This window comes from Nelumbo nucifera, chromosome 4 (genome assembly GCF_055504915.1).
Source record: "Nelumbo nucifera cultivar China Antique chromosome 4, China Antique-T2T, whole genome shotgun sequence".
NCBI lineage: Eukaryota > Viridiplantae > Streptophyta > Magnoliopsida > Proteales > Nelumbonaceae > Nelumbo > Nelumbo nucifera.
The window spans coordinates 25,782,926-25,853,594 of record NC_142652.1 but is presented as its reverse complement, the minus strand read 5'-3'; the positions used below and the strand labels follow the sequence as shown (position 1 = coordinate 25,853,594).

At 39.9% G+C, this 70,669-nt stretch overlaps 5 protein-coding genes and 1 non-coding gene across 6 annotated transcripts; 1 reads left to right on the top strand and 5 right to left on the bottom strand.

The window, feature by feature from the left end:
- Positions 1–17,783: 17,783 nt before the first annotated feature.
- LOC104603115 (cell number regulator 2-like) lies at positions 17,784–18,912 on the bottom strand. Its single transcript, XM_010267058.2, has 4 exons — positions 18,691–18,912; positions 18,452–18,523; positions 18,116–18,328; positions 17,784–18,028 (listed from the first exon to the last, which is right to left on the bottom strand). Exons 1-4 carry the CDS (start codon positions 18,824–18,826, stop codon positions 17,952–17,954), a joined length of 498 nt encoding a protein of 165 aa, XP_010265360.1. The 5' UTR covers positions 18,827–18,912; the 3' UTR covers positions 17,784–17,951.
- Positions 18,913–33,277: 14,365 nt separating this feature from the next.
- On the bottom strand, positions 33,278–36,085 carry LOC104603001 (protein PLANT CADMIUM RESISTANCE 4-like). The gene is made up of 4 exons (XM_010266893.3): positions 34,670–36,085; positions 34,275–34,346; positions 33,973–34,167; positions 33,278–33,815 (listed from the first exon to the last, which is right to left on the bottom strand). The coding sequence occupies exons 1-4, from the start codon at positions 35,181–35,183 to the stop codon at positions 33,730–33,732; spliced, it is 867 nt and encodes a 288-aa protein (XP_010265195.1). The 5' UTR covers positions 35,184–36,085; the 3' UTR covers positions 33,278–33,729.
- On the bottom strand, positions 33,495–33,567 carry TRNAF-GAA (transfer RNA phenylalanine (anticodon GAA)). The gene has a single exon. It is a non-coding gene; the product is annotated as a tRNA-Phe (tRNA).
- Positions 36,086–44,968: 8,883 nt separating the features above from the next.
- On the bottom strand, positions 44,969–46,773 carry LOC104603002 (protein PLANT CADMIUM RESISTANCE 6-like). The gene is made up of 4 exons (XM_010266894.3): positions 46,085–46,773; positions 45,916–45,987; positions 45,536–45,748; positions 44,969–45,299 (listed from the first exon to the last, which is right to left on the bottom strand). Exons 1-4 carry the CDS (start codon positions 46,656–46,658, stop codon positions 45,214–45,216), a joined length of 945 nt encoding a protein of 314 aa, XP_010265196.1. The 5' UTR covers positions 46,659–46,773; the 3' UTR covers positions 44,969–45,213.
- A 2,444-nt stretch (positions 46,774–49,217) lies between these two features.
- On the bottom strand, positions 49,218–51,056 carry LOC104603003 (uncharacterized). Its single transcript, XM_010266895.3, has 4 exons — positions 50,375–51,056; positions 50,211–50,282; positions 49,834–50,046; positions 49,218–49,525 (listed from the first exon to the last, which is right to left on the bottom strand). Exons 1-4 carry the CDS (start codon positions 50,976–50,978, stop codon positions 49,443–49,445), a joined length of 972 nt encoding a protein of 323 aa, XP_010265197.1. The 5' UTR covers positions 50,979–51,056; the 3' UTR covers positions 49,218–49,442.
- Positions 51,057–56,734: 5,678 nt separating this feature from the next.
- Positions 56,735–58,619, top strand: LOC104603004 (cell number regulator 2-like). The gene is made up of 4 exons (XM_010266896.3): positions 56,735–56,921; positions 57,057–57,128; positions 57,888–58,097; positions 58,229–58,619. Exons 1-4 carry the CDS (start codon positions 56,816–56,818, stop codon positions 58,315–58,317), a joined length of 477 nt encoding a protein of 158 aa, XP_010265198.1. The 5' UTR covers positions 56,735–56,815; the 3' UTR covers positions 58,318–58,619.
- The last annotated feature ends 12,050 nt before the right edge of the window (positions 58,620–70,669 follow it).

The window sequence follows — 70,669 nt, the reverse complement described above, 5'->3', positions numbered from 1 at the left end:
TCCATTTGTGCAACGAATCTGTTTTTCGACATCCATTTGTGCTTCCAGATATTAACAAATAATTGAATAAAATGATTCTATTTCTCAGCCTCCTTTAACTTATCCAGCCACTAAACATGACACAACTCTCTGTCTTTTGCTCATCTAAAGAGGTACCAATCATTCAGGCTTCATTTCATCAGAAATTGCAAACATTAATGTGCGGTTTAAATTAGATGTATTTTAAGTGGAAAAACTTTTGCATACTAATAATTTAATTTCAGTTCTGGATGAATTAGAGTCAACATAATCCAGCTCAACTTTAGTCTTTAGGTAGGCACCCAATTACATCGGAATTCAAGGAAAAGAAAAGGAAAATTATGATTAAAATCTACCCAGATCTGTCCCATGTCTTCAAGGCTCTAACCACAGCATAGAACTCCTTGTCATAAGTAGACCACTTTCTCCTGGTTTCACATAGTTTTTCACTGAAGAAAGCAATGGGTCTTTTTTCTTGGGACAATACAGCCCCTATGCCAACTCCACTGGCATCACATTCAACTTCAAATAATTTATTAAAGTCTGGCAAGGCAAGAACAGGAGCAATACATAATTTTTCTTTTATGAGAGCAAAACTTTGCTCTTGTTCTTCTCCCCATTGAAATTTACCATTTTTCAAGCATTCAGTAATGGGAGCCATGATACTACTAAAATTCTTAATAAAGCGCCTATAGAAGGTTGCCAACCCATGAAATCGCCTGACATCTATGACAGTAGATGGGGTCGGCCACTCCCTAATGGATTTCACTTTTTCCTCATCTACTTCTACACCATCCTTGCTTATAATAAATCCCAGGAATAATAAATTATCATTTATAAAGATGCATTTCTTCAAATTAGCATATAATTTATTTTCCCTCAATGTTTTCAGGACCTCCCTAATATGCCCCACATGCTCAGTGATAGATTTGCTGTATATCAAAATATCATCAAAATAGACTACCACAAATTTACCAATGAAGGGGCGCAATACCTGGTTCATCAGCCTCATGAAAGTGCTGGGTGCGTTGGTTAGTCCAAAGGGCATGACTAACCACTCGAACAAGCCATCTCTAGTCTTGAAGGCTGTCTTCCATTCATCTCCGGGGCAGATCCTGATTTGATGATATCCACTCCTGAGATCTATTTTTGAGAAGACTACAGCTCCGCTCAGTTGGTCTAGCATGTCGTCCAGCCTAGGAATGGGAAATTTGTACCTAATAGTAATCTTGTTAATGGCCCTGTTGTCGACACACATTCTCCAACTGCCATCCTTCTTAGGTGTAAGTAAGGCAGGTACTGCACAAGGACTCATGCTGATTTGAATGTATCCCTTTTTCAATAATTCTTCTACCTTTTCCCGTAAGATTTCATTCTATTTTGGACTCATCCTGTAATGTGGGAGGTTATGTAGACTAGCACCTGGAACAAAATCAATATGGTGCTGTATATCTCTCATGGGAGGGAGTTCATTTGATAACTCCTCTGGAACTACATCATTAAATTCATCCAGTAGTCCCTGTATTTCAGCTGGAATTGCATTTTCATCATTAACATCTTCTCCTTTTATTACTAACAAATGTATTTCATGAGTATCCTTACATTCTTTAACAAATTCAGCATGATGATGGGTGATGGTAAGGAAATTCTTCTCATGTGCCTTTGGAGTATTTGTAATACTTTTTTCTGCTATGGGTAACAAAGTATAACGTGTACCCTCTTTTTCAAGTTGGTAGGTATTCTTCCTACCCATGTGCCTTGCATCTGTATCAAACTGTCAAAGCCTCCCTAACAAAATATGGCAAGCATCCATATCTACAATATCACAATATACTTCATCATGGTACTTACCAATTGAAAAAGGTACCTTGCAGCGTTCTTCCACTCGTACGCCGCCTCCTTCCTTGATCCACCCAATTGTGTATGGGTTGGGATGTTTTTCAGGAATCAGCTGTAATTGTTGGATGACATCCCTGCAAATAATATTTTCCTGACTGCCACTATCAATAATTAAATTAAATAATTTTCCCTTGACAGTACATTTGGTACGAAATAATCTGTGCCTTTGAGAAGTATCCTTATTTTTCTAGGACAACATTAGTTTTCTTACCACACAAGTATACTCCTCATGTTCATATGGACCCTCTTCATCCTCCCCATCAGGTCCACAGTATACTTCATCCTCAATATCTTCTTCCTCATCCCTTTCTACCATATTAACTGCCTTTCTCCTGGGACAGTCACTGGATCTATGTTCCACCTCATTACATTTAAAACATTTAATAGGAGCAGGCCTTGCATAAGGGTTACTGGGTTTAGGAGGGTTGGAAGGATTACTTCGCGTATGTCCTCCTGTAGTAGCCTTACCGGCGTTACTTGTGCTTGCCGGGTGAGAAGGTTGTACTGCCGGGACTGATTTGTTTCTGTCAACAGTTTCCGGTCTGTTGTCGCTCCCGCTGTACCGGCGGTAATTATCACTGCGTGCCTTGTCTTGGAACATTAATTATGCTTTCAAGGCTAGGTTCTTTGCTTCCTGCACACTAAGAACCATTTGCACACCAATTTTGTCTCTGATGGATGGTCTCAAACCGCTTAGATAACGGGCTGCCTGCTGGTTATCACTTTCAGATAATTGGTTTCTTTCAGCTAATCTCAAAAATTCAGATGTATATTCGTTAACACTACGAGAACCCTGCGCACACCTCTGATAAGATTCAAACATATATTGTTCATAGTCAGGAGGTAAAAATCTACCTCTGATTAATTGTTTCATGCGCCTCCAGGTTCGAACAGGACCCCTTCCTTCTCTCATTCGGGTTTCTCTCATCCATTCCCACCAAACAGATGCGCATTCCTTTAATCGGAAAGCTACCAGTTTTACCCTTCGTTCCTCTGGTATATCCATGTAATCAAAGAACCTATCGACTTCTGTGATCAAATCCAGGAGTCCCTCTATACTAAGATCGCCACTAAAAGTAGGAATATCTACCTTGAGTTTAAATTCATCATTATTCCTACGGGGATTGAAATTACCTTGATTGTGCCAATTTCTACCGTTTCTGTCGTTGCCGGGAAGAACTGGAGCACCACCAAATTCTAGATCATCACCACTGTCGTTGTCCAGGACTGGTCGTCGTAGCGCAGTATGGACGGGTGGTCTGTCGTGGTCGTCTCCCTCGATTTGCTGTGGATGTTCCCGGTTCCGTGGAACAACCTCCCGTAACAAGGTTCGTAGTTGTTCAGCCATCTCAGCCAACTGCTGCTCGATGTTACGTGTGGCTGTACGTTGTTCTTCGATTGCTGTCCAAACAGCTGGAAACCCCTGATCTCCATCACGGGGTGGGTTGTGACTGCTACCGTCTGGGTTGGACATGACTGGGCGAATTCCCTGCTCTGATACCACCTGACGCAGCGTGGAAGCAATGGAAAACCGGAGCTGGCTATGCAAGCACCGACGATCACTAGCTTCTAGAGAAGAACACCGAATTCTCTAGGAGAGAGAAAAGGTGGTGAAAACTCAAAGAAGAGAACTTGAAGAAACTCTGAAAATCTAAAGTATGAATTGATGAATAATTCTGGGAAATAACAGTATTTATAATACATTTAGAAATTGTAAAAGAAACATGAATCTTGATATTGATCTCTTGGGCTGTCTTGATAAGGTCGAACCCTCTTGGAATTCTTGGGCTTGATCTTCCACCGTCTGATCTCCTTGGTAGTCCTCTATGCTTGAATCTAGGAAGTCTTTGGAAATCTTGATGATGCTTGGAGTCTTGCTAATCTTGATAGTCTTGGGAGTTTTGAGCTATTCTTGCTTATCTTTCTTGGACTAATCTTGATAATCTTGGGTTCTTGGCTCCTTCTCTATCTTGACTTCTTGCCTTATCCTTATCCTAGAGCTGCCGCCTGTAGGGGTGAGATGGGCTTTCTTGTGATGGGCCTCCATCAGAACATTTCTAACGAAAAAAATAATCCATTTTCCCTTATTTCATATCCAACTAAACACACCCCGAAACCAAAAATAAATTCATTAATAAAGATCTTGACATCCATTTATGCAACGAATCTGTTTTTGGACATCCATTTGTGCTTCTAGATATTAACAAATAATTGAATAAAATGATTCTATTTCTCAGCCTCCTTTAACTTATCCAACCACTAAACATGACACAACTCTGGGTCTTTTGCTCATCTAAAGAGGTACCAATCATTCAGGCCTCATTTCATCAGAAATTGCAAACATTAATGCGCGGTTTAAATTAGATGTATTTTAAGTGAAAAAACTTTTGCATACTAATAATTTAATTTCAGTTCTGGATGAATTAGAGTCAACATAATCCAGCTCAACTTTAGTCTTTAGGTAGGCACCCAATTACATCGGGATTCAAGGAAAAGAAAAAGAAAATTATGATTAAAATCTACCCAGATCTGTCCCATGTTCTACAAAACCAAAAGTGTGACCAATAAAACAATTTGGGTCAAATTAAAGTAGGTGGTGGGCAGGAAAAGAAACAAACTATAGGAAAGAAGGAAGCGCCATCCATCATCCATGGAGTGGTCTGAGACATGGACGGTTAGATTGTGAAAGCAAGAGCCTTTTGTGGGCATCACATTTTTCACGAGACACCAGACATGTGAACGGTCCTTTCCAGGAAGATGCATCCTGTACCTATTCAAACTATAAAAGAATATAGAATGAAAAGTCATTACCGAATGCACAGATCGATTAGTTTTCCATCTAATCCAAACCAAACCAAATCAGAAATCACACAGAAAAAGATGTCAGACCGGCCGGATTCTTTTGAGTATTGGCCAAGGCCCACAGATCAGATGACTCTTTTGCTTCGTAAAATGATATCAGAATTTCATCGGAAACCCTTTACCTGAAGACCGAAGTAGCCCATTTTAATTCAATGTTGCTTACAGTAGCCACGTAGTATGCACTTGAGAGATTAGCTACTTGATCCATTAATTGTATTCTTCCGTAAAGTAGAACTGTAGAAGAACCACATGTCAAAGAAAGCTACGAACCATGGAAGCTCACCACTGCTGTATCATGTCGACATCACACCTTCGCAACACTAGGGGCTGTCAATGAACCGTGTACGCATGGATGGACCACCTATTGACTAATTGATGATTCTAACCAAAGTCAAATAGATAGAGAGAAAAATTTGCTGATTTCACCCTGTTGGGCTCATTTGAGTTCATTGATTTGCCACTTCCCAAGTAGGCATCTCGCTAGGAATATGTCAATGATCCGAGCGGATTGCTGCAACTCAGCTCGAGCCTGAGGCGTGCTTTGGTGGGCTCGGCTTGCTTAAACTTTAAAGTTCAAACGTTACGATGTTATATGCGTTACAGAATTTATATGTTTGAAGCCCGACCAAGGAGCTCTTTGATAACGGCTGAAGTGGCCAAACTGAATGATTTATTTCTATCACAAAATTAATATTTGATTTTATTGTAATTAACCCGGAAAGAAAGCTTAAAAGCGTAAATATTAAAAAGGCAACCTTATTTACTGAAATACAAAGCAATAAGTCATTCAACTCAGTTGTTTTTACTGTGGTTTATTTTGAAGGTAGCTTGAATCATTTGGTTGGGATGCATGCTAGGGTATAAGTAGGGGTGTCAAATTTGATCGGATTTGGTCCAATATGATCCATTCCAATATGAATCCATTAAAAATGGACTTGGTCAAATCCAATATAATGAATATTTTAGATCATTTTGGACTAGTATAATTTAATGTCTGGACCAAGGTTTTTAAAACTGATCCGGAGAATGAATCGGTCAGGGGTTTGGTTCTTGGGTCGAATGGTCTGATCGTTTGAACCGAATGATCGGCCCGTTCTGACAAAAAAAATTAAAAATAGTCAAAACCGTTTGAACGGTTAATTTCCCAGGTCAGCGGTTTCTTGACCAAAATCAACGATTTTGGGAAAAATTTGGTTTTCTGGAAAAACGGAACCAGTCACCTAACCAATTCCCGGTTTTTCGGTCCGACCATCTGATCCGGTCTGGTAACCATAGTCTAAGCCACTCAATTTATTCAAATTTGTTTTACTTTAAATTGGTTCCAACCCAAATCTGATTCATTGACACCTACATTCTTATCTTATATCAATTGACTGGATATTGACTCAATCCGAATTCATTACAGATGGATAAGGTCCAATCCAATCCCTTTGGACTATTATGTCTGAATTGATTCAATTCAATATATCTTATTAGTCTATCCAATCTATTCAAGTTGATTTTGGTTTGGATAAGGTCCAACTCAAAATCGGTCCATTGACACCCCTAAATATAAGAAGCATTCATTTACACCATCGACACCATAGTGTAGAACTCCTTGATAAAGTGTGGTATGGTTTCAACAATCCACCACAATGGGGCTTAATCAGGGGCGGAGTTAGGATTGGCGGGGGATGGCCCCCGTCCACCACCCCTGGCTCTGCCCCTGGGCCTAATCCATTATTGAAACAACCACACTTTATTGAGCTATACTATCAAATAACTCCATCTATTATCAAATGTTCAAATGACCCCTATTAATATTTTATTAACAATAGGTAGACTACGAAAAATTGACCATTAATAATTCCGTCGCAACCTACTAATGGCTGCTTTAAGACTCCATCCAACATCTTGTGCTTGTCAGCTCTAGATTTTACAATGCACCAGGCAAAACATGAATAATGGAGAATACAACCTTTGATAATACAGTGGAATGCCGACATGTGACCAATCTATATGGTTATTGGGCGTCAAAAGAGATTACATGTCAATTATAGGGGTATGAAAATGGAGCATGGATATCTACTGCTGAAGCTTCATATCAGTAAAACGTGGTACTGAATTGAAACTCCATAATTGATTTGGGTAAAATAACATCTCTTGGGGCATGAATCAATGAACCTATATACATGATGATAATAAATACAAGGTTTTTAAAACTAGATCGGACAGGGAACTGTTCTGGTCCATTTCTTGAGTCAAACAGTTTGACTGTCCAGTCCAAATAAATGGCCCGTTCTAATAAAAAAAATTTAAAATTTTAAAAACCCTAAAAAACGGCCAAAAACTGTTTCTAGGTTGAACAATTTGAGGGTTCGACCACTCGGGTCAATGATTCATTGACCAAATCAACGGTTTTGGGATAAAATGAGACCAATCAAATGGCTGGTTCCTGGTTTTTCCGGTCCAAGTCCGAATTTAAAAGCATTGATAATTACAAAACACATGCCTTTTTGGTTAGCCAATTACACCGTTTTATGTGAATAGCAAATCTTTATTCATCAAAACGAGTATATTTGATTTTCAAAATAAGGTACAAACAAGTTTTGATTTTCTCCTCACATAGTGCACCTTACACCCCTATCCCATTGTGTATTGGAAACATCTCTTTATAAATAATAACGTTAAATACGGAAGTTATTCTCAATGTGTGGCTGGGAGGCATTGTAGAGTTGGTGCGAGGATCCCGAGCAAATCCAAACTCAGCACTTGTATGTTTTAAAGATATTTCCAATGCTTTATTGAGAGTGCTGTGAGGTCCAGGTATGGACCAATTTTCTGAGGAGCAAATCAGAATTCTGTACTAACACCCCTCGGCCCTCTGAGGACCCTTAGTTCAATTGTTGGTCAATTGGCAATTGACATCTCTCCTTCAAGGAAGCATGTGTTCAAATCTGCCAAAGGGCAGGTCCTCTGTGTAATGAATGCCGGTGGACCTGTACATTTACCCTGCCATCAATCCACCATTAACCCACTAATCCCTAACTGGGCCTTGTATATCACAGCCCGTCCTAGGGTCCTAGTAAGGGCCAAAACCGCATCACATGTACCAAATAAAAAAGTACCAACACCCCATGTGAGTTTAATTTCTCTCCTTTCATGAAGGATGCATCCTCTTTGGAAAACCTATTGGATGTTTGAGCTTCTCTTATGCATGGCACTTTGTCATGGCTGTGGGGTAAAAGAATATTTGCAACTAATATTCTTTTGACCAAAAAGATAAGGAACTAAGTGGAGTGATGTGTCATGCCGAGGAAGCCCCGAGACAACCTGAGCTGTTTTTCTCAAACATCTAATGCTTTATTGGCATTTCCGAGTAAGGTTCAAAGTATTATTACTCGTTATTACTATTATTATTCACTTTTTTTTTTTCCATTGTTTTAAGGAAAGGAGCTAGGTTTTATTAAAGATCACGGGGCATAAGGCCTGACCCTAAGAATTATACAAACCATAAGACCCTATAAACCAACGAGAGAAAAATCAAGAAACAAATCAAAATCCTGAATAACGAGAATGATAAGCTTTGTTTATTCTTGACGATTTTCGAACTTCTGATTGGGATGACTTGTGGACCTCTTTAGATTTAGTATTTTTTTTCTTCTTATTCTCCACCAGCACCCAACCTTGATTTGGGTCATTGTTTTCTTTTGATGTCAGCAGTTGTATGTATTACTTCAACTTCTCTTTATACTTTGAAATGATGAGAAAAATTAATTTTCTCTTGCACCTTTTTTCTAACTAACACCAATCATCAAATCATCCTAGTAAAAAATTGTCACAGTAGATTGTGAAACATTCGGATTTTGGCCGTTTTTCTGTTTTGAAACCCTTTGTATTTTTATTGCTTGGTTCTAAATAATAACATTTTAAAAAATGACCTGGAAATAGAATCTGATGTATCAATTTTTTGGTTAAGTATCTCGTCATTTGGTTTGTTTTCAAGTGGCCGATGACTCAGAGGTCAAAGTGGAGAACTTTTGCTGGATGAGGACTTAGATGCCGAGCTGATCAGGCCGAGCTGGGGGCAGATTAGGTGCCGAGTTGATTGAGCCGAACTGAGCAGGTTAGGTGCCGAACTGACTGGGCCGAGCTGGGCAGGTTAGGTGCCGAATTGACTGGGCCGAGCTGGGCAGGTTAAGTGCCGAACTTACCAGAGGGCCAAGCTGGATTGATTGTTGAGCTTCGTAGTTCTTTAGAGACCTGCAACGAATCAATGAGAGAGGACCCGGGGTAGCTAACCCGGCGAGGTCGCTCCGATGCTTAAGTCAGTACTCTCATAGTAGATTGTGAGCTAAAAATCATAAAGTATGAGAGATAGAATATGCTTACTTGCCCCCCTATGCCATAGGAGTTGGTGCCTTTATATAGGAATTGTTTGGCGTGGGTTTTACGCACCGCATCCGAGATTTCCGAGAGGTCGTCTAAGTGGTCCGAGATTCTCGGAGGCAATCGCCATGCATGTTGACCACCCTCCGGATCGTTCGGTACGTGGACCAACTTCCAAGGATCGTGGGAGTGTTGGGATATGCATGCCAAATTTGTCGGCGAGTACGTCTTGCAGGTCGCCAGGTCGGCGCCTGTGCTAGGCCGCCAGGTCGGCGCCTGTGCCAAGCTGCCAGTTTGGCGCCTGTGCCGGATCTTCAGCTGGGACACTATCATCTTGGCTAAGGCAAGTTGTTGCCTAAGTAGTTCCGGATGTCACCTAGTTGTTCCGAGATGTTAGGTGTCACAATGTCATTAGAGGGCCATATCCACCCTCATCAGAACCGTTATGGGCACCGGTTTCCGAGTCATTCATCCGACTGCCTGGTTTGAATGGATGGTCCATTTTGATAGCAAAATTAAACAAATTAAAAAATAAAAAAAAAATAAAAAACAGTCAAAAACTGTTGAACGGATCGGCGGGTTGATGGTTCGACTGCTCAGATCAACGATTTCTTGACTTTTTCAACAGTTTTTTACCAGATTCCAGGTTTGGGATAAAATGGAACCAGTTGCCTAGATGATTCCCGAGCCGAACGGTCCGACCGTCTGTATCAACAGTAGTTCGAAAACATTGCTAAATAAGATTATCTTCATTGAAAACAATTGGGACCTCAATCATTGCAATATTTCCTTCACTAGGAGCAACATTTTTTCCATGTTTTGATCTTCTTGCTTCTTTTCTGATTCTATGTTAGTATTTTATCGAACATTTTTTGGACTTTAACAATGAACCATATCGACAGTAATAGTTTCACCAACAAAGTATTAATACTCAAATACTCTCGATACCAAAAACTTTCATATTGAGAAATTTGATTAATCGAAACTATTATATTTTTATTGTTTTGAACTTTTGACTTGACAACCTAGAAAATCATCGATACATATTATATGATACACATCGATTTGTTCCCAAACACTCCATAAACAATATTTAATAGTTTAAGAGTAAATTTCTTAAACTACCCTTATGGTTTAGCTAATTGACTAAATGTACTCTTATTGTTTGAAAATTGATTGGCGCTACCCTACTGTTTTTGGCAATTGTCTAAACATTACCAGGGTCGTTAAATATGGACAAAAAAATGTAAAATGATCATTTTACCATTAAATTCAACCGGATGGAGCCATCAGAGAGATCGACAACAACAGAGATCTAAGAAAAAAATGATCTCTTGTATTGTTTCTGAGAGAAAAAGCTACTTGTTTTTTATCTGAAACCAAGATTAGAAATGATCGTCTTGTATTGTTTAGATTTCATATGCATGTTGTTCAATGAAGGAGGTTCGATCCAAATTGCCACTGCTAAGAGTTGCAGCAGTGATGGTAGGGGAGGAAAAACAAGGGAGGTGAGGTTGAAGAAGAAGGGGGGGGGGGGGGAGAGAGAGAGAGAGAGAGAGAGACGTGAGATCCCCACCCATCGATGAGAGATAGGTACTGTGCTTGACAATAGGAACTGCCTAGATAACGATTAGTGGAAGAGCTCGGGCTGAAGAACTCTAACATGAAAATCCCAGCTTCTCTCGCAAACCTTAACAGATTGCAAATACTAATGCTCCAATCAAACAAACTCATTGGAAGCATACTCAAGTCATTTGGGAGCCACCCAGAGGAGAGATATCTAGAATAGCCACTTGTCTTGAGGTCACCCCTGCACTGGTACAAACAATAAACTGCTGTGTCAGCCGGTTGGAGCTGTAGTTGCTAACGACAAGGCTGTTGTACTCAGACTGAGATGAGAAACTGGCAATGGAAGACAATAAGGAGTTGAGGTGGATTGGTATATGTCTGGAGAGCATCCTCCATAGATGAAAGGGTGAGCTTTGGCAAAGTGGCGATCATTTGGACTCGCGGATTTGTTTTTTCTTTTGCTTGTGTGATCTTTTAGATAGCTCGAAGGTCTAATCGAGCAAAAGAAAATAAGGGATCTTTTTTGGTGTTTTCCTTGTGCGGAGCCTTTTTAGTCAAGACCTTTTTGGTGTTTTCAAACTTCAATTAGAATCCCAACACTGATTTCAAGTCATTTGGGCAAACTCAGATTAGTTTCGATTGAAATCCTAGCACTAAATTAGTTTTCAAACTTTGATTAGTTTCGATTGAAATCCCAACACTAAAATTTTCAAACTTTGATTTGTTTCTAATCGAGACATTTTTGGTGTTTTCCCTTTGTGGAGCCTTCCCGCGGAAGAGTGAAGTAAGTGTATATATTCCAGCTTCAACAATCGGTGCTAGGATTTTTTGGTTTTCTAGAGGAAATCCAGATTTGCTCCTCTGACCCTAGGTAAGAGAGAAAAATAGAGAGAGGTAAGAGAGAAGAGACCGGAGGTATGAGGAGGAATGGGACAAGGGAGGGGGTAATATTGGGTTTTAAAAGAAGTTTAAACGTCACATGGTCTCACATGTGTGTGGGTTTTGATGGAATACTAATGGATGTTAATGACAAGGGTAGAATTAGTCAATTGTCAAAAACAATAGGGATAGTATCAGCCAATTTACAAATAATAAGAGCACACTTAGTCAATTAGCTAAACCATATGGGTTGTTTAAAAAATTTACCCATAATTTAAATATAAACCCCAAAAAGTAATAGGTTAAATATGCAAAACTTGATCTGGCCTAATTTTATAATTTGGCTTAACCGAACCAAACCAGGTCATCAATCTCAAGCGTGCCTCAATTCAGCTCCTAGATAAATTATGCTACAAGCCCAACTGCTCGAGCTTAATTTTGCCAAATTCGGCTAGGCTTGTACTTGAGCACATCCTTCACATCAAAGAAGATTTTCTGCACCAAACCAATAGCAATACATAACACCAAATTGTCCTTTTCAATTTGAAAATTAAAATTACTTTTCTTCGTAGTGTCAGATTGTTATTGGATGGAGCGGAAAGTTTTCTGCACCACTAGTACTAGTGCAGAGGATATGACCGACGAGCTAGCTGATTCAGATTTTGTCCTCTCAAAATTCATCCTTGCACTGTCCTCACACCTCTTCAGCCGTGCATTGAGAACGTCTCCTACATGATGTATATTTATGTTTGTCGGGAGATATTTTCAATGGATAGTTGACACTTGAAACTTGAAAGGGCTATGAGAAGGGATTTTGTGAGACTGAATTCTAGAATAGCTGAGTACCGTTAGTACGCACTTAGAAAGTAGTGATCCAACGAATGCACTCTCGTCGAGAAAAATAACAAGCACCATATCGTGTTAGTCATTGTTAGGCTTAAGAGTAAAAAGTCAAATAGCAACGGACACGATAGGGTGCTCACGGCTTTCCTGATGAGAGAGCGCTCGTCGAATCACCTCAATACAAGAAATCTCACACCAAAGAATCAAATCCCCACTATCTACATAAATATGGGGTTGGAACTTGAAAGGAAAGTGTGGTCCTTATCCTCCCATCCAAATTGAAACTGATGGTTGGAACAGTAAACAAAATCTAAGTGTGTATTCCAATTTCCAAACAACATGCAAGTAGCCATCTTTATTCTTCTCCAACATTCCACTCTTCTTCTTTTTGACTCTCTTCTGTAGTTTCGAAAGATGCACGAGAGGCAGAACAAGTAGGCACGTGGATACATCGATTTGAAAGTTCTACCTCTCTGTCCTTCCTCGCTTCTTCCCCGTTTGAAGTTTTTCTTGTATCATACAAAAAGAAGCTTTAATTTAATTCTCTTTTGGAGCATTTTCGAATCATACATACCTCAGACACCTTTTTTCGCGTTCCATTAACTTACCTTTCTACCAAAGCGCGTTTGGAATTATATGGGTGCACCCAGAAACTGGTTAGAGTTCTTCACCTTGTTTACATTAATTTTTGTCACCGTGTTGAAACCGTGGTGGCTTTGAGATATTGCATGGTATCCTCTGGGAATCCATAATTCGTCACAAGTTCCATTGGGTCGCATTCGAGAGATTGCCTCATCCAAAAATTAAGATCGCCGAGCTCTCTTTTCAGGGTACGCAATCTCTTACCAGGATCCATGAAAATAGTGGGTCGGATCATCTAAAGATGTTTCAAGTGGGTAGTCATTGGGGGCTTAGACCCATAAGAAAGATGCTGATATCCCACTGAAGCCAATATCCTTCAGGTCAACCAGAGCCTCTTTTCAGATCATATTCTTCCTTTTTCTTCTCAACCAGATACATTTTCAAACCATTCATTCCTTTTAATTCATTAAAAAAAGTTTGTTATTCAATCTAGGGTATAGGGTTTTCAGAGATATAAATTGGGTACGGTTTTAATCTTTGACAATTGTTTTTTAACAAAATAACCATCATTAGAGTCAAAATCCACGATCTCATACTTGCTGGTTCAAGATTTGCCATTACACCAAGCTAAATAAAATAATGGTCACCCCCGATTCCTTTTAATTCATTGTCAAGATGTGAAGAATGAAAACGTAACTATTTTGTTATCAGGTGAATCCAGTTCAACGGGAAATTGGAAATTAAGTTTTAGGTGGTGTTTGGGATTGATACGGATTCCTCAGAATTCAGTGCAGGCCGATTTTGAATTATTTTGGATGATATGGCATTTGATGTGGATAAGAGAGAATCACTGTTAATAATCACTATCAAACAAATTAAAAAATGAATATGGAAAAAAACGGAAGACATAGTAACAATGGTATTAAACAAACAATTTCTTTGATTTTTGAAAAAAACAATAATCTAAAAAATTAGTATAATTTATAAAAAATCTTATCATAAAATCATCATCAATCCCAAACACCTCCTTAGTCCTTTGAACATGCCAATTGTTGGACAATTATTGGGGTTCAGTAGCTACAACTACAAGTGAAGGGCTTCCTTTTCTTTAGAATCCAGGCCGGACTCGAATCTCGATGCACCGGCCGGTTCAAAACCTTACACTCAAGCGCCCATACGTGCATGCAAACCGTAGTATTATTCCCACAAAATAGGCCTATCGACATAGAAAAGTTAATCCCTGAAAAAGAAAGATTATTACGTGCATGCAATCTTCAATAGGTCCCACCTTAGAGATCTGATGCTAAGAATCAAGAATCCAATCTCGTGTCGTGATGGTCCAAACCAGAGATTACGATAATATCGGACCCACTACTCCACATTGGAGGATTATGGTCTAATCTCTCTTACGCATCATGTATGCCAATTGCCATGCTTTAAAAGGAATGACTTTCCTTCCAAATTTCAAGGGAAATTCGAGAAGTTCCACTGCTGTGTTAGGGTAGTTTAACCAATGGTGACGCCCCACGTCGGCCAATGCACGTGAAGCAAGCGATTTAAATAGTTGGGGGAATATCCTATTATTGCTCTGGATTGCTGATGCTAAGCATTAATCCGGGCTCAAATGAAATTCCCATCCTGGGAAGTTGACTGAATTGGGCACAAAGGACGACCTTGTATCGGTCAGTATCCCAGGGTCCACTTCATTCGATTATCTTGTTGATTGAAAAGTCGAATCAAGGGTTGACATCTTTACTATTCAAATATTCTTTCCTTTCCTCTCCTCTCTTGATTAGAGAAAAAGGATAAATGGATAATGAAACGAAAGAAATGCGGATGAAAGACGGAGACCGAGACTGATCCGAATAGCGAATCCTATACTCACTTCATTCTTGATTCTTCTAAGACATCTCAATATGTTCCTTGGGTTTATCAACAATGCCTTTCTTGTAGCATATATCCACCGTCTACAAATGTCAAGGGTCCCCAAAATTGACTGGTGGCAAAATTCAAGCACCTTAGATGCCTTAAACATTGATTCTACCATTCTAGCGTTCACGTCCCGCCTCTAATTAATTAATTGTGCATCAGGCTAGAATTCCGTAACTAGAATATAAAGGCATAGGCACTCACAATTCACAAAGGAATCTCACATGTCTATGTAATAAATTGAATCCGGGCTCAAAGAACAAGCACCATAATTTTGTCTGCACGTTCTAATACCCTTTGATACCTGTCAAAACAAACCCTATCTATTTTTTCTTTTTTTTTTTTTTTTTATCCATTGACTTGCAATAAAGTTGCGTAGCATTTTACTTGCCCATTAGTGAGCTTCCCAACTTTATTTCTTTAGCAAATTTAAAGGTCTACACTTCAGCTTATAGGTTGTCCAGAAATCACTGCACTTCATCTCGAGATGAGGGGACAACAGTTTGATCCGTTCAACACACCTGCAGTGTTAGTGGCCGTTTGAGCCAGTGTTTTCAAAAAATTTGATCGAATTGGACGGTTGGACCAGAAAATTGGGAACTGGTTCCGTTTTACCTAAAAATCGCTTTTTAGACAAAAATCATTGATTTGGTCAATGAATCATTTACTTAGGTGGTTGAATCATCGAACAGTTGACTTGAACAATCATTTTTGGCTGTTTTTTGTTTTTTAAAATTTATTTTATTTTTTGTCAGAACGAACTATCCATTCAGACCGAATGGTCACACCGTTCAACCCAAAAACCAAACCCAAAACAATTCACGGTTCAGTTTTAAAAACCTTGGTTTGAACCATACTCATGTTTGATATAGCTACTGCTGACAACCCAATTCATCAACACTACAGTTGAATCCTGTTTGGTTCCATGTGAAGTGATGCAATGAAACTATCGATCCAGTGTAACAATAGTAGATATAAATGGATGGTTTATTCCAAATTAATGTTTCAGATTAATTCCCAATGGCTGGTAAATTTCCTGTTGATATAACATCATTGACTTTATTGGCTTACCAGAAAATTTAAAAACCCATACCAGACCCCCCTTCCACCCAATGATCCCATCAAACAGAGCTGATGGATTGGCTTCAAAAGGATAAAGGCAGGGGCAAGGCGGTTGGGTGTCAACGAGGCGAGGCTGGGCTTAAAGTATAAATATAACTTTTTAATTTTTGTGTATATAAATATAATGTATGTACATATTTATATACACACAATTTATTACATTTTATAGCCAACTTGCATATTTTCTTTTTATTGCATATATATTCTTTTTAATATGAGCCTTATGCTTTTTAAAAATTTTATTCTATTATATTTTATTTTTATAACTCTCTTTTATCCAAACTAATTAATATATACATACATACTAAAATTATTTGCAATATTTTATGCATTTATATTCATATTTTTTTTATCTTAAAATTAATCATATGTTTTATGGTAATAATTTACCTAAATAAAATTATCCATTTAATTTGCATATTTTCATAGTTACAAAAAGCAAATTTATTTTTAATTTTCTTATATATTTTTCAAATACATTTTTTCTTTCATAGTTAATTTATATTTTATTTTTATTCAATTGTGTAGAAGGATGACAAATAATTTATAATATATTTTTTTAGTTTTAATGGTTTTTGTATGATGGTTACGCCTCACCAACTTGAGGCGCAAGGTGTGGGGTATACATCTCTAACAAATAGAAGCGGTAGCCTCTTAACAGAGGGGCTAGGCACTTTTTTGTAAAATAATAACAGAAATAAAGTGCAAATATAAATTTCTGCAAATAAATGAGAAACACACTTTTTTCAATGGATCCAACAACACTTCAGCACAGCCTTGGACTTCACAAAGTTGATGATACAATCCGAATTGGGCAGAACTCTTGGAGCCTCTAAAACTGGATTCCATCAAAACTCCAAAGTGTCTTTGGGCGAGAATAGTTACTATGATGAGTGATTTCCTGCAAAGTCCTCGTGTTGCACTCTCAAGTTAGATCTTTTATCAAAATAAATTCGATGAATATTCACCTAGCCAAAGAAGGGTTTGAATCTAAATTACATTCAACCAGGTTTTTATTTTTTCCCATCATGGAGCCAAATATCTTTTCCATTTTGCAAAGTGTCAACCAGTTGGTTAGTAAGATCTCCTGCTGATCATTGCAGAGACTTAGGATCGTATGATCGTATCCGACCTGCACCTGGGTTGGGGACTATCCCGATTGTGTAGTCGAAGACATAAAAGGAACATTTAAAACAAAGTTTTTTTTTTTAGAAATATCTTTTCCATTTTTATAAAATATATTGAATAAATTTCCCGCATGAGATAAATGTATCGTTGAATGGTGGATTCTGAGGATTATGCTTGTATTTAAAAATGGGCCTGATGGTGAGGTGATTATTCTTATCCCAGCCTGGACCTGAATCTGGCTTAAAAATTTCTGGGCCTGAAATAGTGCAAACAATATAACCCAGCCCAATCAACATTAAATGGCTTTGGGTAGGGCCTAGGCTGCTCCAAACTTATAAGTATGCACAGTATATGATATAGTTTATGTAGGATGGCAGTACAGATTTTAGATTCCTTGTATCAACTATGAATTGTATTAGAACTTACTGCACAGAGAATAATATCGATTCAGGCTGGGCAAGGGTTCCGCTGAATCCCAGCATGAATTGAACTCCGGTTTAGCCATGACCCGACTTTGGTTGCATGAACATTGCGATGTATAGGCCTATTACATACTCCTTTGCATGAATCATGGATTTGAGAAATTTCATTTGTACCAAACAAAGGGTTGAATTCTTGCAGTTATATTTGTGACTGGTACTCAACATAATGATGAGTTCTTTATACTTTCATAAATGAGCATGGAAGAACAAGACAAGAGCAGCACATCTACACAATGAAAAATGGGTATATATTTGGAGAGATCGTTCGCTTTAGCGGCTCATATCCCCCTGCACCGCTGGAGGTATTGCAACTCCTCTGTTCTGTCTCTCCATGTTCCCATGCCACCCTGCAGATTCAAATAAAATATATCACAACGAAAATTTGACACACAAACATTCAGCCCAAAGGGAGAGAGAGAGAGAGAGAGAGACACCAATAGACATGTCAAAACCACGGTTCTTGAGCTCTCTGTACTCTTGACACAAGGCACATTCCCCACAACAACAATGAACGCAGCAGTCTGTGCACGGACTTTCCTCCAAGAAAAATTGCCCTCTCAATTTGGACCGATAAAAACACGAGTACAAACATGAACAGCCCGTCATACACAGGATTAATGTGTACAGTGCTCCACTTACTCCACATGCTGCCCACATGCACCATAAGATAAATTTCACAATTATATTAGAACCAAAATAAAAGACGACCTCACACTAGGACAGAAAGAGTACTTAAACGCTATTCAACATTTGCTCTTCTCAACACTTACACGTCGATCCCCTATCAACAATTTCTGCAATTCGTCCAAATGTAACACATGGGCACCAGCACGTTAAGCAACCTGTACATATAGATTATCGCCCATCAATCAACAACATCAACAGGATTACCATACTAATTAAAAGCTAGAACATGACATTGTTATCAAACCAAGATTAGATTACTGTGAAGTGTAATTATATATAGCACGCTGTATCTATATTATCTGCAAGGAAATATTGCACTTACAGCTTGAGAAATCATCACAACAGTCACAGAGTCCGGTGGACCAAGGTGCTGGAGTTTGGGGTTGAATATGAAGAGTGGTTTTTGGACGGTTAACTTGGTTTGCAGTACTACTACTTCCTGCGACGCCGGTTGCCATTGGTGGTGGTCGACAATCGAAATGGGGTGGTGGGGGAGGTGCAGATGTTTCCTGAATGTCACCACCAGGAAACGTGGTTGCAGAGGGAGAGAGAGAGAGAGATTTCAGCGATTCGTATTAGAAAGAGAAGATCATATGAATGTGCTGGAGAGGCGCAACCGTTCGTATGTGTCTTCCAACTAGAAGTTCGGTTTGGCAACGGTTAACACTAGGTACGTGGCAGTTGATGATTAGTTGAGATCTGTTTGACCGTTATGATGGGAATTGAGAATGGTATACTTACAGCCTAGTCTGGACTAGAATTGAGAATGGTATACTTACAGCCTATAAAGAGGAATTATTACTTACCAACTGTCAATCATCCTCAGTCCATCCGACATTTAATTGGCAATATTACATATGGAAGGTATTTTGGAGAAATTGCAGCTGTTTGTCCACTTTGCAATTCTCACGACGAAACATTACAACATCTATTTATTGATTGTGATGTATCATGATGAGCTTTCTGGTTTGGTGCTCTAGATAGTGTTTGGGTGAATTTCTGGTGAAGCTATTTCATTGCTTGATAGGTTGGCTACACGAGCTCAGATAGATGATGTTACACAATCTTCTTGTCTCTCCTTCTTCTCCACAAGTATTTCCAATTTTGGTCTAGGGTTTCTTATTCGAGACTCCAATGGTCAGTTTATCTATGCTCGCGTTTTGCAAATACCTCCTTGTTTGGCTCTTGACTCTTGAGACTGAGGCTATGGCGCTCTTTGAAGCTTTTAAGTTTTTGTTGGAACTTCACATATTTTCTATAATTGTTGAGGGAGATGCTTTGATGGTGATAAAAGCTCTGGTGGAGACTACGTCTCCTCCTCGTTGATGTATAAGTACTGTTATAGCCGATTGCAGAACTCACATTCAGAGATTATTCCATTGCTCCGCACAATTTGTTCCATACTTTGGTTGATTTGCCCATCATAATGAATTTCCTTAGGCTTCGAAAAAAATTCAAGTAGTGGATTTCTATTGAAATCAAACGAGCTAACATATCGGTTTGAGTTCTCAAGTGCATCACACGGGGGCCCATTAATAATCATCTAATTAGAAAACTTACAGCCAATCATTTGATGAAACACAAGATGTGACCAATCAAATGGTATTCATTAAATATAATTCACGGAAATGCTTTGATTGGTCAAATGTCTTCTGCCTATATCATTGACTTTCCTAAAGCTCGGTTTAGAAAGATTACAAATATTTAATTTATAAATAGATAGAAAATAATACAAAATATAAGATTTGCATCATACATATTTGTATTTATACTCCATATATATGGTGAGATGGGGCTGTAACGTCGGTGCGAGCTGTGCTCTGTGAGGAGCAGACCAGGATTCAGCGGATGATGGTTATGTCTACGTGCAAATGCAAATTAAGAAGCACCCAATTGGTTGCCAGGGATTTGAGAAATATGGAATTGAGAACCTCCTCTTGCTGGTTCCTTTTGATCAGATTTCATTCATTAAGTTCTATTTGCCACTACCCATGAAAAAAATTTGCCAGTTCGGAATTGATGTTAATTCACCGGTCAGAATTATTGGTGTATAGAATGGGGTTTTTTGACATTTTGAATGTTTATAAGTCTAGAGGAATTCAGAAATGGGTCGGTCCGTATTTTTTTGAAAACATTTTGAATAAATTACAAAGACCAGAGTCAGTGACAAAGACTCCATGAACTTTTGCCGTTAGACAAACACCCCCTCCGTTGGGAATCCTTCAGTCAACCGACTGTTTAAAGTTTCCTAAATGCCCAGACTACCATTCTGTCCTCTTTCCAGAACACGCAGCACAGTCCACTTGTCCAAGGCAAATATGAAGAAGATTCGATTCAAAATGGGTACCCAACCGACTGCTAGATGCTGCGAACCAGGGATTCAGGTAAGCTTCATTTAATCTCCTTACACCTTCCGTATGCCGAGGACCTGATGAGGATCTTTGTGATTTGGTCGATAGTCTACGAAAAGGGGGAGTTTCGGTCGGCGCTGGAAGATGGAATGCTTGAGGAAATCCCAAAAAAAAAAAAAAAAAGAGAGGAGAGATGGCACTGGATAACCGGGATTTATGCCGAAGACGGTCGAAGGTGCGGAGAACGGTGAGGAGAGAATGGCTGGGAGTGAGAGAACGATGAGGAGAGTGAAGGGGAAGCGTTTTAATGGGAGCCAAAATGGAGAATCACCGCAGTAGAAGAAGATGATGAACAGTAAACTTCGAGATTTCGAAAGGGAAGAAGAAGAAGAAGAAAAGGAAAAAAAAAAAAAAAGAAGAAGAGGAAGTAGAAGAAAGAGAGAGAGAGACCGGAGAGAATGGCTGGGCGGAGGGGTGTCGCCGCTTCTCTTCCTTTTCGCAGCCGCCTCTGTTTTTTGGGTTCAAAGAAAGAGAGTGAATAGTGAATTAGGATTGATCAAAAACTTAGGCTGGGTTTTATAGGTTCGGCTTTTAGGAAGTTTAGGGGGCATTTTCGTAATTTTAAAAATTCATGTCAAACCGGGTATTCTGGTTCAATGGTGGGTGGTTTCGGTAAAAAAAATGGAGGGTTAGATGGGTATAAGATTGGCTAATTCAGATGAAGGGGTAAATTGGGGTATTTTTGACTGAAATTTGGTAGGGTGGGGTTTTTAGACATTCTGGGTTGATTGGTAGGGTCAGATTGGGCCAATTAGGCCCAGATCTGGCAGATATAAAAAAGTACTGGTTCGGTCAATCTAGGGCTTCGAAATGGAACCTTGGTGTGACAAAGGGGCAAATAAAGGCAGTTTTGGGTAAAATTTCACAGGATAAGGTTTTTAAACAGTATGAGGTGATTGGTAAGGTCATATTGGGCCATCTAGGCCCGAATTGGAAGGATTTGGAATCCTATCAATTTGGAGTCTTAAAACGGAAGGTTCGATGGAGGGGTAAACAAAGTTGTTTTGGGCTGAAATTTATAGGTGGGCATTTGGAGGTTTTCGGGATCTGATGATGATGTCTGATTAGTCTTGGCGGGTCAAGATCATAGGAATTTGGGTCAATGAGATGTTGTAGAATGGAATCTTGGTTTGATGGAAGGGCAAATGGTGGAATTTAGGGTTGAAACTTTATGGGTAGGTGTTTTGATATATCTAGAGTTTAATGGTGTGGTTTGATCTTTTTGGGTGTATTAAGATCAAGGGAATCTTGGTTCCGAGTGTTTAGGCTAATGAGACATCATAATGGAATCTTCATTTGATGGGAGGGTAAACAAAGGAATTTTGATTTGAAATTTGTCAAGTAGGTATTTTGAGAGGTCTTGAGTCTAATGGTGGTGTCTGATACGATAGTAAAAGTGTAGACAGGGGTTGATCAGGGGCATCAGATTGGTATCAAATGGGTTTAATAGTGGATTTAGCAGCTTTGGGGCTGAAAGTTGGGATTTTTTGGTTTTTGGGTGCTTTGGAGGAATTAGAATGCTTGATCGGGTGTTTAAGGTAAGTTAGAGATTTAGGAAACGAGCCAAACAAAAATCGGGTATTGATAAAGCGGAAGAACAAGAAGGATGGAGAGGTGGTCAGAGGAAGCGCTGATGATGATTTGAGTGGGGATGAAGGCTCCTCTGTTATGGACAATGATAAGAATTTAAGCAGATGAAGGCGAATTTTAGGATTTGTGTAATGAGTACAAGATTATATTTTTCTTTAAGAGGTCGTTGAATGAGTGGGATTAGAAAACCAACGAAATACCAGAGGCCGAGAAGAGGACTACCAAAGGGAAATAGATGGTTGCCACATTTAAGGAGTGTGCTCGGTTCCTCTATCCCCTCTTCAAATTTTGTAGGAAAAAGAATCTTCTAGATAATATTCGTTAAGCATTGTTAGCGGTAGTTGAATGCTGCATGCAACGGGATCACTTGGCTGCAATGGATCAATCCATCAAGCTGCCTATTGGAAATGCACCTTGGTTGTTGGTGTGACTACGGTTGGTGTCCATGTATGTTTAACTCGGAAGAAGATTGAAACCAGCAGTGTGGCTCGTATGATGAGACGACCCGCAAGTATCTACAATCTGTGAAAAGACTTGTGACATTGTGCCAATGAAGGTACCCTACAATGCAATCTAAGGCTCTTGAGTTTAACAACTTGGCTAATGAGAGTAAGTTGTAATCCCTTCTCAACGAAGAAAGGGCACTAATGATGTACGGTTTGGACGCTCCCTGCTAGAGAACATCTCAGACGTCGGGCTTGTAATGTCACTTGGTCGAGCTGCAAGACAAGGCAGTTAGAGTGTTCCAGGGTGCTTTATCTGGTGTGGGCACTCTGATGCTTAAGTTATGATGGAGATTTGAGAGAGCTGAGAGCTTAATAGCAATGGAATTTGAGAGCTAGATCGCGCGTCCCTTGTGAGGGTGGAGGCGAGGCCTTTATATAGGCAAGCTGTTGTGGGCCTCACGATGTTTGTCCGAGATCGTCAGCCCGTCTAGTTTGAAGTTGGTTTCGCACTTGAGGATGGACTCCGAGTGAGCAAATAATACTTATCCATGTCCATTCGAATTGAATGGGGAACAGACAAGATCCATTGACGTATACCGTGATCCCGAGGAGATCGAAGACATCAGGCTTGCTTCTAGAAGGAGGCTACGTGGCACTTCAGTAGGTCGGTGGATGTAATGAGCTACTTAGGCCTCGGTTTAACTAGGTGACCCAAGGTGCCCAAGGTGACTAGGATCGCTGAGGTGTATGAGGTCACTGAAGTGTCTCCACATTATTCTGTCGCTCCACGTGTCATCACATCATTGGATGGGCCAAATTGTCCCTCATCAGGCACAAAACTCAGAGGAAAGGTTACAGTTGATGCCCACATCCAAGGATAGCTAGTTACCATGTCACATTAATTTTACACTAGAGTGTTTTTCCTTTTCCAACCATGTGTGTCTTTTTTCTAATTAATTTATCAGAGATTTCTTTTTTTTTTTCAAGTGATGATCACCGGCGAGATGATAAAAGTATTTCCTGTTGAGAAGCAATGGAGGTATTTTTGGGCGATTTGGTTTCAAAAGAAATGGCAAAAAAGGAAGATAGATAAAGTTTATTAGGGTATTTTGGTAATTTAACACCTTTCGTATTTGACTTAACGGATGAGAGGGTATTTTTCGCAACTTAAAAGTTTGAGGGGTTTTTTGTCACAAATTAAAGTATAGGGGTCTTTATGTGAAAAATTGGTTGTTTTCCTAGCGGTGCTTCAAGGAAGACCACAATGAAGACCGGTGTTACTGAAGCTTCCCTCAGAGTGCTTGTTTCACCGGTGAAATTGGTCGTTGGTTCAAAGTAGAATCTCGGTAAGTTCACATCATAGTTATTAGCCTTTTCTAGGGTTTTCCAGTCATGGCGTTTCTTACACTAAAGCGAGTGTTTCGACTGTCGTAGTTTTCATCGTAGTTTCATTGCAACCTTCATTTTGTACTGAGCCTTTATGTTTTTCCTCACAACCTTCATTTTGCACTAAGCCATTGTCTTTTCATCGCAAACCTCCATGGTTTGGTTTGTTAGTTTTTCCAAAGTAGATGGATCCACAACCCCAGTCTCTGTAATTGCATTTGGGGACCTATTTGCTTTTGGACCCTTAGTCTTCTGCTTTTTGTGATTTGCTCCTTTCATTGATCTCCTTCTTAGTTCATTGATTAGGTGAGTCCAATGGAGTGTGTTTTGGCCTTGGGTTCTTGCTTTTCTTTTGTTGCCTTAAGCTGAGATATGTCAGGTTCTCTCCCATCTATATCTGTTTGTGTCCGTCTTCCTAGTTAGGTTCCTTTCTCTGTTTCTTTCTTTTTGAGATTTTTTTTGGTCTTTCCTTTTCTCCGGTGGGGTCTAGTGCTGCCGTTTGATCTAGTAGCGGTTCATTGCTAGACCCATCTGCCCCTCCTTGTTTTGGTTGTTAGTTGCAGTGTACTTTTGCTTTTAGGTGCTCTCCTTATTGTGTCATCAGTGTTGGTGGTTTTCCTTTTTTGCGATGGGTGTGAAAGGTTTTAAGATGAAAAGAAAGAAACGGATCCAGAAATCTATTGAATTGAAGTAAGTGAGATGAATGTTAAAAAATATGACAATGTCATGAATCGTAGGGTGGCTAACTATTTCCAGATGGTTGATTCGTCCTCAACTAAGAACTTAGGGAAAGGAAAGCCAAAAGGAAGCTAGTAGGTGGTAAAAATTAAAAGAAGTGAAGAAATTGTCAATAATAAGTGTGGGATTGAAAGAATGCCCACCATTGTTAAAAAGTTCCTAAGGAGAAATACTATGGGAATAGGAAGAGAAAAGCTTGTCGTTCGTGGGAATTGGGCAAGTCAAACTGAACAATGTGATAAAGTGGTAGATATTATCAATAATTCAATATCTGTCACAAGTAGTGGAAAAAACAAAAGAATTTTATTGAAAATGAATCGTGATCAGGAGGTAGTTAAGATGGTTAAAACCAGAGTTGAAGATCGGATAATCAATTATGTGATTGGAAATGAAAATAGCCGATTGTCCAAATGGAGATGAGTTATTGTCTAGGCTTGACAAGCCGCTTGAGAGTAAGGAGATTTCAGGTGGTAAGAACTCAAGTTCGTACGATAATGGTCATGACATTCAACTCAGGTGTGATACTGCTTTGAGAAAGGGCACGTACTCCTGTCTCTTCTTCAACTCGGTTAATTGTATTTGCCGGGTCTGGAATCCAATAAGGATCAAAGGGGAGACGAGGAGATGGAGTAAGATCATAAATGAGAGGCTCCTTGAATTTAATTCAAATCCAACTCTGTCAAATACCTTGTTGTGGGTTTCTAGATTTGGCACGGCCTTGTGTCAGAGCTTTTAGAGATCCCTAGCCAAGAATGATGAGGAAGATCACGGGTTTAGGAAGAATGTTAAAGGTGGGCAGTGGAGGGCTGGCGGACATCTCCTAAAATATCTTGTTAACGAGAATATCACCTGGGGAAAGTGCTACCCTCCTTGAGCTATTTATGACAGTTACGAGGAACACGGTAAAAGTCATCAAGTTTTTGTGTTGGGCAATAATATTAATAATAAAAAAGTGAAAAGCCCGGAGCTAATAATGGCGACGTTGGGTACTGGCAAAAAAGAAGAAACTCATGGGAACATTGTAAACTGTGAGGTGTTGAGTTATTTCAACACACTTACCAAAAAACATGAGGACAATAATTTAAGATTTTCAAAGACGTCGAGCATACGAAATGACGTTTCCTCCATGCAACATAAGGTGGGTTCCATTTATTCAAGGGATTGTAAGTTCCTGCCCTACCTAGACAATTGAGGGATCAAAAAGTGACGAAAGCTATCAGTATGAGGTCGAGATTTGAGATTGGTGAAACTAGTAAAGCTAAGAGATCCTTAGCGGTGGAGTTTTAGAAAGAGAAAGATGCGCTGGAAGTTGGAAGTAGGGATGTGATGTTAACCAATGTTGCTTGTTGCTTGGTGGTGATGACCAATCTCAGTCATCGAAGAATGGAGTGTTCTTGGAGGTCAAAACAAATAATTGTTTACACTATTTGACTATCTTCACAATTTCGTCCAATGTCATGAAAATCATATAGCTTATATTGGCTACTACCTTTAGACATTGTAATTGTGCTCAAATTTGGGAAGAAAAAAAAAAAAAAAACTTAATATTGCCTTGGATTGGATTGGCTTAAATCACTTGGAATAATTATTGATAAAAATTATGTAAATAAAATAATTAAGAAAATCTAATAAGGGTAATTAAATTTCTGAAACCTCCCTTGAAGTTTCTTAACGTTGATGAAACTACCCCTGAAGTTTAGTAATTCCAATCACCTCTCCTAAACTTTCTAATACAGTTGCAAGTAGACCCCTGCGATAGAATCTTCCAGAAAAGGGCATGGAAATCTCCAAAAATACCCATGAAGTTGCTATTGAGGCTAATTTCTACAGAAAAGAAAAAAAAAAACAATACAAACTTTATGAACAACAAAAACAAAGAGAATTTAAAGTTGTAACTTTACCTTTGAGTGATTGATAGGAAGGGAAAAATTGAAAAATAAATCAATTTCAGAAAAGAGAGAGAGAGTTTGGGGTAGTGGTTCTTATGAATAGAAAGTACCTGCATGGATATTTTGGACATTTTCATGTTTCTGTTTAGAAGATTCTATTAGAGGGTGTCTACTTGCAACAATGCCAAAAAGTTAAGGAGAGGTGATTGCAATTATCAAAATTCAGGGGAGGTTTCAGCAACAACTAGAAACTTCAAGAGAAGTTTCAGTAATTTACCCAACTAATAAAATTAACAAAAAACATCCTACCTAATTCCTTATGTTTTAGCTTAATTTTCTTGATAAAGCCCATGCTTTGCACCAAGGTTCAAAGTATCGACACATATCGGCCCATATCGGCCGATATGTATCATTCTGAAACCCTTCCGATACGCCCCTATAGTGGGTGTATTGGGGGTCTGACCGGTTCAGGGGTGGAGGAGCCCTAAACTGCCCCCCTGAACCGGTTTAGAAAAAAAATAAAAAAAGGCACAAAAATGTGTATCGATTCGCCCGATATGTCCCTATCGGCATATCGGGCAGATCAATATTTTGAACCTTACTTTGCACAGGCCTCGTTAACAGTATTTATATGACAGTTGACAACTTTCCCATGCCAATAGCATATTACCATGTCCATAGTATAGGCCCATACGACAGTTGGAAGTAGGGAAGTTGGTCATCACCAGGCAGACTGCCTGGTGGCGAACTGCCTGGTAGTGCTCCTTGGTGGCGAACTGCCTGGTAGTGCTCCCTGGTGGCGAACTCCCTGGTGGCGAGCTACCTGGTGGCGAACTGCCTGGGGGCAAACTGCCTGGTAGTGCTCCCTGGTGGCGAATTGCCTGGTAGTGCTCCCTGGTGGCGAACTGCCTGGTGGTGAACTCCCTTGTGACGAACTGCCTGATGGCGAACTCGTCACTTGACTTGCTCCTAGGCAGTCTGCAACTCAGAGGATGGTGGAGCTCCCTGGTGCAGCGCAACCCGACCACCCTCCGCGTGAGGTGATTTTCTCTCCTTTGTAGACGACAAGAGCTGAGGGACCTGCGAGAACTGATTCAGAGGACCCAGGGGTATTTTCCTGGCGGGGACTCTCCGATGCCTAAGTTAGCATTCTGATTACAGAGGACTTGGAGAGAAATGAGAGAGCTAGAGAGCGGGGGTTACCATCCTTTTTTTTCTCTCCCCTGGCTTTGGGGGTCGGAGTCCTTATATAGTGGTGCCCTCACGGGTTAGGTGGGTGAAAAGCCTTCAAATGGTAAGACGTCATATCCCGTCAGAACCGGGGTACGGTGATGAACTCCTCGAGGTTGTTAGGCTGGCGCTTGTGCCAGGCGGCCAGGTCGGCGCTTGGGCCAGGTTGTCAAGTCGGCGCCTATGTCAGTCGGCGGGTCGGTGTCCAGGCCAGGTTGCCAGGCCGGCGCCTGTGTCTGTCGGCGGGTCGGTGTCCGGGCTAGGTTGCCAGGTCGGCGCCTGTGTCCGGGCCAGGTTGTCAGGTCGGCGCCTGTATTAGTCGGCGGGTCGGTGTTCGGGCCAGGTTGCCAGGCCGGCGCCTGTGTCCGGGTCAGGTTGTCAGGTCGGCGCCTGTGTCCGGGTCAGGTTGTCAGGTCGGCGCCTGTGTCCGGGTCAGGTTGTTAGGTCGGCGCCTGTGTCCGGGCCAGATGCCAGGTCGGCGCCTGTGTCCGGGCCAGTTTGCTAGGTTGGCGCCTGTGGCAGGCTGATCTGGCCAGGTCGCGCAGGTCGCGCCAGGCCACGTGCAGGTCGCGCCAGGCCAGCCAGACCAGTGCCCGGGGGGGACACCAACTTGGTAAGTTGTTGCCTGGGTGCTTGCCTACTTGTCACGAGGTGCCTCGTGTCGCAATTTCACTGGAGGGTCAAATCTGCCCTCCTCAGGTCTCACCAGCAGAAATGGATATAGAAAAGTAACAGTGGGAAAGAAATTCAGACAGAGAATCTTGGTTACTATAACATATTTGATATGGTGATAGGCAATTACCTGGAAAAAATTAAGGTGAACACTACTAATGTTAATTTTTACAGGAAAGAAAGTTTGTTAAGGAAAATGCTGAGAAAATTGTTGCAATTTCGCATAAGGTGGTCAGGGAAGACAAGGAGAAGCAGGAGAGTGAAGAAGGGGGTGACGATGAGATGTTGGACAATTGGGAAAACATTAAACCTCTCAATAAAGAAGAAAGCCTTAAAGAAGTTGATGGTAACATGATGTCTTATGAAGAGATGTTGAACCAAGAGATCGCCAAACTGGAGCAGGACAACAAAGGTCCTATTAGAAATGTGAACAGTGATGCAGATTCTTAGTTGGAATGTCCGTGGGGCTGTGAGGAAATGCCTTCGGTGCCAAGTTTTAGAGATTTTGAAAGTTCACAAAATTGATGTATGCTGTCTTATGGAAACTAGAGTTAATCTAGATAAAGCTAAAAAGATCATTAAATCTTTCCCTTTTGTTAATCATATTTTAATTGAGTCAGCTGGTTTTTTTAGGAGGCTTATGGGTTTTATGGAACAAAAATGTTTGCAACCTTCATGTCATTTTTTCTAATGATAGATTGGTTCATGTGAAATTGGCGCTAATGTCTCTTGGAATTGGACATTCATTTATGCTCCTTTGGCTAAAATTGAGCAACAAATTGTGTGGTTTTGGATCAAGGATATTGTTTTAAATTGAGCAATGAATTATAATTCATTTAGGTTGAGTGTGAATAAGAGGGGTGGTAGAGACGTGAGGCCTAGTCAAATGAAGGAATTTAATGATCTCATTTTTGAGTGTGATCTTATGGAGCTGGAAATGGAGGGTAATCCCTATACATGGAAGAACAATAATAAATGGGAAAAACTGGATTGGGCCTTAGTGAATGACGAATGGAGACAGTTGTTTCCCTTGGCTCTCCTAAAAAATCTCCCATTTATGGCTTCTGATCATACCCCATTGGTGCTTTATACCAATTCAGATTAAAATTATGGGCCGAAACCATTCAAATTTGAAGCCATGTGGTGTCTAGATCCGAACCTTGAGCTAATAGTTAACCAAGCCTGGAATTTTAATTCGAATGGATATAGAGCAATGAGATTTATAAGAAAAAGAAGTAATCTCGTCTGTAAGCTGAGAATATGGAACAAAACTCGGTTTGGAAATATATAAAAAAAAATGTCATAATCTCAGCCCTTGAGAAGGTTCAATTACAACTAATTAATCAAGAAAACAGAAAATCTCTTAGGAACCTTGAATTGGTCCTTCAAAAACAATTAAATAATATTCTCTTGAGAGAAGAAATTTATTGGGCCTAGAAAGCTAGAATTGATTGGATCAATCTTGGTGATAAAAATAATAGATTTTTTTCAAGTTTTTGTGACTATAAGAAGAGCTAGAAATAGAACCACCTATATTTTCAACAAAGAAGGTAATAAAATTGAAAATCACTCATAAATTGCAAATTATTTTGCTCATGAGTTTGCAAAAAGATTTAAAGGCGAAGGCTTTGTCAGGATCAATGACTTCATAATAGAGATTTCAATGAAAGTCTCTGAGGAGCAAAACTACTTTATTATTAGAGAAGTTTCTGATAAGGAGATCTTTGAGGCCCTCCAATCTATTGGGGATCTCAAAGCTTCTGGTCTGGATGGTCTTAACGCCCTATTTCTTAAGAAATTTTGGAACATTGTCAAGGATGACTTTTGTGGGATTGTTAAGTCCTTTTTTCTTCACTGGGAAATTGTGCCCCATTCTGAACAAAACGTTCTTAACTCTTATCCTGAAAGTAGAGAATCTAGAGACAATTAATAACTACAAACCCATTAGTCTCTGTAATGTGATTTACAAGGTTATCTAAAAAATTTTGGTGATAGAATAAAACCATTCCTTGATGATTTAATTTCCCCGTACCAAAGTGATTTTGTTCATAATAGACAAATCAATAATAATATCCTAATTGCTCACGAAATGTTCCATTTGATGAGAAGAAAGAAAGGCAAGAAGGGAATTATGACTTGTAAGGTTGTCATGGAGAAAGCCTAGGATAGGCTACAATGGAATTTTATTGAGAAAATCCTAAGGAAATTTGGGTTCCACCATAAATGGATTGGGTGGGTGATGGAGTGTATGAAGATTGTCTCCTTTTAGATTCTTATCAATGGCACTTCATCTAAAGAGTTCAAACCTACTAGAGGTATCGGGCAAGGTGACTCTCTTTCTCCATACATATTTATTCTTTGTGCAGAGGCTTTAGCCAGAAAGCTTGAGAAAGAGGCTAATGAGAATGGAAACTCGATTGGTTGTAGAGCTGCTAAGAAGTGCCCAAAAATCCCAATATTAGAGTGTGCAGACGATTGTATCATTTTTGCTAAACCCTCTTTAGATGCTGGTCTCAAAATTCGAAAGTTCTTTTAGAATATGCTAGGGCCTCAGGCTAGAGTCCGAATTTCAATAAATCAGTGGTTCAATTCTCCGATAACATCCCTAATATATTCCAAAAAATAATAACTCAAATTTTAAAGATTTCTATTCAGTCTAAATCAAAGAAGTATTTGGGTGCCCCTGTTATCAATTCTAGAGTCACGAAAAATACTTTTAAGGATTTAAAAGAAAATGTTAGCACGAGACTCTCAAGCTGGAAAAAGAAAACATTATCTATTTTTGGGAGATCAACTTTGTTGAATTTTGTAATGACCATGATTCCTCTTATCATTATGAGATCCTTTAAAGTCCCTCAGAATACTATTGAGAAAGTTGATAGAATGTAGAGAGACTTTCTCTAAGACAAAGATAATGGTAAAATTCCTATTCATTTTCTTAATTGGGAATAAGTGTGTATTCTAAGGAGAAATGGTGGTTTAGGGGTAAAGAAGCTCAAGTGGATGAATGAAGCTAGCTTGGCCAAGCTTGGATGGAAAATTCTTAATGAAGAAGATAACATCTGAGTTAAAATAGTGAAAGGAAAATATTTGAGTAAGGAGAGTCTGTGGAAGAGTAAGAAAAGGAAAGGAATCTCTTAGGCTTGGAGAGTTTTTTGTACAAGAGATCTCCTGAAAAGGGGTCTCAAATGGGAACTTGGTAATAGTAACTCAATTAAATTCTGGACAGATAATTGGGTTGAGGGTGGCCTCCTATTGGGGTATCCCCCTAATCATGGGACAATCAATGAAGAAGAAGTTGTAAGTGATTATATTGATAAGGAGAGAGGGGTTTGGATGGAGGAAAAAATTCGGAATTTTATCCCAGTGAACATCTGGAACAAAATTAAAGTCGTATTCATTCCGATGGATGGTGAACAAGATAGATTAGTCTAGGGTTTAACTCTGAGAGGTTCTTTCACCATGAGGTCTGCTTACGAACTGTTAAGTAATAGTAACTTCTTGTGTGAGTCCCCTTTGAACCGGTTCTTGACGGTGTGGAATGTTAGTTTCCCCCCGAAGTTAAAGGTTTTCTTGTATCTCATGCTTAATAACAAGCTCCTCTCTGAGGTCAACCTTCGTAAGAGGGGTGCTAATATTGTTGAGGACTATGCTTGGTGTGGGGTTAGGGAGGATGTAAAGCATATTTTCTTGGACAGCATCATTGCTAAGCAAGTTTGGGGTTGCGTTGATATCAATCCTGATAATTTTAACGGGGAGAGTAATCAAATGGTTCATAGGTGGACTACTATTCACAAGAGAGACATTGCAGAGAAAAATATGCTGAAGGAAAAGTATGTGTTCATTCTATGGCAAATATGGAAGAATAGGAATAGGAAAATATTTAAAAACAAAAAGGATGATCCCTACTTATTGCCAAGAAGACAGGCAAGGCGTTTGCAGGGTTTCAGGAGCTTTTAGATAAATCGGATCATAACATAGAGAGGAAAAAAATATAATCTTATTACTTGGATCCCCCCAAGTATGGTGAAATTAAGATCAACTTTGATGCCTCTCGTTAGAGAGATGGTTTTTGTTCTATTGTGGCAGTTGTTAGAGACCATTTGGGCAGGGTCTTGGATTCCAAATGCTTCACTCTCGGCAATACTTCTATTAATGTGGTTGATGCTTGGGCTGCGTGGGAGGCCCACTATCTGGCCCTTAACTTTAATGATCGCCCAGCTACGATTGAGGGGGACTCAAAAATTGTTATTGCCAGCTTAAAAGAGCAGATATCTCCACTGTAGAATCTTAGGAACATCATTTTGGGTTGCTTAAAGTTGAAGGAATTGCTGGAGTGAGGTGTTCGATACAAGCACGTGTTTAGTGAGGCAAACCAAGCGACGGATTAGCTCACTCACAATGTCTTCTTCTCATTCTTTTTTACTTTTAACTCTTGTAATCTTCCGAAGGATCTATATTTTATTTGTTTTAGTGACTTTTGGGGTTGTGCCTCCCCCTAATTTGTGTAGCACATTTTATTTCATATAAAAAAAAGTAGGGGCCTTTCTAATTTACCCAAAAATTTTCTGTTTACCACAACACAAAAGTAAAGAGTAGACAAAAGGGTTAAGTACTAAACACGCAGAATTCTGAATTACAGCTCCCCATAGTCTAATAGTAGCCTACTGTCCGTGAATTTGGCATCAATCCACGGTGAGGATGCATCCCAACTATAAAATTCTGGCCTGGACTGATCAGTCATTATCCCTGAAAAAAGAGTAATGCGGTGAGCGTGGATCGAACACGCGACCTTCAGATCTTCAGTCTGACGCTCTCCCAACTGAGCTATCCCCGCTTACGTGACATTTAGAAATTAAAATTTTAAAATTAACGAGGAGGAGAAAGCATCTCCAATTACAACCCGATAGTAAAATTAATTAAAAGATTGCTTCATTGTGCCAAACGAAATACATCAACAAAAAACGACATTAAAGTAGACTCTCATCCACAACCCTATTTACTTCATAGTTTGATTCTGGGGAGGAACCATCGCAGCTAGTTCATTTTTTTGACTTTGACTCTTGGCCATATTTCCTTGTAATCCTGCAAATGAACACCACATCAGAAAGAAATTCCAGTCTCTTCCATGCATTCGATATTCTTAGAACTAACAACCCCTTAAACATAAAAATCAAACAGGAATTACAAAACAAATCGATAGAATCATATGGGAGAGATCAGAGATCGGTTGTTGGGTTACCAAGTGAAGGGTCGATTCCACGGTTCTTGAGCTCCCTGTATTCTTGACAAAGGGCACACTGTTCGAATAAGGAGTGTATTAGCCAGTCCGAGGCAGGGGCTTCAACTAACCCAAACCTCTGCCTCAACTTTCTGCGATACCCGCGAGATAGAATGCAGGGCGAGAAGGCATAGATAATTCCACTAGTGGCACAAGCTGCAATTTGCACCAAAACGAAACATACGATGATGAAGCCACAATGAAAACAACTAAATCCTTAGAGCATTTGAAGTGGGCCTTCGTTTTCTTTATAATTGCCTTACTTGTGTGTCCATTGTCCAGAATCTCAGCGATCTGCCCGAAAGTTATACAAGGGAAAAATGCTGTGGTGAGAGCTGCAAAATGACAAGAAAATAGAACCCCATTATTAATGTAACTAATTTTTCCATGACACATTGACACCCTTAGTCCGTGCTTAGTTTGGTAGAAATAAAAAAGAAACAGATTTATCAGAATCTTATTGTTAAGAACTTTCCCTCAACTTTCTGTTTCTCTCTCTCTTGTTTTCTGTCAAATACAGAGTTTCTTCATGATCCCCGGATTATCATTCAGCGGTGTAGGTTTCATATCCACACACTTGGGAGGTTTTCACCATCCTAAGATTTCAACTCTCATACCCATAAAGGAAATTAGACAAGTATGGATGAGGTAAGTGTACCGTTGGTTGGATCTTGCATGCAATCAAAGAGCTCAGTTGTCCATGGCGTTGTGCCAATATTGGCACTATTGGCCCGGCGAGCGGGCCTTGTTGTGTAGTGCAACAGCGTTTGCATTCCTGGTGCGGCATTTTGGTAGGAGGTCTGAGGACCTGGGGCGACTCTATTCAATGGAGATCCCACTGAAGAGCTTTGTACAGGTTGCGGAAACGCTGCCACAGCGTTACTCGATGCAGGTAACAGTGAAGCACTTTGTGGGGCTGGTGGAGCTGCCGGAAAGTTGCCTCCTTGTTGAAAATTGTGGTTGTGGTAGGGCGGAGGGGCAATGTGCAGAGGTTGCTCCGCTGGGGGATAAGATTGGTGAATAGGCTGTTGAGGTGGCGGGTAAGAGTAGATTTGGGGTTGGGGCTGGAGTGGTAGGGCGGAGCCTTGGGACTGGAATTGGGGAGGAGGGGCTTGAGGCTGGATTTGTAAAGGAGGATATGGAAGATGTGTTTCACTTTGAACTCTTCCCATTTTCTCCAACTATAGTCTCTGCAATTTCTGCTATACTCAAGGGTCATAGGGTATATTGAAGGTAAGAAATATGGGTTTCATTTTGGATTCTTCCCATTTCTCAAACTATATTTCCTAAGAAATCCCTTTAATACAAGTTTCCGGTCTTGACTTTGAGGAATTATGAACTCCGATTTATGTTATTGTTATTTGCTAGTTTGATATATCATGGCACGGATGGCATTGACATTAAGAGGAGACTTTGACTTGGGGATGAGTATAAACTTTCATAGTTGTACATCTTAAAGAAATCTATGATATGGAATAAGAAAAGAATAAACTAAGGAAAACATGAAATTAAAAGGAAGATTAACTGATAAACTCAACCATGCACAGTCGGAAGAGTGTAAGAACTAAAAACGGCCTACCAACCTCTTATAGTTTAGGCGGAATATAACCTTTTTTTTTTTTTCTCATCAACTGGTTGGAACGGAATAGGAAAGATATTCTTTTCATTTGCTGGATCATTTTCAAGCAAAACTAAAAGGTAGGAGGCATCTGCCAGTGTATTGTTGTTATTTATTTAATTTTTAATCTGTGATCTCTCCCACCATTAAAGGGAATGCTGTTTCATCTTTTTATACTGTATTGGAGTAGTTTAGGGAGTTAAATACAAATTCTATTTGGGGGTTCTAGCTTTTAAACTTGAGCTAGTGGACATCCCAGAGCAAGCTGGTCTTCTCTTCATGCGGAAATTATGGCACCTAAGAGGGGTTTGTTGTTTGCAAAGGAAAATATGCATCAGTTGGTCATTGAGACTTGAGAGTGATATCAAAGTGCTCATGTGCTCATGGATGTGTCAGACCATCAAACTTTCAAGTTTCAATGGGCATCTTAGTGATTTTATCTTTATCGTCAAGAAGTTAGGGCAAAGTGCTGAGTTCTGAACATTCAATTTGTCAAGTATCACTTTCCCCAACATACAAGGTGGAAATCTCAGCTTTTTTTTTTTTTGTAAGGAGGATATTATGTGTTTGGGATCGGTGCAGTTTTCTCATAAAATGATGTCACATCAGAAATCCGTTTTCTGAGAAAATGTCTGTTGTTTGATTAGTTGTTTTTTCGAAAAACTTTTTCTATCCATGCCTACGAAATTAGGAAAGATGTGGTTTGAGAAAATGTCATATTTTGGTGTTTTCCTGTTCTTTTTTACTATTGCTAATAATAATGTGTTCATGTGACTTTGAAAAATGCCTATGTGGCAATAATAAAATGGTACTAAGACTTAATTTGGAAAGAGTATAAATACAAATATATACAGTACAAATAGGTACAAAATAATACATAATATCAGGTTTTGCAGTCTACATTTGTGTATTTATACTCCTTCCAAACTGAGACTAAAGCTGAGTTCGAAAGGAATACAAATGCAAATATATAGAGTGCAAAACCTTATATTTTGTATGTATTAATGCTTTATATATTTACATTTATACTCTCTCCAAACTGAACCTAAATAAAAAATTTTGAAAACATTTTTTAAGAGTCAACATGTTTATGCAGCCCCATTTTATGAGAAAATGCCTCTCAAAACATGACATCATTTCCAAACACCGCCATAATATAACTAGACGATTATAATTTATACCCAATTCAGCCAAAGCCAAGAGATGGCCATCCTTAGGGGCATTTGGGTAGGATGTGAAAGGGCACAAATCCTTTGGCGTTGAATTTTGAATCTAGTTAATTGAATCTGAGCTGCTTTTCTTTTGCCGCATTCATAGTAAGCATTATCGTATCATACAAAGGAAGGAGACGGTGCAATCGTGTTGACTCACAAAGTATGCTCTTAAAGTATGACTTCTTACATACCTTAAAAAAAGTTTGACTTTATAAAGAAAATGTTTGATAAATCTTTTTATTTTTTCCTTTTTCTTTTTTTATAGGGTCGACCATTCACATGGTCGTGAAACTTTTTTTTTTCCACTCTGTTCGTATAAGCTCTGTTACAGTCCCAATCCCTTAATTAATTAATTAATTAATACTGCCTTGGAAAATCAGAGCAAGAACGTTTACTTTTGTGATGGGGCAGGCCGGCAGGGAGCTTTGGGCCTAATTCAATTAATCACACAAGCACGACGCTTCCTCCCAAATGGGATTTGCTCTTCATGGAGAGCTCCTCACACCGATTTCAGAGCCACATCCCATTATGCATCGAAAACATCTCCCCTGAATGATAATATTATAATTACAGAAGATGTTTTTAATGTGCGGCTGAGATATTTCTGTGAGATACATGTGAGGAGCGCTCTATGAGAAACAGATTCAGACTCGCTTTTGTCACAGCCTCAACAGCATCCGGATCTGCTGCAGACATAAACATGTAACAGGGGGTCATGCTGAAAAGGCTAGGCGAAGGAGAGTTACATGAATTTGGATTTGCTCCTAACATAGCACGCCTAACCCTAACTTCACAGTACTTGGAGTGGGGAACATCCCCCTATTAGTAGGTTGTCATTCATGGGGACTTCCAATGCATGAATGTAATGTACTGTGAGGTTAGTGTGAAAGTGCATCCTGTGAGAAGCAAATTCAAATTTAGAGTTAAGGCACAAGAAAAAACAATCTGTGTAGGGGATGTAAATGGATCAGATAGGATTTAAATCAGGGTATATTTGAATCCGATCCATCCGATACAGTTTATGTTGGATCCAATCTAAAGATTTGATTGGATCAGATAGGACTCAATTTGAATTTGAATCCTATCGGTAAGTCGGATTTTCAGACCTGATCCAATCTGACTTATTTTTTTTTAAATTAATAAGTTATTAAAAGAAAAACTAAATATACTACTTTGAATAAAGTAAAAAAATATAAGTATTTTTTAATTATTTTCATCATATATATATATTTTTTATAAAAAATAAATAATATAACAAATTTATAAAAATATAATATAAACAATATTTTATAAATAAATGACATATACATGTATTATATATATTTATATTTATAAATATATAATATATATGGGATAGAATCTTCTCAGGTCGGATAGAGATGACCTGCATCCGATCTGATGTCTGATCAGATCTTATTATCTGATCCGATTGAAACAGAAGTGATGATTTGATCCATTTACACCCCTAACTCTGCGTGTGCACTCTATGTAGATCAAAGCCGTTTATAAATGATTTAGGCTTTTATGGTGATGATTTCAAAACTTAATGAATGTTTCTGTGTTCCAAAACACGCTACACAGTTGTGGAAAACGTGTGTTGTGGGTCATCCTTCATATTGCTTGTGGTATGACTAGATTAATTGCAATATGCGGGACACATCAAATCACGCCAATGACTTGCACCACCCAACACTGCTGAAGAAATCAGTGTTCAGTGGAAGACAATCTCCTGGTCCTTGCCTTGGACGTGAGAGCTTGTCCTTAAGCGGCAGGTATGCCAGAGACGCGGCAAAATCCTAATTCTTATTGCGGGCAGAATCTATATATTATCGAAGGCCATAGAGACGTCTATGATCTATCCATCGCCGGCTGCGGTGGCGATGACTAGTTGACTACAGACGCGGCCAATTCCTATTCTTGAAATTAGGAAAGTTATTGGATGTAATCAATATTATAAAAATCGATTCGAAACTTGAAATTCAGTCCACCGGTTTTTAGGTTGATAATTGATTATCTGGTTCGAACAAATAGTTCATTTCGATAAAAAAAAATATAAATTAAAAAATAATTAAAACTAAAAAAATGATAAAAAACCATTAAACATATTAATAATTTTATTACCTAGATCAATAGATGATATCAACCAATTTAACAGTTTTTGGCCAAAGACTGAAATTAAAGTAAAATAGAATAGTTGCATAAACGGTTTTTGAGCCAAACGGTCTGACTGACTGTCCGGACCAACATGATTCGAAAACATTGGATGTAATGACTTAGGACATCTCCATAATTGCAATTCATGTAATGACTTAGGACAAAACATCTCCCTTCTTTTGTCCGGCTTGTATGTTCTACACGCCATGTCTTCGCTGTCCGATACCAATAATCTCTTATAGTACTGTATATATGTCTGTATTTCCAAGGCCGCCAGCTCCATTGTAGTAGATAAGGTTAAATATTATCAGGACTTAGGATTTTGGGTGGATATGAGGAGTTCAAATCAGTCCCCTACAAAATAGTTTCCCACAACATCCTACGGTATATCTCGGCTGTGTATTGAGAATACTTCTGATGATAATATCAAAAATGATGAGGCATCATCCAGAGATGTTCCCAATATATAACGGGGATGTGCTGTGGGATGTTCTAGAAAACTATCTTATGAGGGCTGATTTCAATTTGGATATGAGTCAAGCCGAGCCTATTAGATTATTTGAGCTTGCCTTGGTAGAAAAGCATAAGGTCGCACTTGAGCCTAGCTAGATTTAAAATTTTATATGTTCGAATGTATATAAAAATTAAAAAAATAATTCAATAAGGCTTATAAATTTTACAAGTTGAGCTTAATTGAACCAATGGCTGTGTTTGGTTGTAGCGCAATTTTATTTGCACTAATGGCTCAGTTTGTAAGGAGTAGAAATATAGAGTGCAAATCAGAGCATTTTGTATTATTTTGTATGCATTTGCATTGTACATATTTGTATTTATACTCTTTCCAAATTGAGCCAATACAAATGCATAGGAGTGCAAATGAAAAAAAAAATACAAATTCTTATTTAATTTTGTTTTGGGTTTTACTTTATTCTGCTTCATGCCTTAATTTACTGCATCAAACAAAATAAATTAAATTTTGAAACAAAAATAAGTTAGAATTTACACTCAAATCATTTATATTGCTAGAGTTTTGCATCAGTACAAATATATTTGCATTACAACCAAATACAGCCTATATATTGGATTCAAATTGAGCTTGTAGTTCAATTTAGATCGAGCCAAATTGGATATGGGTCAAGTCTGACAATGCCTTTGTCATGCCCCACCAATTATTCAATAGTTCTGGCAAACTTTTATAATTAATAGAAAGAAATTATTAATGTCTATTCGTATTATTTATGTATTAATAATAAATAAATAATTAATCATCATCATTTTAATTTCCTTGTATGCATTAAATTATTATACAACTGAATCGAGCAAGTTAGTCTATGCATCCTGACCTATTTTTGCTAAGTTCCTCATAGCTTTAAGACCAAAATTTAGAGGATGCTGGTTATAGAAATACATTAACTTAGCGGATCCAGCCTAGCCTAAACCTGGGTAAGACAAGACTATTTTTAGACCAATTAATTATCTAATTACAGATTTATGAATTTATTAAGTATTAAAACATTCTAGAATAATAAATAAAGGGGAAATGGAAAAAAACGAAAGCCAAGAAAATTCTGGATTATGGGAGGCTCGAATTGATTGATATAAATAGGATTCCATGCACACAATAACAATTCACCCACCAGACCCATATCACTGACATTGTCTCCATGGCCATTCTCCTCAAGCTTTGGAAGGACAGACCACCAACCATGGCCTTACACGGTGCACATAGCATATAATTGTCATAGTGAATATCTCAAATACATGTGTGTTAAATTCATGGACAAATGTTTCTGATGTACAATTGAATTTACATGTTTTCAAAGTGTGTAGAGTTTTCACTTACAGGAAATCTTGTTGCCCCCGAATCACCTATAGACAGAAACTCTCTTTACATAATATCTGATGTTACACGATCTAGTGCTCCCTGCTGGCGGATAGGGAGGTTGCCCGTCATGTGACGTAGGTCGCTAATTAGGCTTCGGTTTTGAAATAAAGCATTCAGTTTGATTTTAATTAGGAATTTCCTTCTGTAAGCTCCTATTTAAGGAGCCACGAATTGAAATAAAGTATTCAGTTTTCCAGCCAAGAAAAGAGTGAGGAGAGTTTGGGTGGTCTCTTCGACAAATCACCCCAAGGGAGAGTTCGGGTGGTCTCTTGGACAAATCACCCACTAGATAGGCAAAATAGGGTCTGTGCGCAAGGCCAAAGGCAAGGGAAGATCAGGGGTTCCTGCCGTGGAACGACCCGTGACGCGATCCTACGCTCGGGCCCATAACAAATTGGTATCAGAGCCTACCGTCATGGGGAACAGGAGCCGCTGACTTCCAGGGTCCACGAGCTAGAGCATAGGCTCGCCGAAACCTGCTTGGAAGTTCGTGAGGTCAAGGATGATGTCCGGGATCTGCGACGCCTTCTGGAAGCGTTTCTCTCCAACAACGAAAGAAGCTCGGAGGGAACCGCCACCACCAACAGCCGTCGATCGGACAGGGCGGAGACGTCCAGCGAACAGCAGACCGCTGCCCCAACAGCCGCTGTTATTCCAAAGTACAGTCGGCTGGAATTTCCATCCTACAACGGCGCGGGAGACCCACTGGGATGGTTGCACCGCTGCGAACAGTTCTTCCGCAACCAGCGCACTAATGACAAGGACAAGGTCAGCTTGGTCGCGTTCCATCTGACCGAAGAAGCGCAGCTCTGGTTCTACCGAGTGGAGCAGGAGGAACCAGGTCTTAGTTGGGGACAGTTCAAGTCGTACTGCCTCCTTCGGTTCGGACCCCCACTAACAAACAACCCTTTGGGGGAACTCATTAATCTCAAGCAGACCAGTACCGTAGCAGAGTATTAGCGGCAGTTCCAGACCCTTCTCGCCAGGGCCTCTTCAGTACGACCGGACCAGCAGGTTGATATGTTCACAGCTGGTCTAGCCGAACCCCTGAGAGTTGATGTAGAGATGCAGAGCCCGCCTAACCTGGTCACAGCAATGAATTTAGCCCGAGCCTTCGAACGCAAACTGCAGATCAGTCGAGGGCCGTTCAACATGGGATGCCCAGCAGTGGCTTGGACAAACCCGAAGCCTACTGGAGGAGGGTCTTCACTAGCAGACAACAGGGAACCACTCGGAATGGCTTCATATCCAGCAACCAGCCCAGAACGGAAGCCACAGACGAGCACCAATTCCAGATCAATATCCAGTGTGGGGAGCAACGGCGGTACACCTCCTATCAAGCACTTGTCAAGGGCTGAGATGGCAGAACGCAGGGCGAGGGGGCAATGTTTTAATTGCGATGAACCCTACTCGGCAGGGCACAGGTGCAAGAGACTTTTCTGCCTCCTGGTGAAACAAGAGGAAGATGAGGATGAACCCCCTCCGTGGGAACCCGATCCAGGAGGGCAAAGCCACCCAGGATTCCCTTGAGGGTGTTTCGACACCCAATTCGAGCTTGGGGACAAGCTCGTAGTCCGGGAGGGGTGTGATGTTATGGTCACACCATCTGACAAGGCACCGCGGCGCAGTCATAGGCAGCAGCCGCACAACAGTGGGCACCGCCTGGCAGCACTGCAACATGCACCGCCGATAGTGCGCAGCACGCATCGCCAGGCAGCAGCGCGCACCGCACGGCAGCACGCACCATGCACACGCCCGGCACCGTACGGCAGCGGCACCATGGCGCACAGCACGCACCGCCAGGCAGCAGCACGGTAGCAGCACCATGAGGCGCGTGCACGGCAGCGGCACCCTGAGGCATGCGCACGCACTGCGCGGCAGCAGCACTGCGCGGCAGCAGCACTGCGCGCACACACCGCGCGGCAGTGGCACCATGAGCCGCGCGCACGCACCCGACAGCAGCAGTAGAGCGGGGCCCACACGACAGCTCATAGGGGTGGGCCCACCCTTATCCGGACACATCAAGCCAACTCGCCGCCAGCTTACCTTATCCTTATCTTATCCCTTATCCCTTAGCTTTATCTTAATCTCATCTTTATCTTATCTTAAGTAATAGTGAGTTACCAATAGGAGTAGGTAATTAGGAGTTTGAGTCAAGTTGGAGTTTGAGTTTAATTAGGAATTTCCTTCTGTAAGCTCCTATTTAAGGAGCCACGAATTGAAATAAAGCATTCAGTTTTCCAGCCAAGAAAAGAGTGAGGAGAGTTTGGGTGGTCTCTTCGACAAATCACCCCAAGGGAGAGTTCGGGTGGTCTCTTGGACAAATCACCCACTAGATAGGCAAAATAGGGTCTGTGCGCAAGGCCAAAGGCAAGGGAAGATCAGGGGTTCCTGCCGTGGAACGACCCGTGACGCGATCCTACGCTCGGGCCCATAACACCACCCCAATGAGCTGTCGTGTGGGCCCCGCTCTACTGGTGCTGCCGGGTGCGTGCGCGCGGCTCATGGTGCCACTGCCGCGCGGTGCGTGCGCGCAGTGCTACTGCCGTGCAGTGCGTGCGCATGCCTCAGGGTGCCGCTGCCGTGCACGCGCCTCATGGTGCTGCTACCGTGCTGCCGCCTGGCGGTGCGTGCTGTGCGCCATGGTGCCGCTGCCGTGCGGTGCCGGGCGTGTGCATGGTGCGTGCTGCCGTGCGGTGCGGCGGTGCGCGCTGCTGCCTGGCGATGCGTGCTGCGCACTATCGGCGGTGCATGTTGCAGTGCTGCCAGGCGATGCCCACTGTTGTGCGGCCTGCTGTGCGGCTGCTACCTATGACTGCGCCGTGGTGCCTTGTCGGATGGTGTGACCATAACAACTGGCAAAGGCAGTTCGCCTCTTACACCGACCTGACACTTTCCAGGATGTTCACAGGTCGGCCTGCCAAGGTGGGGTCAAAGAGGTCGAAACGGGTGTGATGTATTCGAAGTGCTTCTGAGGTCAATGCTTACATAGTGCTGAAGTATCGTATGATGATTCTAGAATGTCATGTGTCATGATGTCACTAACCCCTCATTATTATCCAATTACACATTAAAAATACGAATGTTTCCCACTGAATTTCCATGCTTTCAGAGTGTAAAGTCTTAGCTTACAGCAAATCTTGCCGGCAAAATGTAGGAACTCACAAAACAAAAACGCCTTGTGCCAACATTTGAGTGCTGGTTCCAACTCTTGCCCTCCTCAACTAGGCTTTAGCCTTGGATTAATCATGCTGAAACTGAATAGAAGAGTGGTCGTTGGGCTATCATCTGCTGGACCCCAATTGAGTTGGGAAACTACATTCTCCGACAAGCCACGGTGGGACACGAAGGTGGCAATTAATAAGCGAGAACAAACGAACCCAACCTGGCTCATATATATGAATTAGGCATATTCCTTGCTGGCTTGCGCGTCCTCACTTGTAAGTAGTGCCTAGGTGGACCGATTATGTCAAGATTCATCTAATTGTAATCTTGTATACGAAGCCAATTGTATAGTACTCTCTTATCTTCTCAAATTAATCAATACGGACTATTCCGACTGTCGGGAAGCCAATTAGATTTAGATAAAGGGTGCCTGCCGGGAAGCATCCAAATAGTATAGTCTCTGCTTGTCTTAATTGGACTTGCTCATGCATATCCCACATTCAATAATGTAGGGATATCTTTAATCATTTAAAAGGTCGGTGTTCTTATCTTCTCAAATTCAATACAGACTATTGCGACTGTATTAGGTGTGTGAGGACACACACCCAGCCTATAATGAGAGGGCGTAGGCAAATGATTAAATGGTTGTCCAAATCACCACCACTACACAAGTCGACCCACTACACAATGATAATGATTCAACAAATCGACCCACCACACAGTATGGGTCCTAACAATTGGATTACCAACAGCAAAACCAGAATATTTAAGCAGATGGTTTTTGACGTTTGATCATATTCAAGTGGGGATGTATAAATTTGTCCGTCATCCATGGCTATCACTTTTGCACTTAGACCCATAACCTTGCAACTATACTAAGGGGAGAAAAAGGAGGCCTGAGATGAGCTAAAATCTGACTTATTTTTATCATCCAAACTAGCTTTCCTTACTTTTGTAATTTTTCACTCTTTGATTCAATTTTGGAGTAAATTAATACATAATAACCAGTACTTGTAATAATATTTTGACCAATCATTCCACTTACAGAACTTATCAAAGACAATTCTACTTACAGACGAGATAAAAGAAAGCGCCGATAAAAAGAAAGAAAAATAGAAATAGAGGCCAGAAAAGATCATATCCGTCTAAGTAAATCAAACTTTTCATCAACCCATCATAGTTTGGGTAGTCGGTGGCACCATGGCAACTTGTGCCTGCTGCTGCTGTTGTCTCGCTACGTTTCCAAGCCATCCTATTCATAGATAATACACAAGTTAGAATTAGGCAGCACAAGCTGAAGTCCTAGCGCTTAACCAGAAAAGCAAGTCGGATCTCTTTGTACTCAACCCAAACCCAATACTAGCGCAGAAAGAGAAACTCAGGAGGGTCCGTTTGACAAAGCAGGGTCGCACAACTAACCAGACCCAAGTTGAATTCATAACCGAACTAGAATAAAGAATTAAGGGAAAAAGGTAGAAGTTTTATTACCTATTGAAGGGTCGAAGCCTCTGTGTTGAAGTTCCCTGTATTCCTGGCAAAGAGCGCACCATTCACAAAGGAAGTGAGTGACCCAATCCGGGGCGGGTGCCTCCATAAGCCCAAATTTGTTCCTCAGCTTGGTACGGTAAGTGCAAGAGTAGATACACGGAATCCAAATGAGTAAGGCAATTGCACCGTAAAGTAGCCCGCTAGTCCCACAATCTGCATCAGACAACAAACACTCTAATCAACACCCAGAAGAACATGAAAAGGATCGATCATTCGTTCTTCATACATGCCCACCTCTGCGGATCCCGGATTCCTGCCAGAGATTCAAGAAAAGAACCAACAGAGATATATGGACTTGAGATACAGGTTTGTCTACTTACTAGTGTAGCCATTGTCGACGATCTCTGCGACTTGCCCGAACGTCAGGCAGGGAAAGAAAGCCGTGGTGACAGCTGCAACAGGTAACAGATAATTTAGCAAAAGTACTTACTTGAACTTCATTTGGGAATTCAGAAAGAGAAATAAGGAAAAGGATTAAGAGATTATCACCGTTGGTGGGATCTTCCATGCAGTCGAATAGACCGGTTGACCAAGGCTCAGTGCCAACCGCCGGATATTGCACAGGGATCCCCGCTGCAGCATTTGGCTGAGGCTTGAGAGGAGATTGTGGCTGTTGGGGGTAGGTCTGGAGTGCTGGCGGAGGGAATTGCACCGGTTGAGGGGGAAATTGTTGTGGATTGACTGGAGGAGGATATCGTGCTGGTTGAGGTGGGTAAGTCGGGTTTTGAGGCGGGTATGGTGCGGGCTTACTAGGGTATGTCGAGTTCTGCGGTGGATATGGCGCCGGTTGCGGTGGTGGGTACACTGGATTTGTTTGCTGGTTCGGAGGTGGGTATTGTGTTGGTTGATATTGTGGTTCTTGTGGTGCGTATTGTGCCGGTTGTGGTGGCGGTGGTGTCTGGAACTGGAACTGTTGTTGGGTGGTAGGGTCATTTTCCGGTGGGTAAGGTGATTGGGGCTGGTTGGCCTCATGGGGGTTAGCCTCGTAGGCTTCCGGAGATCTCTCCTGGGGTTGTGTCGGATCATATTCTGGTTGAGGATTTTCTCTTTGTGGACGCCCCATTTGCTCTTCGCTTGTGTTTTACGGGTCTAGAAGATATCCAACTCAGCTGCTTTGAGAAAGCTTTGTATAAACAGAAGAGAAAGTGGATATTTATACAGAGAGGAGAACGTGCACTCGTCCAAGTCTATAGTCTATACAACGACTCTATAAGGCAAAGGATATCTACCCAAAAAAATGTCAACCATCCCGTGATAAGCAATTGAAAGATTGACTCGGTGGATAGTGGATTGGGTCGATTCGGGACCGGATGGGCCGGAGATAAAATTTAAACCGGATTTATTTGCTCCTCACTGGTCGTGCCTCACATCGCATCACAGCCCTGCATTAGGAATATCTTTACATTAATGACAAAATCAAATATGGAAGATATTCTAAATGTCTTGACTTGGTCTACACGTCCACACTTCTGGCGCCAACCAATCACTGTAGAAACTCGCAAGAGTAAAGAGTATTAAGTCCTAAACACTTGACAAAGTGATTGGTTTGGTACTGTGTAATGTACATTCTACAGAGAATTAGAATGCAAACTAGTCTTATCTGTCTATGAAAGAAGAAAATGGCAATATTGACTTTGACTGCCTATCACTTTGGTCATCCAATTCGGCTAGCCTCCTGAACAAGCCAATGGAACCCAGCTATAAATTGTGCGGCATTACTATTACGCATGAACAGTGGTTAGATACAAGAACACGACTTCAATACCACTGCCAATATCTTCCAAATCCTCTCCTGTCGTTGTTGTTGGAAGTTCTTAATATGCCCTTCACATTCCCAACTTGCATTACCAAGCTTGAATTATTCTCTCCAGCTAACTTCATTTCTTCAGCAAACAATTAATGTCCCCAAGCAGATTCATTGTGCAAGTCAACCTTGTATTACCAACATTAATTAAATTTTTAGTTGGGATCACAAATAAAGGACATTTCTCTTCCTTCAAGGAGGAACTCTAAATTTACTCACATAGGTAGGGAAGTAGGAGTAAAGTCTACTCTTAGCTGAGAAGTCTCAGAGTGGACTGAGAAGATTTGATTAGTTAGCGGTTCTCCAAAATTTTCTGAGAAAACTTTGGCTGTTTGGGAAATTTTGATTCAATTTTAATCTATTTGTTTATTTTCAGAGCAGAAAATTGAAATAAAATTTGAAGCAAAGGTAAAAGTCAAAGCAAAAGAGCACCAGGATTTGCATTATTTTCATTAATTTGCACTCTCATGCATTTATGCTAGTGCAAATGAAATTGTATTGTAAACATATAGAGCTTAAAACTCAATTTGGAAAGAGTACAAATAGAAATATGTACAGTGTAAAATATACAAACTAACATAAAAGTCAAAGCAAAAGAGCACCAGGATTTGTATTATTTTCATTAATTTGCACTCTCATGCATTTATGCTAGTGCAAATGAAATTGTATTGTAAACATATAGAGCTTAAGACTCAGTTTGGGTAGAGTACAAATAGAAATATGTACAGTATAAAATATACAAACTAACATAAAATACAAGGTTTTACACTATATATTTGTATTTGTACTCTTTCGAAACGGGATTCAACTGGCAGCAACCTTCGGTTTTTAAATCTGTCATTAGGGATGACAATATCCAACCTGATGCGCATTGCTCTAGACATCCCTCTTGGGAACTTTCAAGCTTAGGAAAGCCTAACCCAGACACGGCCTGCATCAAGCCTGTATATAATGTGTTTATGTATGTGTAGTATGTTGATTGACAATTCTAATCCCTTTTAATTTTGTAACAAGGGGGTAGGGATTGCAATTTTAAATTTGAGAACAAGCTGTTAGTAAAATGTGGCTGTTTGGGAGGGCTTTCACATGGTGGTTTTTTAATTTGGATTAGCTGAACACGATGATATAATGCCTCATGGCAGCCATAAATGCTAAGTGAGTGATTGAGTGGTTGTGGATCGTATACATTTTATACCGGCGTGGAGCATTACCATTGGTACCATTTACCATAGCCTATTATGGGTTTGACCATGATATTGGAAACACATCATATCTAAAAAACCTGTGACCAATCAACTGGTATCATAAATGTATTAACCAATCAGATGGTATTTATTTAAATTCATGTGTGGATTTTGATTGGTACAATGTCTTTGGGTCATCATACATTATCCCATAATATTTGGTGAAAACCTGGCCCATAAATTCTAAAATAGTTGTCTTAGAGCCGAAAATTGAAAAATATGGCTCTTGGCTTTATAGCTGAAACTTCTTTTTATGATTTCTCTAAAACAGCTCAACCAAAAGCTTCAACTCTCCCAAATGAGCCCTTTATCTTAATTCAAGATAGTTGAAAGATTGATCTAGCAAATTAGTGTTTATATCATTCTAAGATTGCATTTGGCATTCCTTATTTTAAGGACTTATCTCCTCTTTATATTTAAAATATTCCTATGAACACTGAATTTTTAATTGCAAAAAGGAGATAAATTCTTAAAATAAAGAATGTCAAATGTGGCTTAAGTCTTTTTCTTTTTCTTTTTCTTTTTCTTTTTCTTTCTTTTAATTTTCAAGTAATAATCAATCATCAAATAATTACAATAACTGATCCTCATAATAAGAATGTTTGTTATTAGGAATATTATAAATAAATATGATAAAAACAAAGAGAAGAGAGCCATTCCACTTGCGGGAAGGAGATATTGACAAAATAATGGATATAGATAGCAAATGAAATATGAAAATGAAAACAAAAAAGAAAGAAAAAAAAAAAACACAACACAACACCACAAATCAGAACCGTCCAACTAAATCAGCTTCTCGTCATCCCATCATAGTTTGGGTTGGGGGAGGCACCATTTGAACTTGTGCTTGCTGCTGCTGCCTTGCTACGTTTGCCAGCCATCCTAATCAATTACAAAAAATCTAAAATTAGAAAGGAAATAAAATATAGAAATCAGGACACACCGACGCGCGGCGAACCCTAACAAAGGAGAAGTCCTGATCCCCGAGTCCCTGACCCTAAATTGCCCGTCGGGTGGGCTAGCACCCAGGTTTAATCTAAATCGATTGAAATTCAAATCACCAGAGTTGTCTCTCGGCAAAACCGGTTTTCATTGGGTCCGAATCGGAACTGACAAAAGGAGAAAAAATGCCGGGTCGTTCACGTGGGCAACAACCACTCCGGTTTATCAGAGTTTTGAAATTTTTTTACCTATTGAAGGGTCCAAGCCTCTAAGCTGGAGTTCCCTGTATTCCTGGCAGAGGGCACAATATTCACAAAGGAAATGGGTAACCCAATCCGGGGCGGGTGACTCCACGAGCCCAAATTTGCTCCTCAGCTTCGTACGGTAGGTGCATGAATAGATGCACGGCAACCCGATAAAACCTAAAACCAAACCATAAAGAAGCCCGCTGGTCCCACAAGCTGCATCAAACAAGAAACACGTGTCACTACTTGCCTACGTCTCTGAAACCAATGGGATTCGCGGTGAAATCATCGATGAAGAAACAAGATTGTATGGTTGATGAAAATAAAGAAGAGAGAGAACCCATAAAGATGAATCTAAATGCTAAAATGTTCGGTGTTACAAGTTTGGCCATTGTCAACTATTTCTGCAACCTGCCCGAACGTCAAGCAAGGGAAGAAAAATGTGATGAGAGCTGCAACAGAGAAATTGATTAATTAGCAATCGTTCTTAAGTTTTCTTTCAAGAAAGCAAATTGACGTAAAAATTAACGAGAAAGGTCTTTACTGTTGGTGGGATCGTCCATGCAGTCGAATAGCCCGGTCTTCCAGCCTTCAGTGGGGACCATTGGGTATTGCACTACCGGAATACCAGGTTGTGGTGGTCCTGGTGGAGTCTTGTAGGGGGACTGTGGCTGTGGTGGGTATTGAGGTTGCGGAATTGGCGGAGGGAACTGCACCGTCTGAGGCTGAGGAGGGAATTGTTGGGGACTGGCTTGGGGAACGTAGTTTGCTGGAGATGCCTGAGGCGGGTATGTGGGGTTTTGTGGTGGGTAGGAGGCCGGCTGAGCAGGAGGATACGCCGGGTTCTGTGGTGGGTAGGTTGCTGTCTGAGGCTGAGGCTGATACGTGGGATTTTGTGGTGGGTAGGAAGCTGGCTGAGCAGGGGGATACGTCGGCTTCTGTGATGGGTAGGTTGCAGGCTGAGGCTGAGGCTGGTACTGTGCTGGTTGATACTGAGGGTTTTGTGGAGGGTATTGTGCCGGCTGAGGAGCAGGTGGTGGTTGCATTGTTGAGTCATTTTCCGGCAGTGGGTAAGATGGTTCCGGCTGGTATGTATTGTCGAGAGGTATCTCCTCCGGTTGTGGACCTTCTCCTTGGGGACGACCCATTGGCTATTTGGCTTCTCCCTCTTGGTTCCTCAGAGATTCCAACTCACAGAAAGAGAGAGAGAGAGCAGCTTATGGGAACTAAGCTTCAAGAAAGCATTATATAAGCAGAGAAGAGATGCATCTGGTCAACCCATTCCGGTAACAGAATGATAATGGACTAATGCTTGGTTTTATGTATAATTAATTCTACAGTCTGCATACAATACAAAACTAACTAAAGTCTACGGCAAATAAAGTTTAAACAAGTTCGAGCTGGTGGAGGGTTGACTTTAAATCTTCCAAATTAATTTAAGTAATAGAAAGATAACAGCTGGCCAGCCTGGCCCCAAAATCGGCGGCCGGGGAATAGAACTGTTTGCACAGTTTTACAACTTATTTTAACAAATTAATGCGTTTGAATGCAAGTTATCATCTTCCAATAACTAGTCTAATAATTCCTTGTCAGTTCTTAGGTTTTGAATTAAAATGTGGCGCCACTTGCATTTCTTTTTTATTCATTCACTTCTTCAACCAAGAAACGCCTTCCTAACTCAGTTATTCTTACTCTTTCTCATTGTCTAGATCCATGTAAGAGGTAAAATAATTATAAATCAGTCCTTAAATTACACAAACATTTACATTAAGAGTAGATCTCTATGCATTCTGATTCTCCTTAAATTAGTCCTGTCTAGTTCGAATTATTCATACTTTACCCCAATCTATGATGTTGAAGGTTTTTTAGGCTATGTTTGGTTGCAGTGCAAATTCATTTGCACTAGTACAAATGCATGGGAGTGCAAATGTAAAAAAATGCAAATTCTTGTCCAATTTTGGTTTTGATTTTAATTTATTCTGCTTCGTGTCTTAATTTACTTCATTTGTACTGTAATCAAATCATTTGCATTGCCATGGTTTTGCATCAGTGCAAATTTATTTGCATTACAACCAAATGCAGCCTTAGAGGCAATTTTTACGATGCAAATGATGTTCATCCTCTAGAAATCTGTTTGGATGCACAATTCTTGTCCAATTTTGGTTTGGATTTTAATTTATTCTGCTTCATGTCTTAATTTGCTTCATTTGTACTGCAATCAAATCATTTGCACTGCCATGATTTTGCATCAGTGCAAATTTATTTGCATTACAACCAAATGCAGCCTTAGACGATGCAAATGATGTTCATCCTCTAGAAATCTGTTTGGATGCACATGTGTTCTAACGAGTAAAATGGAGTCTTATATTGAAGACAAAAGAAATGAAAGGGATTGTTGAGTTTGTGCCTTGAATTCTTTGTTGCAGTTATTCAATGTCCCAGCCCACATTGTGGAGAAAACCCAAAGGCAAAATTTTATTGTGGCCCCAACCTTCTGCTTCCACTACAGACCATCTTTGCATGTGCGGGGGTGGAGCTATGGGTACAATTCATTTTTATCTTATGGGTTCAACTTAAGAGTCTGAATCTCCTGCACAATCCTTCCCGAAGAGATTCCCGCATATGAAATTAGAGTGTTATGTCACCATTCTCTCAAGCTTAAATTTCACATGTGCCAGTGGGAGTAACAAACTTTTCAAACATCCTCCCATTCTATTTTTAATATATTAAAATTTTAAAATAAATAAAAAATATGGATTAGGGTTTCTTCGTCCTATTTTGTTCAAATAAAATATAAGAATTTAAGAGCTGAAACTAATCAGAAAAAACCAATTTAGATTTCTGACTCCCAAAATTGAACGCCTGAAGCTGAGACGATTCTCTGGCTTTTAAATGATTATCAACTGGAATCGTGTTCTATCACTTGTAACTAAGAAGGTTTGTTTGCTCTTGTCAAGTCCGATCCTCCACAGGTCTATTTTGAATGCAAGATGTCACCACAAGGAACAAACAACTGAGCTATGTGAGATTCTTGAATGGAAGTCTGGCCCTGTACTTAAATGTCAGATCTACTACTGGCCTAAACATTGCAGATATTTATATACCTGTTCCTAAATTGTCATCAATGATGGATACATGAAGTTGGGTTTTCTCTTTATCTATGTGCAAGAAGAAATTGAGCAAGTCTCAGAGTGAAAGCTTGGGTATATTGGTGTTTAGGATTTCTATAAGAGAGTGCTTTTTGCACAATATTGTATTTTCCATTGTCGTTTTCCATGGATTTCTACTCCTTCACCCATGGATTGCCATTTTCTATGGATTTCTACACCTCTTTCACCCATGATGTAGATCATAAGCCGAATCACATTAATCGTTGTGTGCATTCTTGAATTCCCCTGTTTTGCATTTTCTTCTTGTTTTTTTTTTCTTTTATATTTGGCAATTATTTTGATATTACGTTTGTTCCACCATAAGAAAAAATTTATATACAAGGAGTGCCCAAAAACCGAATGACTTAAGCTTTTGGGTTGTAATTTGCCAAGTGTCTAACTCTTGTGTGTAAGTCCCACAGTATACATATGCACAAGTTTCCTGATTTGGAAACTCCCCTCTGTTACAACTTCTCTCATGGTGCAACAAAACCAAATTAAAGGTTGAAAAAAACTTTAGTTGTTCATAAAAAACACCCTTTTGAGAGTAATTGCCCTTAATATTCTATTAACCAAAATATATGACAAATAAGGGATTAAGTGGGATAACATGATCTGTGGCTGTAGTGATGTGGGTAGGAGGAGATCGAACACCCCGAACAGCCAAAACTGTTTTTCAAACAGCCAACATTTTCCCTGAAAATCCAGGAAACAGTGGTAAGGGAAACTATTTGTTTAGGCTTAAGGTCGATCGTTTAATTTTGTCAATATCAATCTAGACAATATATAATTGCAGTGACCTTTAATTTCGAAGATCTTAAGCACTCAGCTCCTTCTTAGACAGGGAATTTATCTTAATTAATCTTCTTTAATTTGCAGGGTTCATGTTGTGTAGATTTTGATTTTATAGGAACCGAGTCGGTATATATGGTTCCAAGTGTTTACATGAGGGAATGAAAATTGCAAACCCTGAGAAATCATGGGCTCAAATTAGTTTTCAATCGGATTGACTTCATTATTTTTTGTATATACATTGGGCCCAAATCGGTTTTAAGAATACAATCCACCATGTTCAATGGAATTGACTCCATTATCTTTCTATTCTTCAATAATTGACTAAACCAGTGACAGCCTGAACTGACTTTATTGCCTTAAATGTTCCAGCCTTGTACAACAAGCTTTTTTTATTCCCTTTCTTTATAACCACTATTCCAAGCTGTTGCAATGATATTGGTTGGAGACTGCTTCATTAGTTTTTCGTTTTGACTAGCTTAAGCAATTTCGATATTTCCAAGCTGGTATATTAATTTCTGTACACTGTATAAGGGAATGTAGGTTTCGTAACCTTGGCATGTTTACTACAAATATATAATTATTAATATAAACAAATCACAATGTGTATTCATTTTATACCAAGCTTTTGCCACACGACAAAATGGTTCTATGTACTATGTAGGAAAAAAAACTATGGTTCTATTTTCTATGGAAAAAAGTATTTTCACAAGACCTATCAATGGTTCGAGCAGACCCCAAAAGACACAATTACATAGGGTTTTGGGTCTATACTCTCTCCCTCCCTGTGTATATTTTTCTCTTGATATATACCTGTAATGTTATGATATTATGATGATCAAATGTGTCAATTTAACAAATAAGTAAGCTTATTGTTTAATAACTAGTTAAACCAGCAGGCAAAACTGGGTCTACCCTGACCTAGACCAGACCCAACCTATTGACTGTAGTAATATTCACCAAAATTTTTGCCTTCGTGTTCCAATCAGTGGTTTTTTTTTTTTTTTTGGGGGGGGGGGGGGTGTTGCTTTGGGTTTAGGGTGATCACTTACCCAATTAGTTGCTTGTTTCTCAAATGATAAATAAATTAAAGAATGAAACTGAGATTGAGATGTGTTCTATGATTCCAGACATTTTTTTCTTCTTTTCTTTTGTTTTTGTGTTTTTTTCCTTATTTATCTGGTTTGATTGAAAACAAGAGAGAAACAGAAAGTTGTGAGGGCAAGTTCTTAGGAATTTTTCGAAAATCCATTTTGCTTATTCGTCTAACTGGGATCATCTCAGTAACAGTATGACACCCAAATAATGTTGGGTTCTGAAGCTCCATATAGAAGTGTGGAATGATGATATCCATAAAGAAATTCTCGTTGAGTATCACATGTTTGGATATGTATCTCGAGTACGCTTATTGGATCGCCATTCATTAGATGTAGGAGTCCTGTGTCTACAAGATTTCTAAAGTTTTTTTTTTTTCACCAACTAAAAAGGCATCACATGATTAAATGTATAGGTCTCTGTGTCTACAAGATTTTGCAAATCTTAAGCCAAAAGCCTTCTATCACATGGTAACCAGAGTCAAATTTTCAACCTTGTTTTTTTTTTAATTCAAGAAAAATTAAGGAGAAACTGTTATTTGCAAGGTTTTTAAAATCAAACTAGACAATGAATCCGTCAGGGGAAAGGTTCTCGGGTAGAACGGTCCGACTGTTCGAACTAAACAGACGGCCTGTTTTGACAAAAAAATAAAAACGGCCAAAATTATTGAACAGTTCGAATGGTTCAACTGCCCAAATCAACGGTTTTTGACAAAATAACAATTATAGCATAAAACGGAATTAATCACCTGACCAATTTCCGTTCCGATCCAATCCGATTTTGAAAAGCATGGTTATTTGTAGGGAGAAACACAAACAGTTTTACTGGTGTCCTCTTGCATCACATATTTTCTCCTACATTTCCAAGTATTACTGGTGTCCTCTTGCATCACCTATTTTCTCCTACATTTCCATTCAGTATATATGTGACAGTATTGTCATATGTTTGACTATATTCTCGTTCTGTGTACATGACCTCTACCAAATTAAATTACACCCTCCATTGCTTCCATAGAGATGACTTACATCCCTTATACATTACCCCATATATATAATATATATGTTCAACTTGCCTCCATGCTTGGTTTCGACTTTCAATTACTCGGTTCCTTAAAGAACAAGGCTTGCCGGAACTGTGTTCGCTTCACATGCATGAAATCTGACAAGGAAAACTTAGCTGCGAAACTTAAAATATTATTACATGTATTACTTATTTTTCAAGTTTAACCACTTCTGATGTGGCAAGTTTTGAGCCGCAATAACCCTCTGCCACACGGCAAAAAAAAAAAATCCTTGTGTACACCAATCAGTAGGTTGAGGCATACTTCTGTACATGAAACATACAAGGGGACGCACCACCAAAGGATTTCCTTTTGGTAGTTAATACCACACCCGACCAATGTATTTTCAGCGAGGCCATCTTAATTAATTAATCAGCTGCCCACGTGAACCCAAGCGTATATCTCTGTGGGTGTCTGGTTGATTTTAATGAAACAGAAAAATTCTTTGAGAACAAACACTTACTCAAGTAGTCTGGTATAATAATACCATACGACCAAGTATGCATAGTCTGTTCTAAATAGTTTCCCAGCAGCAAATATTATTCCATGCAAACTCGTATATATATCCAGCCTTGCATGGTGACTTCGGAATTTGAAATTGGCGTAAACGCTGGTGGAAATAATAAATACTTAATTTGTTGATCATGTTATAATTCACCAGTTTTCCTTAAAAAAACAAGAATCAAGATCAAGAATACAACCTATCAATCACAAGCTGCAGCCACCCAAGTTAGACCTTACAGCGTCAATTAACTTGTTGTCTATTTAAGTAGCAAGCACCCATAAGCTGGTTTCAGAAGAGATATAAAGCAAGTTCTCTCCCTCTCTCTTGCACTACTGGTTTCTAGCTTTTCATTCCCTCTCTCTCTCGTTCATTTTAACGCAATTAATGTATCCCAATAATCCTGCCCCGGTTCCAAACCCTCCTGCTTGTGCCGTCCCAGCTGGTCAATGGACAACAGGCCTCTGCGATTGTTTTGATGATCCAGGCAACTGTAAGATCCTTCGACTTTATTCTTTTCTTTGACATGCTCTTTCTTTCTTACCAAATCTGGGATGGCGTAATTGCTAATTCCTTACTGAGAAATCGAACAATGACTTCGATCTCTCTTTCTCTCTCTCTTCTCAAGGCTGCATCACCTTTTGTTGTCCCTGCGTCACCTTTGGGCAGAATGCAGAGGTGATAGATAAAGGAACCACATGTAAGTATATTCAATCGCTTACCTTAATTTTAAATATATGGTCGTGTTATAACAATTTAATGATGTTCCATCTTAAGAGAGAGGTGAGACTTGAGAGCCATAATAACAGCTATCTATTCTCTAATTCCTTCATATGAATGACATGCAACTTATCTCGATAAAACTACCCAGCTCTATTTATATGAAATATCAGGTTGCCAACAAACAATCAGAAGTATTGCTTCACCCTCTGAATCTTTTGTTTCTGTACCAGAAAATAATAATAAGTGATTTATTGGTAGAGCGGTGAATTTAATTGTAAAACATATATATGATGCTGGAAAATTTAAAATTGTAACCAATCAACTGCCTTTCCAGCATCATAAATTTTTCCGTTATTATGGGCAAATTTTATCATCCGCTAATTTCATTTGATTCTCTCTAGCTTCCATGCAAAACTGAAGTAGCTTCCATATTTCTTTCGTGTAAACTACTTCAGCCATTGTTGTCATGCATCCAAGATTATGAGGATAGAGAAAACCATGTAGAGAACCCTGGCTGAAACCTTTTCCACGAATAGAGGGTGGAGAAGGAATAGAGAGATCAGTCACAGAGTTCCTTGGGGCCCCAAAATTGCTGCCAAGTATAAGATTCTTTGATCGCTCACATATCTCAGCTGCTAAAAGATTTTATAGAAAACCCAAGCCTATATCTCACTTAAACGAATTAAGAAATCATTCCCAAGTTCTCACACTGCTTCCCATGTTGCAATACTTGTAGCTTGTGGGGTTGCCGGCTTCATCTACTACGCCCTGGCAAACATTGGCTGCTCATGTCTCTATACATTTTCCTACCGATCCAAGTTAAGGGGATTGTATTCATTACAGGAAGCTCCATGTGGAGACTTGCTCATTCATTGTTGCTGCCTTTCCTGTGCTCTTTGTCAGGAGTACAGGGAGCTCAAGAACCGTGGTGTGGATCCTTCTATAGGTATATACTTCTACTGATCTCTGGCAATTAAACAGTTTCACCCTAGAAATCAATTTCCTTCATTTTGCTTAATTTGATTGCACACGCTGATAACAGTGATGCCTATTTATGATGATTCCTGTTATTACAAGGTTGGCAAGCCAATGCTGAGAAGTGGAACCGAACTGGTGGCGGAGGCATTGTAATGGCCCCAATTGTTGCTCCAGGCATGGCTCGTTAGGCTTCTCCGGTTGTTTCATTGAACATATCTAGACGTCTCTGCTCATTTGGCTTTTGAAGATTTTGTTTCACTACGCTTCCTCTTTAGGCTTTCTCCAAGCTAGCTTTCGTCTACTGTTCTTTGCATCTATTCTGTTTGCTGTCATTGTATTGTTCTTCATCAGTTTGGTTTGTAATTTGTCCAAATAAAAAGTGAACCAGGTTCTGGGTATGCTTTTGGGATACCCATGCAGATCCAAGTGGCCTAAATATGATCATACGGAAAGTGTACCCGCAACTATTCGTATAATTCTATGGATATACTGTGATCAATAACAAACCAGAAAACAAGCATACAGATTTGATGGAGTCCCAGAATGGACCCATTTTCCTAATTTAAAATTGGGTCCAGGAGGAAGGTTTGGACTGCTTTTAATCTGATCAGATATCCCGAACAGAACTGGGTGTTGAGATGCAAAATCCAGAAGGTTCTGCCAATATCAACAACTTCGTACAATGAAATAGTTCATAATCAATGAGACGAGGCACATTTATAGTCATCAATCTTGAGGTCCATCAAATATGACAACAAACTGAACATAATTCACACTTCATATGTTAATTAGCTGAGGCGTTTGGCAAGTCTTTTTTATGGTTTTTCAGATTTTTCAAAGCTTGGAAGACTTGGAAGACAGGAAAACAGAAAAATCTATGCCCTAAAAAGCTCATGGAAGCCCAAAATGGCTAAAAATCTGAATGCTTGAAACAAAGCTCCCAGTCTTTCTGCACTTAAGATCTTTCATTTAACAGCTCTGTAAATCATGATTTTAACAGCTCTTTGACCAAAATTTGCTCATTCCTGTTTTTCTGTATTTCTGCACATAAGCTGATATGGGAATATTACAGTTGAAACCAGTATGTACTCGGTGTAAATCTAAATTTACACTGTGGGTTATTACACCGATGGGTTCATGAGAGTGTAAAATGGGAACCGGATGTTTGTCCCATTTAACACTCTTTGCGTTTGATAAATCATTGAGGTAAAAGTCCACTGCTTTCTAACCGAGAGATTGCAATCCTGGCCGGCAGAGAAAAGGAAAACCGTCTGTTTCAATTTCTAGCAACAACAACCACCGTCGAGGGAACTCTGATAACCACCGCAAACGGCGGTGAGCAGCGTATCAGACCAAGAAGTACACAAAATGGAAACAACTCAAATAAATGTAAAAGGAAAACGAAAAAAGGAGAGACACAAGGGAGAATAGAAGTTATTTGAGTTATATGCTAGTTAGACATGGGATGTTGCAACAGGAGAGGCTCTCGTACGTTCGGACCATTCGTTCTCGAACAGCAGTGGTGACCAGGGGTTGCAACTGGAGATCGATGAAACAGGTGATCTTCTAAGTGTAAGTTTTGCCCAAAGAAGAGAGGAAGATGACTTTGAATAATGGCTGCTACCGTTGGTCCTAATTGGCTGGCAAGGAAAACGAGGACAGGGGATCGGCAAGCGGTTAGGGAAGCCAAAATATTGAAAGAAACTGGTGTAGATAATGGAGTACAAAGAAACGGTGAGAATGAGGGGAGATGAGGGGAAAATGATATTGGCCAACACTAGTTGGATTCAAACTCGCTACTGCAACAAGTTAGAGACCCGAGGTACCGTGAGACTGGAGACGATATATGAAGAGAGATAGAGGGAGAGAAGAAAAGCGCAGAGAGGAAGGGGAGAATGAAGGAAAAATACCATAGGAAAAGGAAGAAGAGATCGGGGGAGGGGAGGTTGTCGCCGCCTCTCTGTTCTCGTCGGAGGAAGATGATGAACAGATCGAGTTTTACACTTCTACCCTTTACCGCTCACCGCTCACTAATAATGTCTTTGGAGAAGACAGTGAACAGGGTAGGTCGAAGGTAGGAGAAGAAGGAATAGAAGGAGGAGAAGAAAAGAGAGAGGGAGAGAGAGAGGCCAGAGATGGAGCAGAAAAGGGATCCGGCCGGAAATGGGGGATGCCGCCGTCGTACTGGTTCACTCTCTTCTTCGATCGAACAAACAAATGTAGCCGTTGGGGAAGAGACGTGAGGTAACCGTTGGACAGAGGAAGAGGAAGGTAAAGACGTAAAGTTTTACATCGATTTTAGCGACGTAAACTTTCCACTGATTTTCGATGAATATTCCGACAAGAATGGACTTTTTACACTGATTGACGAGGTATATTAACACCTCTTCTTCTAAATGCTTGTAAAATCGAATTGGGATGTAAAATTTACCCCGATTCTCATTTACACCTCTATCAAACGCAGCCAAATTAAAAAAGAACCATTACAGGAATGCAAATAAATGTCGTCCTCACGTGCATTCATACAGCCAACAACGTAAAAGAGCAGGTATTGGACGCCCAATAGCTTTGAACCGTATCAACCTTTGAGGTCCCAAGTCCGTCGCATAATCAGATTTCAAATAAATATTCTGCTATCCTGTTCTAGGAAGCAGATTCAATTCCAATTTTGGAGAAGAGGACAATAAAAGGACTGTTTGGAATCAATCCTCTCTACCCGATTAACACATGCTAAGCCTCTGGCTTCTCAACTGCTTGGAACTAGCTAGAGGCCCCTTGTGTTGTGTCAAAGACCAATATCACTGAAAGAACTTGAACAAATTTGACGAGAAGGCGAGACTGAATTTGGTTCGGGTGAGGATGATGAAGAAACCAAAGGCCCCAACCGAGAACTGTTAGTTGAAATGAGCTGAAAGTGGGCTGTTATATGTAACCAATACTTAGGTACCACCGGGGGTGGCCCAAAACAATCAGTTAAAGCAGCAGTAGATGAAGATAGAGAATATCGGGTAACAATCTTCATTAAAAACCACATGACGGGAATTGTATATGCGGCCTGTGGCAACATCAATGCATTTGCATCCCTTGTAACCATCCGGATAGTCAAGAAAAACACAACTTCGGAACTGAAATTCAAATTTATGTTTGTTGTAGGCAGGAGTAAGGAAAAACATTGGCACCCAAAGGTACGTAGCAAATTGTAGTTGGGCTTCTTGGCAAACAATTTTTCAAAGGGGCTCACATAACCAAGCACCGTAGAAGGAAGGCGATTGACTAGGTGCACTGCTGTATGGAAAGCATCATACCAATAATGAATAGAAACAGAGAAACGAGCATGCAAGGCTAATCCTATCTCCACAATGTGACGATGGCGTTTCTCGGCAGAGCCGTTTTGTTGTTGAGTATATGGGCATGAAACCCGATCTGAGATGCCATGGCTAGTAAGAACACCATTAAAATTGACAAATTCAAGGCCCCCATCTGTCTGGAGAATTTTGATTTTACGTTCAAGTAAATTTTCAACCATAGATTTGAACTGAAGAAACACGGCAAGCGCATCAGATTTGTGAAACAATGGATATGTCCATGTAAAACGAGTAAAACCATCCACAAAAATAATGTAAAACCGATAACCATTAACAGAGCTAACTGGGGAGGGACTCCACAAATCAGAATAAATAATGTCTAATGGAGCATTAACAACTGAATCACTAGGAACAAATGGAAGACGATGTCCCATGCCTTGCTGACATGGTGTGCAGAAGGCAGTTTTATGATGAGAAGAAAGTGGTAATTGATAATCTGCTAACACACGTTGCAAGACCTTTATTGAAGGATGTCCAATGTGATCATGCCAATGGTCAATGGCCATGCGTTCACCTACGGTATTTACATACAAAGTTTCCTAATCCAGAAAGGAAAGAGACTTCCTATACTGATTGGTACAGATTCAGATGACTTTCAAACCGGGACTCTCGCGAGTCTTCTTATCTTCGTCCAATACTCCCCCTCAAAGTGGTGCATGAGGATTGCGAATGCTCAACTTGGGAAGGAAGGAATCAAATTGTTGTTGTCTGAGGGCTTTGGTGAAAATATCGGCATGTTGTTCACCGGTACGGACATAGGCAGGTGCAATAGTGTCGGCTCGGAGCTCATTGCGAATGAAATGACGATCAACTTCAATATGTTTGGTCCGCTCATGGAAAACAGGGTTCACGACAATGTGCAGAGCAGCCTGATTATCACAAAACAGGCGTATAGGTTGAGGATGAGAGATACCAAAAGATGATAGCAGACCTTTTAGCCACTTCAACTCACAACTGGTAGTAGCCATTGACCGGTATTCAGCCTCGGTAGAGGAACGAGAGACAGTATGTTGTTTCTTGGTTTTCCAGGAGATGGGGGAATGTCCGAACATGATAAAATACCCAGTAAGAGAGTGACGAGTGAGAGGGCAACTCGCCTAGTCAGAATCACAGTAGGCATATAATTGCAGATCACTATCACAGCGCAAAAATATTCCTTGACCAAGACGTCCTTTCAGATAACGAACCACATGTAAGGCCGCATCCCAATGATCAAATCAAGGACTCTTCATAAATTCATCTAAGACATGGACGCAATAACTGAGCTCCGGCCGTGTAATGGTTAAATAAATCAAACGGCCCACAAGACGTCGATACCGTTCCGGGTCATCTAGGAGCTTGTCGTCGGTAAGGGCAAGTTTAGGATTCTGAGTAATAGGAAGGTGAGTAGGTTTGGATCCCAACAAACCAGCTTCTGTAATAATATCAAGTGCATATTTTCTTTGGCAAAGAAATATCCCCGATGATCCGCGAGTCACTTCGATGCCCAAAAAATATTTAAGAACACCCAAGTCCTTCATGTGAAAACACTGGTTCATATACTGTTTAAATTTGCGTATGAACTCTAGGTTATTCCCACCAACGATTAAGTCATCAACATAAACCAGGACGTGCAAGACAACCCCATCCTTGTGATATGTAAATAAGGAATAACCGAAATAGGATTGTTCAAACCAAAAAGTTTTCAAGGCAACACCTAACTTAGAGAACCAGTTCCGGGGGGCTTGCTGCAGACCATACAACAATTTCTGGAGTTTGCATATCTTTCCAGTTCCGGAGGCCGAAAAACTTGGAGGAGGTTTCATATAGACCTCCTCATGGAGATCACCGTGTAGAAAAGCATTGTGGACATCCATCTGATGCAATTTCCAATGTTGGGCCGCAGCAACTACTAAGAAGGTTCGAACTGTGACCATTTTAGCCACAGGGCAAAAGTCTCATTGTAATCAAAACCTACAACTTGAGTGTTGCCCGGGACTACCAACCGTGCTTTAAATCTTGCAGTGGATCCATCAGATTTGTACTTGATTTTGTAGACCCATTTACACCCGATTGCCTTTTTTCCAGGTGGGAGGTCTTTCAAGGTCCATGTCCCATTGTCTTCCAAAGCCTGTATCTCTTGGCGCATAGCCTCATGCCATCGAGCATCAGTCATTGCCTCAGAGAAACGAGTAGGTTCTCGGCCTGCAATAACAGCTACCAAGAAATGTTTGTGTTTCACAGAAAAATTATCATACGTCATATAATGAGTTATGGGATAAGGAGTACCTGAGGACTAAGATGATGCAGGAGAAACAGCAGAGGGGTCTAAGCGACGAGCTGAGTGTGTGACAAAGTCCTGTAAATAGTTGGGGTTCGCTTTTCTCGATGTCCGCAGCCTAATGCCTCCGTGGTGGGCTAAGGAGCAGCTGAAGTTTCATTATCTCTGTAATCTGTATGGCTCCTTGTCTCATCAAGGGGACTTGCCTCCTCATCATTTACTCGTGTTCGGATGTCCTTCTTCATCGATCGTGTCGCTCCCCCTGACTTCTATATGAGGTGTCTCAGATATCATGTCAGGAGGAGTGGCCCAAGGCAACCCAATATTTTCTTTGGCTACGGGAGGACTGATTACAGAGGATTGATGTTCCAGAGTGGAAAAGGGAAACTCGGCCTCACTAAACACCACGTCTCGTGAGACGAAGTAATCACCAGACTCAAGGTCGTACAATTTTCACCCCTTTTTCCCGAAAGGGTACCCAACAAAGACACATTTCCTACTCCTAGCGGCAAACTTGTCACGGTCCTAGTATGCGAGAAACATAAGCAACCAAAAACTCTGAGATGTTTGTAAGAAGGACTTTTGTCCAAATAGCATCTCGTAAGGTGTTTTACCACCAAGAAGGGTCGAAGGTGTCCAGTTAATCAAGTATCCTACGATCAAAACACACTCACCCCAGAAATTGATCGGAAGATGTGCTTGAAACCTGAGTGCTCTGGCTACATTCAAAATATGGCGATGCTTTCTCTCCACACGACCATTTTGTTGAGGTGTCCCAATGCAAGAAGTTTGAAATAAAACTCCTTGCTCGTAAAAATATGGCTTCAAGGATTTAAACTCTGTTCCATTATCACTTCTTACCACCTTAACCTTCTTATTAAACTGTCGTTCAATCATGACACGGAAATTTTTGAATGCTCTACCAACTTCACTTTTTTCAGCCAGCAAATAAATCCAAACCGCTCGAGAATAATCATCAACAATTGTTAAAAAATATACCGCACCACAAGATGCAGGTACTCTATAAGCACCCCATAGGTCACAATGAATTAATGCAAAACAATCAGTCGCCTTATTGTTGCTTTGAATAAAAACATCTCTAGTTTGTTTTGCCTTCAAACAAACATCACAGGTCTTGTTCTTACTGTTACTGAGATTAAGAAGTGAGAACCGTTTGATAAGAAGGGTGTCCTAATCTCCGATGCCACAAATCGCATGACCCAATTCCATCTGTCTTGTAAGGTCAAACCGGCGCCACACCCTTGAAGACATAGACCCCATCAAGCTGTTCACCCGCACCAATCAGAGTCCTCAAGATGCGGTCCTGTATCGCACACAACTTATTAGTAAACATCACAATATAATCTGTGTCACGAAGTAACCGACCTACTGACAACAAATTACAATTGAGTTTTGGAACATATAATACGTGCAACAATTTAAAATTATTTCCAAGTTCAACGGTGCCTTTTTTCACGGCCTCGGTGTGCGCACCGTTGGGTAACCTAACAGGACAAGGTGCAACATCATAGGTGTTGACGAGCACATTTAAATTCCCTGTCATGTGATGTGACGCCCCAAAGTCAACAATCCATTCAGTGGAGTAAGTCTTACCAGAGAGTTTTTCTTAGTCCTAGTTTTGTAAGAATTAAGCATGCCTACAAGAGTCTGTCATTGCTCGTCATTAAGCCCGTTTAGTCCGGTCCTGTCTCCGTCAGTTACGGCTGCATTAGAAGCCACCTCATGCCCTGCCGATGACTGAGCAGCATGAGTTTTTGTTGAACCTCGGTCACATCCACCAGAGGGTCCACCCCCTTTTCCTCGACCTGCTCCATGCCCGGTCGACGTACCGCGGGGTTTGTCTCCCCACCATTCCGACTTACTTGAGCTCTCACCGTTCCTTTCGTTGTTGGCAGCCATGGTAACCGATCAGCAAGACTTGTCAACAATAATATCGAGAAGAAACAGTAAGAGTCACGACGGTCTTTGATTATCCTCTGAATCGTAAACAAACCCTCAGAATTCCAACCTTCGAAGCTCACTGCAACTCCGAAGATCACTTGATCTTCAATCTAGAACAACCAAAGATATTTACTTTACTTCAAGGATCTACAGGCATCAACAATCATGTCTTGCGTTGACCCCAATTCAAATTTGAAGCCCATCGTAATATGGGAAGTTTGGTCTGACAACCTCGAAGCCAAATTCAAGTTGATCCAGGGTGTAATCGATCAGTACCCCTTTATCTCCATGGATACAGAATTCCCCGGCATCGTCTTCTGTCCTGCCAGCAGAAACGCGAAGTTTTACCACCGGAAGCCGTCTGACCTTTACCTCGTCCTAAAAGCCAACGTGGACTACTTGAATCTCGCGAGGAAGGCGAGCCAGAGCTTCTTTGATGTCCAGATCGTACATCGGGTCATAGAGGTCATCGTATCAAAGCCCGTATTTCCTGAGCCATTTCGAGAGGGATTTCATGTGTTGAGCAGCGAACCAATTCTTTGATGGATTCAAGAAAGAGAGCGAGCGCAAGGGAGAGTTGCATAGAATTGCACAGCCATGGCTTCGTCCATGTTGCAATCTTACTTGAATCTCATCCAGGTCGGCCTCACCTTCTCCAACGTCGACGGTAGCCTTCCGGATCTGGGCACCGGTAACCGGTACATTTTTGTACTACAAAATTTGATGCAAATTTTGCATCACCTTCCTAACACCTCAATTCTCTCATATAAAGCAGGGACTTTGTACTTTCAATATAGTAGAAATTTTGCATAAGGAATGAGTACAAATCATTATTGCATGCAAATAAACAGATGTAGAACTAAACCAGATGCAAAACTTGTATCTGATTCAGGTTTGCACTACAACTAAATATAACCTTAAATTCCATTATTTAGGGCATAAATGAGACCGATTTTCATTTTTAACTAGTAATCCAGAAAACATTCTTAGAGAACCTGTAGAAAATCCATATATCCGTGATAAGGGATGACAAAATCCAGCCTGAACCTACACATTGTGTCATGTGTAGTAGGGGTGAGCATGGGTCGGTTCGGTAAGGTTCTAGGTTTTTGGAACTGGAACCTACGAAGGTTAGTTCCAAGGTCAATTCTGGTCTTGGCAGTTTTAGGGTCGGTTCTAGAGTTTACCTATAGAACCTGTTCTTTCTTTACTCTCTCCTTCAAGAAAAAAAATTGAACCATATCTTTCAAAAACTTGATTTTCAATAATGATAATATATAGTTTAAAACTTATATTATCTTTATTGATTAAACCAAGTAATTTAAAATGTAGATTATCATAATATATTAATATATGATTGAAAAATTGTCATTATAATTTAAATTTTGTAAGTATTATTACCCTTTACATTATTTATTATACAATACAAGTATTAAAATGAAAACAAATGATCAAATCACTTAAGTAACCTGATGGTCAAGTGAGATCGTAGCTTTTGTAACCATGACTGCTTGGGTTCAAATCTTTACATCTTTAAAAATATTTTGGAGTTTATTTCAAGGCAATTTTGGTTTTAAGGCCAATTCCACCAAGGCCAACTATAGCTGATTCATCGGGTCAGTTCGGGTAGGATAAACCCCCAAACCCTGGAACCAACCTGGATGGGGTCAGTTCCAAGAATTTAGAATCATACCTACCCTATAACACATTGGGTAAGATTGGTTTAAGGCCGGTTCGAGGTCAGTTTCATTCGGTTCTAAGTAGAACCTACCTATTTGCTCACCCCTAATGTGTAGTATGTTTATTTACAATTATAACTCATCAAGCCCCATCAATCAGATCTCTAATTGGTTGTGACTTGAGATCGAATCCTAATTACACCGGGATTGGGAGTTATGGATTTGGAGATGGACTACCCCGGTTGCATGGTCCATGAAATAAAAAAGTAAGGAGAGGTTGCATTTTTTAATATGAGAACAAATCAAAAAAAGCAAATCTGGTCTCAATGGAATGGGCCTATTCAGATTTTTTTTATTTTTTTTAAAAAAAGGCCTATTCAGACATGCTCAGATGCCCAACCCGGTCTGCGTAAAGAACGGGCCTACGCATGCCAGGCCTTTGAGTGCGGGCCAAACTGCGTGTGAGCACGCAGCTTTATAATCCTTATGCGTGGTCGCGCGATCGCAAAACCATCTTCATTGATGAAAAGCTCTTAAAGATTGGATCCAGATGGGGTGTCAATGGACCAACTTTCGGATGGACCCGTGTGGATCAAAATCAATTTGAACAGGTTGGAAGGTCCAATAAGATATATTGAATTGGACCAGTCCAAACTTAATGATATAAAGTATATATTTATTGGATTGGATTGGACTTAGTCCATTTATAATGAATATTAGATTCAGTTGGATTTAATTAACATTGAGTCTATTAATAGAATATAAGAGTATAGGTGTCAATAGATTAGGTTTGGATTGGACCCAATCTAAATTAAAACCATTTTGAACAGATTAGACAGTCCAAACATTAAATTGGTTTAGTCCAAAATAGTCCAAAATCTTGATCAGATAGGATTGAATCTGATCCATCTATAATAGATATATATTAGACTGGGTTGCACTGAATCACTAAACAATCTATCGATAGAAGATAAGAGTACAGGTGTCAATAGACTAAATTTGGATTGGATTCATCTAAATTAAAATCAATAACAAATTTAACAGTCCAAGCATTAAATTAGTATAGTAGAATTAACAGTCCAAGCATTAAATTAGTATAGTCCAGAATGCTCCAAATTATTGATCATAGTAGATTGGACCTGGTCCATCTATAATGAAATGAACTCATAATAGATCAGTAGGGTTCTAATTCGTAAAGACTGAACATGGGCGGTGGGACTTATTAAAATGCACATAAAGTGTGGGCCACATGTGCAAAGAACATTGACTTGTTCATTCTTGATTGATCAATAGCCCATTATACATGTCTCTCTCAATTCAACCATTCCGCCAATCCACTTGCATCCTTCATAAAATGAGTAAAGGCACATTTAGGAATGGCAACGGGGCGGGGCGAGGCGGGGCGGAGTGCGGGACGGGGAGCTTCCATTTGTATTCGGCTCGACTCAGCTCAAATCTATCCCCATCCATCAATTTGTATTAGTACAAAAAAAATGCATTGCAAAAAAGAAGAGCATTAAAGATAGTTTTGAAATCTCAAAACTTAGCTATATTTCATGATGCTAACTAGGGGTGAGCTTGGGTAAGTTTGGTCAGGTTCCATGGTAGAACTTGGAACCTCTCCTATAGAGTTTGTTCCAAGCATTTGCAACCGGAACCTACCCTGTAAAAGTCGGTTCTAACCTTGGCAGTTTTGGGGTCAGTTCCAAGGTTTACTCGTGGAACTTGTTCTTTCTTTACTATACCCATTCAAAAAGAAATGCATATTATTTAGAAACTTGATTTTCAATAAATAAAATATATAGTTTAAAACTTATATTATTTGTATTGATTAAATTGAGAAATTTAATATGTAGATTACCATTATATTGTTTAAATCTTATAATTTAAATTTAAATTTAGTAAATATTACCTTTTACATTACTTATTCTACACATTCAAATATTAAAACGAAAACAAATGATCAAATTACTTAAATAACTCAATGGTCAAGTGAGACCACAACATTTGTAACCATGAGTATTTGGCTTCAAATCTTTATATCCCCAAAAGTATTTTGGTGTTTATTTCAAGGCAAGTTCAGTTATAAGACAGGTTCTACCAAGTCTAACCAAGGCTGGTTTGGGTAGGGTAAACCAATAGACCCTGGGGTAGGTTCCAAGAATTTGGAGCTAGATCCTACTCTGTAATAGATTGGGTAGGCTCAATTTCCTATTCTATAATTACTTAAGTAACTCAGTGCTCACCTCTAATGCTAGCCTCTTCCTAGTGGCTCTCTTTGTGGTTTTGTTAGGCAAGGATAAAGCAATAAACTTGTAGGCTCCAACTCAACCCACTTTTTTACCCAAAAAGAAAAACTCAACCCATTTTAGTATCAATTGATGTAGCTCTAATATGAAGAAAGAAAATAGAAAAAAATTACTCAATAAAATAAAAAGGAAAAAAAATATGGAAGGAATTTTGTTACTAATATGTGGATGGATTATAATAAAAAGGCAACAAGTTGAAGATTGAATCACCCAATGGCATTAGAGATTTATTCATGCAAAGAAAATAAGACTCACCTATCCAAGAGAGGACTTTCTCAGCTCCCAAAAGAAATCTCTAAATTTCACAAAACAAAGAAAAGAACTTGATGCATCATGCCTAGAATTATAAGGATTTATATAAAAAATAATCATTAGAACATTTAATAAAAAATAGTTATTGAGATATTTAATGTAAAACTAGCTCTTTAAGCGTTAAAAAACTAGTTATTATAAGTCCACTAACAACCAATTGCTGCAAATCCACTGTCCAAAATGTCCGTTAAAACCCGTTAGTGAGTTTAAATATAAGGCCGACTTGTCTTGTTATTAAAAAATCAATTTAATGCTTCTCAAAGCATAATTTTAAACCTGCATCATTTTATATGCTTTTCTCGTGATTTATCCACTACACTTCCATTGCACTAACATACAAATTTGCTTCTGTAGAATTTACACGCGATTCAAAAATGGTGTTTTAGAGATGTTGAAAAAGTAAAAGGTTCGTTTCAAATTAATATTTCGGTATTAGGTCAACTGGATTTTGTGAAATCCATTAAATCAAAGCTTCTAAATCTGGATTTAAAGTATATCAGGAAGAAGTCGACACCCAACCCTTTAATCATAAAGAAATCAAGTCCTCTTCAATGCCCAAAAGTTTTCGGATGAAATTTTTATCTTTTCCTTTTTTTTTTCAATTGCACTTCTATTTTTTACTTGTCTATGCTAGCTCTCTAGGTCCCTGTTTG

What these genes read in the sequence shown, in the direction of transcription:
- LOC104603004 (XM_010266896.3), top strand. Translation starts at nt 56,816, where the DNA reads ATGTATCCCAATAATCCTGCCCCGGTTCCAAACCCTCCTGCTTGTGCC. An exon ending in TTTTGATGATCCAGGCAACT is followed by an intron (nt 56,922 to 57,056) that starts GTAAGATCCTTC and finishes TCTCTTCTCAAG; the next exon opens with GCTGCATCACCTTTTGTTGT. An exon ending in GATAGATAAAGGAACCACAT is followed by an intron (nt 57,129 to 57,887) that starts GTAAGTATATTC and finishes CAATACTTGTAG; the next exon opens with CTTGTGGGGTTGCCGGCTTC.
- LOC104603001 (XM_010266893.3), bottom strand. Translation starts at nt 35,183, where the DNA reads ATGGGAAGAGTTCAAAGTGAAACACATCTTCCATATCCTCCTTTACAA. An exon ending in TCTGGACAATGGACACACAA is followed by an intron (nt 34,168 to 34,274) that starts GTAAGGCAATTA and finishes TGCAAATTGCAG; the next exon opens with CTTGTGCCACTAGTGGAATT. An exon ending in TGGAATCGACCCTTCACTTG is followed by an intron (nt 33,816 to 33,972) that starts GTAACCCAACAA and finishes GTTCATTTGCAG; the next exon opens with GATTACAAGGAAATATGGCC.
- LOC104603002 (XM_010266894.3), bottom strand. Translation starts at nt 46,658, where the DNA reads ATGGGGCGTCCACAAAGAGAAAATCCTCAACCAGAATATGATCCGACA. An exon ending in CATGGAAGATCCCACCAACG is followed by an intron (nt 45,988 to 46,084) that starts GTGATAATCTCT and finishes TACCTGTTGCAG; the next exon opens with CTGTCACCACGGCTTTCTTT. An exon ending in CGTCGACAATGGCTACACTA is followed by an intron (nt 45,749 to 45,915) that starts GTAAGTAGACAA and finishes TGTCTGATGCAG; the next exon opens with ATTGTGGGACTAGCGGGCTA.
- LOC104603003 (XM_010266895.3), bottom strand. Translation starts at nt 50,978, where the DNA reads ATGGGTCGTCCCCAAGGAGAAGGTCCACAACCGGAGGAGATACCTCTC. An exon ending in CATGGACGATCCCACCAACA is followed by an intron (nt 50,283 to 50,374) that starts GTAAAGACCTTT and finishes TCTCTGTTGCAG; the next exon opens with CTCTCATCACATTTTTCTTC. An exon ending in AGTTGACAATGGCCAAACTT is followed by an intron (nt 50,047 to 50,210) that starts GTAACACCGAAC and finishes TGTTTGATGCAG; the next exon opens with CTTGTGGGACCAGCGGGCTT.
- LOC104603115 (XM_010267058.2), bottom strand. Translation starts at nt 18,826, where the DNA reads ATGGCAACCGGCGTCGCAGGAAGTAGTAGTACTGCAAACCAAGTTAAC. An exon ending in TTGTGATGATTTCTCAAGCT is followed by an intron (nt 18,524 to 18,690) that starts GTAAGTGCAATA and finishes CTATATGTACAG; the next exon opens with GTTGCTTAACGTGCTGGTGC. An exon ending in TGTTGATAGGGGATCGACGT is followed by an intron (nt 18,329 to 18,451) that starts GTAAGTGTTGAG and finishes GCATGTGGGCAG; the next exon opens with CATGTGGAGTAAGTGGAGCA.